The sequence below is a fragment of the Mustela nivalis genome (genome assembly GCF_964662115.1).
Source record: "Mustela nivalis genome assembly, chromosome: 5".
NCBI lineage: Eukaryota > Metazoa > Chordata > Mammalia > Carnivora > Mustelidae > Mustela > Mustela nivalis.
Window position 1 is genome coordinate 112,121,454 of NC_139024.1, and position 72,089 is coordinate 112,193,542.

Here is a 72,089-nt window from a genome sequence, read left to right on the forward strand (position 1 = left end):
TTTGCCTTGATTTAGGACATCTGTGACCAATTATTCAATCCTAGAGTTTCAAGTAGGATCAACTGTGACCGTGTTATAACTATCATAGCCCAAATTTTATCCTGCCCAGTTCTCCTTCCCTTGCTCCCTCCAAACATTGTTTAATAAAGTACACCATAAACTCCTCCTGAAAAAATATCTTGAAATGGTCTCCTGGAGACTTAAGAAGTGTTCTCAGTTGGTAACAGGAGTTATCTAGGAGGCAGATTTTGGAATTGGATAACCAACAGTCTGACTGGCAGTGAAGATCTCGTCACTCATGATAACATATGGATAGTTCCTGCGCGCAGTTAAAAACTTTTCCAGAGGTAAACTGAGACAAGATATCAGTGGAAGGGACTGATTTGCAGGAGCAATCTATCAAATGTTTAAGAGGTAAAGGAAAAATAGCAATTATAAGGACTATGGAATTAAGTATATATTGCTAGTGTTCAACAAATACACTGGAGGAAGACAATGAAAGGATAAGTATGACCAATTTAATGCAAAGTGTGAAACCTAAGGGCCTCTTTGGCAGTCTATACAGAGATTTTCATCTAACTGCAGACTGGAAACAGAAAAAAGCTGAGTGAGACCAAGCCCAGAGCTTAATTGTAAGAATAGTAATTATCAAAAAGATGCTGAACTGTCAAATTTGACAAATCTATTACACCAAAATTAAGACCCTGATTAGAATGAGGTGGGGATCTAAGACATGGAAGGGACATTTGACTTGATACACTTGAAAATATTAAATCCCTGAAACCATTGGGATTTTCCTGAATTCTCCGGTGGTGGTCCACACCTCCCTTTTAATAGGTAGCGTTCCTTCCTTTCTTGACAATACAAAGATCCCTGCCTTGCAGGATATCCATGCTTTCTCAGGATTCTCCCACTTCCCTTATTAGCTACCAGAACAATAACTAGGTTACAACATATACTTAGCTGGGTTAAGTGCTGAGTCTGTTAAGAGAGGAAAGGGATTCTATCCTGAATTAACTCCACGACTTAGCCAACATATATTAGCAAGGAACTGGAGAGTACATAGGGCCCGGATTTTGAGTGTCCTAGATTAAAATACACAGAAAAGAAAGGTGGATGAGGGAGAGTTTCCTGTAGACAGTCTACCATTAGACAGAGTTTAACACTCTAGCAAAGGTCTTAAGAGTTGGTTTTAACATATTGCTAGGATGGAAATCTACAAGGCTTACAGAAAGCAAGGACCTATGCTGACTGAGGTAGAAATATCAGAATTGCCATGGCAGAAGTCAAAAGGCTCATTGAAGTGGGCATATTTAGAAAAGAAATATCTTGTATGAGCTAAAACTCTATAAGTTGATTATACAGTACAGGAGGGCTCAGATGACTCTGTTCACCTAGGTAATAAAGTATTGATGAGGGGGCAGAGGCATCATTAAGAGTTCAAGGGTTCCTGTTTTCTGTAGGCCAGTAGTAGGAGAACTGGGCTCCCGGATAGCAATGGGAAGAATAGTATCCGAAATACTATTCTAGGCGGTGGCTCCTATCATTCAAAAACAAGGTTGGCACAATTATTGTAATAATTATTGTCATAAACATCAAGGACAGAATGCTGGCCAAGAAAGTATGACTTGCATAAAGCTATGGGAATATTTAATAAAATACAATAATCCCAGAAATAAAATAGATGAGAACCCAGTAAAGGTTTTCGTTGACTTATACAATGAAAAGAAAATAAGAGTGCATTTTTAAGGGGCCAAGTCAGCTACCCAATAAAATATTACAATATTGGGGCACCAGGGTGGCTCAGTGGGTTAAAGCCTCTGCCTTCAGCTCAGGTCATGATCCTAGGGTCCTGGGATGGAGCCCCACATTGGGCTCTCTGCTCGGCAGGGAGCCTGCTTCCTCCTCTCTCTCTCTGCCTGCCTCTCTGACCACTTATGATCTCTGTCTGTCAAATAAATAAATAAATAAATAAATAAATATCTTTAAATAAAAAAATATTATAATATCTCTTGACCAGTTTTTGAACTTGAGCCATTTAGTTTCTGGCTACAGAAACCACAACTGAAGGAGTGACTGTGTTTCTAGAAGGAAGTACCCTCCAACTCCAAGACAACTGTATACAGTAACTATTCCTGCTTTCCATCTCCCAAAAACACCTACTACTGTGTATTCAAGTTTCCACACAGTGATTATAAGATAGATACTGTTAGACATTTTAAGGGCTACTGAACACCAATATTGAGTTGACACTTATTCTCAGAGACCTACCCAAATTTTGCAATCCTGGTTCTCCTATTAAAGTAGGAGGTACATGGGCAATAGGTAATGAATGGAATCTTGGCTTGGTAGGCTATGTACACTCACCCATCCATGGATCATTTCTTTTATTTGATAACTGGAATGGACATATACTACAGTTGCCAGAAATCCAGATTGGGTTCCTTGAATTATAGAGTGAGAGCTATCATAGAACCCAAGTAGAAACTTCTGATCACCAGATGCACCACCTCACCTTACCCCCTAGTTAAGATAATAAATTAAAAACAATGTTTTATCCTGGGGGAAATGACAGGGATTTGTGGAACCCTTAAGGACTGTAAAATGCAGGCTGCTGGGGCAGTTACCATCACATCTTCACTTAATCCACCATCTGGCTGTCCCTGTATAAACCACACAAATTCTGGATGCCAGCAGTGGACTACTTTAAACTTAACCAAGTAAATAGAAGCCCATTTACTCTTGCTGTTCCAGTTATGACATCTTGCTAGAACATATTAACACAGCTATCATTTTAAATATGGCTGTTGAGTTAGTGCAGTGGTTCTCAACTGGGAGTGACATATTTTATTGTCATGACCAGTATAGAGTTATGGGCATCTAGTTGGTAGAAGAAAGATGCTGCTAAACATCATACAAGGTACAGGGCAGATGCTCACAATAAAGAATATCTTGTCTAAAATGTCAATAATGCTGATATTAGAAACCCTGATTTGCTGAATGCATTTTTCCCTTCTTTATCAACAGAGAAGTCCAGAAGCAGTTCACATGAGATAAAAAGAGTACATGCCTACAGTCCTGCCCTAAGTCTATGTTACTCCACACATCTTCTGTTGTGATATAGTTCAGTGGCACCTGGAACATCTGGATATTTTATTTAATGTTGTACCAGTCTACCATATTGATGACTTCGTGTTAATCAGAACAGATGAACCAGAGCTAGCAAGCATCTTGAACGTTTTGGTAAGATTAATTGCTCCAGAGGATTGGAGGTGAAGTCTTCAAAGTGTCACGGGTCCATGATAGCAGTGAAATTTATAGTCTTCAGTGACATGCCAATCCATCTCCCTACAATTAAGGAACATATTATTATATCTCTCACTTCCCATACCTAAAGTGGTAGCATAATGTCCTGTAGGGTTCCCTGGGTTCTCAAATTCTGGACTGAGCATATTTTTACTTAGAAATAGTGCTTAGATCCATTTATTGAGTGACAGGGAAGGTTGACAACTTTGAGTGGGACCAGAGGAAGAAAGGATTCTCTAGGAGTTACAGGCTGCAGTCTAGGTGTCCCTGTCACTTGGGTCATGTGACCTAGCAGGCCCTGTGGTATTAGAAGTAACTGTAGTGGGGAAAGATGGTAAGCTCCACATAGCAAAATCACAAGATAGACCCCTAGAGTTTTGGAGCAAGGCTATGCCATTTCCAGCAGAAAACCATTCAAAAAATATCTTTTAGCATCATGGCTGTTGCATCCTGACAGAAACAGAGTGCCTGAGGATAGGACAAGTGATCAGGTGGCCATAACTCCTCCTCATGAGTTCTGTAAGCCTGGGTGGGTCTAGCAACAATCATTCATAATGCAGAAGTATTATATTTATTATTGTACATAAACAAGAGTGTACAAGTGTGAAGACCTTTGTATTACATATTAATACCGAAAACAATCTCCAAAAAAGAGTGACTCAGCTAGTTTTTGCAGAAGCTGCTGGTCTGAGGGAGTAATGACTTTTGAAGGTGTGGCTGAAGTTTCAGCCTAGTGATTATAACCTGCAAAAATGGGGCTCCATCCTCTAAGATGGAATACATACTCTAAATCATTAAATATTTAATGGTGCTATGTCCCCAGTGGGTAGAATACATGGGTCTGGGATCCAAGGAATGGAACAGAGAGTGGCCACACTTGCCATTACTCTTAATAATCAAGTTGGGTAATCTGTGCCACTCAATCTCATCAGTTTCCTTGTACCAACAAACTAGCAGTCAAATCAAGGAATTGTCATCATGCTAGGGGTCATAAACCTTATTAGTTAGGATGAACTAAGGCTGCTATTTTTCAATGAGGAGAAAGAATGATGTGTTTGACACTCAGGTGTTTCACTGATGAAGCTCTGGCCAGTTTTAGAGATAAATGGAGAAATGTAGCAACCAGAACCTATGAAGTGCATGTTGACTTCTGACTCCTTGGGGTGAGGTCTGGATTACCCTACAAGATAAGCCATATAGAGCAGCAGTGGTAGTAGCCAAAGTCAAAGAGAACCTAGAATAGACATCTCATACAGACTTACAAACTTTTTTCCATATGATAAAAACTTTCAAGATCTACTTTAACTCTCAAATAGGCAATATAATACTGTTAACTGTAGTCATCATATTATATATTACATACTCATGACAATTTATTTTACAACTGGAAGTTTGTACGTCCTGCTCCCTCCACCCATTTTGAACATCCTCACCCTCCCTCCCTTCTGGCAATCACCAATCTGTTCTCTCTTAAGTTTTGTTTTGTTTTGCTTATTCATTTGTTTTGGTTTTTAGATTCCACATGTAGGTTAAATTATATAATGTTTGTCTTTCTCTGTTTGACTTATTTCATTTAGCTTAATACCCTGAAGGTCCATCCATGTTGTCACAAATGGCAAGATTTCATTCTTTTTTATGGCTGAGTAGTATTCCATTATATATATATAATATATCTCTAAATTTATACATACATATACATATATATGTATAAAAACCATATCTTCCTTATTCATTTATGGATCAATGACATTTAGGTTGTTTTCATATCTTGGCTATTGAAAACAATACCATAATGAACTTGGGGGTGCATATATCTGTTTGAGTTACTATTTTCATTTCCTTTAATAAATACCTAGAAGTAGAATAGGTGGATTATATAATAATCCTATTTTTAGTTTTTTGTAGTATCTCACACTGCTTTCCATAATGGTTGCACCAATTTACATTCCCACCAACAGTACATGAAGGTTCCTTTTCATCTACATCCTCACCAACACTTGTTTTTTTCTGGTCTTTTTGGTAATAACCATTCTCTCAGGTGTGAAATGATAATCTCATTGTGGTTTTGAATTTGCATTTCTGTTGTGATTAATGACATTGAGCATCTTTTTATGTGCCTACTGGCCATCTACATGTCTTCTTTGGAAAAATACCTATTCATATCCTCTGCCCATTTTTAACTGGATTTTTAATTTTTTGTACTGAATTGTATAATCTTTTGTAGTTCCTTAAAAATTTTAGAATTTTTTGTTCTATTTCTATGAAAAAATGCCATTGAGATTTTGTTAGGAATTGCACTGAAAATATAAATTGCTTTGTGTAACATGGACATTTTTACAATATTGATTCTCTAATTCCCAAGCATGCAAGAACAGCATGGCGGGGTGGGGTGCTGCTGAGTGTCAGGCAGGGCCACCAGAGGGGAAGGAGGGGCAGAGCTCTGGCTCTCTGCACAAGCTGGCTAGTGGGAATGGAAAGATGGCACCTACCCACACTGGCACCAGCAGGGTAGAGGGAGAATGCCAAAAATGACTCCTGACAGCACCTGTGTTCAAGGGAAGAGAGCCTAACGGACTTCTGCCTACCAGCAGATGACTTAAGTTAACAAATAAATTTCCTTCACCTGTGGTCTAGGCACTTTACAATCTGCTGCTTTTGCGTGGGGACCCAGAGTAGATGTCTGCATGTGAGCCCTCTAAGAGTAGAATCTCTATTCCCTACAATCCTGTGTTTCTCCTAGATAAATAAGCACTGTTGGTTTTTGAACCCAGAAGTTTTGAGGGCCCATCTCCCTTGCATGTTCCAAGGGTTGAGGTGCCTGAGTTGGGCACAGACCCCCAGCTGCTAAGGAAGAAACATGATATTTGTAAGATCCCTCCTGACTCCTCCCCAGGGTGGTTGCACCTGAGATGGAAGAGGAGAGGAGGTGATGAGACCATGGTTCTGCCTCTCCTCTCTGTCTGGAGGTGGCCTCTTTATTAATTTATTTATTTAACAATTCATAAGGAGTTGTTACACATATCACTATAGATTTGTTGTGTTCAAGGGAGGAGGTGGTTTTAAGACTTATGCTGCCATCTTGAACTGGCTCTCAATGGCTGTGTTCCTTTATGAGAATTGCCCGTGGCCTCACCTGAGGTTGTGTGTGCCCCTGGAGACAGCATTCATCCCGTCAAAGATCAATGCAGATATAACATTTGGTTTCCTTATCTTGATTTGAGCCATCTCTAAAAGGTCACCCCAACTTGCAAGTTATTGTTGGTATCTAAGTTTGCTTTTGCATTGGCATTATAGTTCAGATTTTCCACCTGCCAAATTGTGCTTTCCTTGGTCCCTCATACATGTTCCAAAGAGCATTCCCCAATTAACTTTCTGCATGCAAATCTCAGAGTTTCACAGTCTGTTGGGACCTGAATTCAGTAAATTCACAGAGTTTATATTTGGTTCTAATAATATAATTATTTCTATAATTGGTTCAAATAATAAAGATAATAAACATGTAAACAAACAACCAAATAAAATAATTTTGGGAAATGATAAATAATAAGATACTGAAATAGAATAGTTTATGGTAGAAATATGATAGTCGATGGTAGATAAGGAAATTTATCTAATATGAAGCACTGAATTTTTGAACTACAACCTGAATGATGGGACCAAGATAGGAAAAGTTAGGCATATTTGAATACTAGGAACAGGTTAATTTGCTTGGATGAGCATTAAATGATGTTAGGACAGTTGGGAGAAGTCATATTATAAAAAGCCTTGTAGACCATAGTTGAGGTGTTTAACTTTTATTTTATATTAAATGAAAGTCAATAAAAGATTTTAAACAGAGGAGTAATAGGAAGTAGATTATTTCTCAAAAATATTACACTAGTCTTTGTAAAAGAGACTTTCTTGAGACCCTAACAAAGATTTCACTCTTACCTCTCTCCACCTTTTCCAACATTTCATACGCCCTTTTTTTTTGCATTATTTTTTCTTATATTTATCACTAATGTACAGTATGTATTACTTTTTTGCCTAGCATATTGTCTAGCTCTGCTACTAGCATTTAAGCCTCTCAAGGGCAGAATTTATTTGTTTTGTTCTCTTAATGTTTTATTTTGTTTTGATCATTACTAAATCCCTGATACCTAGAAGAGTGCTTATTGCTATCACATAGTACATGCAAAGTAAATATGTATTAAAGGGGAAGATAAAAGTAAAAATGGCTGCAATGTAGGTGAGCAGTATGAAAACCTCAAAGCAAAATGAGTATTGTGAGACTGGAGCATGGTCCAACTGAGAGAAGCTCGTGACATAGATTAAAGCTACAGTGGTGAAGATAAAGAGAAATTGGCTCATTTTAGTTATATTGGAGAATGGAGCACTTGGTGATAAATTGGATGTTGGAATTATATATAGAGAGAGAAGTAGAGGATGACTTTGGCCTGAGAAACTGAAAAGATATTGGCATTATCAACAGGGATGGGGAAGACTGATGGAAGAAAAAGTTTGGAAAATGTAGATGTCACTGGAAAAAGTTTGCAATATGTAGATGTCACTGGAAAAGATATCCTTATCAACATAAAAGGACAGGGAAGTGGTACCTCTGTTTCTGTTCTCACAAAACACTTGGAATTTCAAGACTTGAGGAAATAAACTTGAACATGAAGGACTTCTTTTTTTTTTCTTTTCCTTTTTTTTTTTTTTTTTTTTTTTTTTTTAGCATGAAGGTCTTATTAAGCAGAATTTATAAGTCCTTATTCTTTAGTGGTCTGCCTGGTTATCAAAAAATGTTGGAACATTGGATGAAGGAATAGAGTAGGGTTCTTTAATTTCACTGAATTTGCTACAGAGGTGCATAATGGAATGACCACATGTTACTATTTCTGTAAACTTACATATTTGAGCTTTACTGGTCAGGGGATACCTGCTGCTAATTCAATCTGTCTTTTAGTGGAATGGATTTATACTCAAGCATTTTCATCACTTAAGCAATAAAAATCCCAGACTATCTGCAGATTTTGAGTGTTACATTGCTTTAGACATGCAGGGATCACAATCAAACTATCAAAATCCTATTATCAGCAATATTAAATGCATCAGAAAAGTCTAAATGTGACAGAAGTAGTATCCAGTGGGGACCACTAGAAAGAGTGTCATCAACTCTTAAAATAGCAGTGATCTTTCCAAACCAGATACCTTTTTCTAACCCATGTCATGAAAATAGTGGTATTTTATTTTAAGATTTGATTTATTTATTTGACAGTGAAAAAGATCACAAGGAGTCAGAGAGGCAGGCAGAGAGAGAGGGGGAAGTAGGCTCCCCACGGGGAGCTCCATGCAGGGCTCCATCCCAGGACCCTGAGGTCATGACCTGAGCTAAAGGCAGAGGCCCACTGAGCCACCCAGGTGCCCCAATAGTGGTATTTTAAAATTTGTTACTAGGTGATCAGTAATATATTCATCATCGTCAACAACAACAGTAACAACACTAGCTCTATGCTACCTACTTTTGGGAAATGCTACATCTTCTATTTCTTTCCCTATGGAGAGTACAAAGGTTCTCAACTTTGGCTGCATAGTAAAGCCACCTGAGGGGTTTTAAAAATCCCGATGTCCATGCCACACATCATACCAATTGAGTTGGAATCTCTGGGTCAGACTCAAGCATCAGAATTTCTAAAAAATCCCCTGGTGATTTTAATGTGTAGCTAACACTGATACCCACTGCTTTAGAGATTCTTGAAGTACATTAGGAGATTAAAGACTCCCCATAATTTAATGCAGTAAAAATACTTGTTTTTTCTCTTTAATCTACAGTTTGCAAAATAAAATAGCTCATTGTTTTTGTGTCACTTATAATATCTCAAGGAATACTGCTATAATGTTAATACATTGTGAAAATACTTCTATAGATAATTTAGACATAATACCTTCTATACTATGAAAATCTGAAGGGTTAAAAAGTTACTTTTCACTATTTTTTAAATTTGCATTTCCTTATTTATTAGTAGGGGAGACATATGTGCAGATGTTTCTTTAAAGGTCAGAAGGCTTTCAGGATTGCCGTGTGGTTTATAGATAATTCAAATAAGGGATTAGGGGAAGAAGCTCTGAAACATATAGGAGAAGGAAGGCAGAGTTCCAGGAGAATTAGTTATTTGGAAGCAGAGTCCTAGATTTTTTGATATCCGCATATATCATGTTTCACCCATGGAATCTTAGAAAGTTGACATTGCTGAAGGGCTCATTATCATAGTCATATATTTAACCTAGAAACTCAGCATAGTTCGTGTCAGAGCCTCAAAAAACATTTGTTGAATGAAAGATTGAGGTGTTAGCAGAGTTGGTTTCTGCTAAAACCTTTCTCTCTTGACTTGTAGATGGCCATCTTTTCCCTGTGCCTTTTCGTGGTCTTCTCTCTGTATACACATCTGTGTCTTACCCTCCTATTCTTATAAAATTATCAGTCATTCTGGATTAAGGCCACCCGGATGGTCTCATTTTAAACTCAGTCACCATTTTAGAGACCCTCCTACTATGGTCATATTTAGAGAATCTGGGGGTTAGGACTTTAACATATGAATTATTTTTGGTAGGGGAGACACAACTCATCCCATAATAGACACTCTAAAGGCAGTTGCATTCCCATGGTCTGGAGAGATGGCTTGGGACTGTCTACAAATTACTTCGAGTCCTGCATTCTTTCTTTAGCCTGAACTTTCATGGATCTAGCTAACTTCTTTTCTTTCTCCAAATCGGTCTTTTCTGGGGTGTGCATGTATGTGTCCCAGAGGGAGAGAAATGGTTAATAAGAAGGTTCTAAATAAGAATACTAGGAGAATTCTAACAAGGGCTTGGTCTGTGCAGGAGTTAATGAGAATAAGAAACTTATATGATTAAAACTTATGGTTATATTTCTCCTCTTCTAGTTAGTTCCTTTGGGGATCTACATCTTTACCTAAGGGATCAGAAACTTTTAAAGGGTTTTAGGAGATGCCTGGATAATGTAAGGTTGATGGTTGTCTAGCTCCAAGACTGACCATAAGTTATTTCTCTCTTAATATTCCTTATTTTTTATACCGTTACGAAGAGATAAAATCACATTAAATAAGGCAAGAACTTTGAAATGTAGTGATAAATTCCTTACAAAGCAGAGGATGTCTTTAATCCCTCAATTCTATCTATAGCTATTCTTTGTTTATTGATGAGTTCCAGTAGTGTTTACTCCCCCATATTAAGGTTTCTAATTTCTACTTCCCTTGTATTACCATCTTATTTTAATCATTGTTATATTTTAAATGATGTAATTATAAATAAAATATGAGGGGAATCTGGTGGAATAATATTTGGAACCATTCTGTTCTTATTTATTTTTTTTTCTGCCCATTGGGAAGATATATTGCACTATTAATGTTCTTTTTTCATTTATATTGAGAGATTTAGGACCTATCAATATTTGCAGGTTTTCATATGTTTTATTCCATAATTTTCAGTTACTCAAAGAAAAATACCTATATCTACTTTTATTAGAAAAGGATGGAGGAGGCAATAAATCAACTTACCTTCTCATCTCTGCCTTGTTAGACTAAATTTCACGCTACCTCAAAGAGATGACAATTGCAATGCTTCATTAACTGTGATATGGCATAATTACTCAATTTATTTACAAAAATCTTTAAAGTTTCCATACTTATAGAAATTTAGTTGTCTATATGTGAATGTTTATATGACAAAAGAAACAATAAAATATCTTTAAACTGAAGATTAAATTAAATGACATCATTCTTAGGAAAACTGGAGAAGAAATCTATTCCATGTGTGATCCTGTTTTTTTCTCTAAATCTAACATGTATAATAATAAGTATAATTTACCTATCTGTATGGGAAACACAATTTCACTACTTCTATAATATACATTTTTCTAACAATAAATACAGGTCCAGTGAAAGCAGACAATATTCCAGTTGTATGTACCATTTAATTATTTACTAGTCACTAGTTCTGCAAATCCTGCCTCGTTTCTTTTAATGTGTGATTAGAGGCTGCAGTGCATTTTTCTGGGGCTCTTCATAACAGTTTCAATTACTCAGAAAGAGGATTTTGATAAAATTATTTGGGCTCTAAAATGGGTGTAATAATTGAATCTGTGACAACTAAATCAAGTAAGGGACATATTAATAAAAATTAATAAAATAGAATACAATAAGGACTTATTAATAGATCATTATTAGGTTATATAGTACTCCTAAATGACAGCTTAGATGGGGAAATAGAATGGAACTAATAGCATGAGGAACACTGACTTATTTTGAGCTATTTTAAAAAACAATTTCATCATTCCAGTACCCCATGTGTGCCAGAGAATTCCACATTCCCTCTGCAGCGTGGCTTTCTTAACAACAGTCCTACCCAACTCCTATGAATTTTAGTCGCTTTCAGTCTTGTTCCTTAAGAATATTTAGATTTATATTCCTTATAGAATATAAGAATATTATTCTTATTATTCCTTATAATAAGGTATAATAAGGAATAATAATTCCTTATATTCCTCATAAGAATATAATTCTTAATATCCCTTAAGAATATTTATTTAGAAAACTGGTTGGTCATAATCTCTATGCTGGCTTTCTGTTGATGGCCCAAGTGATTTGACATCCAGAGTAGATACATATATGTCTATATATATATATGTATACATACACATATATATATAAATATATGTCTACTCTGTATAATAAAATTATACAGTAAGAGTCATAAAATGGAACAAATGATGCTGATGGTCAGAAAAGAAGTATAGACAGTGACATTTTTCTTTTATTTTACTTTGTGTATATAATCATGCCTATAAAATTTTAAAATTGAAAATAATGGTAATAGTACAGAACAGAAAATGGACAATGCTAATGTTTAGTATTGTTTAATTATAATAATTTTGTTTTTGAAAAAGGTATAGGGACTTGAGCTACATAATGACCTGTCACAGCAACTAATAATAAAATTACAGTTTTTATTTCAAGACTTATTATCACTTCTCAGCTTTTTGGCTAAGATCAAGTGTATTTCAAGACCCATCTTTTACAAATTTGCCAATAATTTTGTGACAATTGACTTTTTTGCATATTCATTCCCAACAAATAGTATCGATAGACTTGTTAATCTTTACTTATTATACATTAAAGAATACTTTTTATTAATTTTAATTTGAAAACATTTCTTTCTCATAAAGCAACAGCTATACAAATTATTAGGAAAATCTTACATGTGAAAGATGGTGATTTTCATGTCACAATAAATTCCAGAACTTTTGGCATTCCCTCCTCAGGATTAATTCTAGCAGTTTTCAATTGTCTCTGCAGTGGAAAACATTTTAGACACAATTAAAAACTTTAAATAATCACAAAGAATGGCAGGAATGAAGTACCTCAAGTTCTGTTTCTTCATCTTTAATCATTGTGCTATTAACTGTTTAAACAAGAAATACATACTCCTTCATGAGTTGGAAATCCAAACTGCACCCAAAATGAGCTTGAATTATTATGAACTATTGCAGAATTACTCTTTTCCCTGTGTGTTGGAAGATTGATTGTCTAATTGGAAGTTCCCCTAATTAATTTTGACATATATACAATTTTTATTTAAAGATAAATAATAATGTGCTAATTTGAGTATTGCACAAATACTATTGAAACAACACTCAACTGTGATGGCAGCAAGTGTAAGATTAGAGCAAAAAATTTTTGTTTTGTTTCAAGAAAGAATTTTTTTTTCAAAGATTTTATTTATTTATTTGACAGAGAGAGACACAGCGAGAACAGGAACACAAGCTGGGGGAGTGGGAGAGGGAGAAGCAGACTCCCTGCTAAGATGGGAGCCTGATTTGAGGCTCAGATAGTCTAGAACATACATGCACACCCCAGAAAAGAACAAATAAGCTGCATCAGCTTACCAAACAACGACAACAACAAAAACAAAAAAATACAAGACACCCATAAAAATCGTCTCCCATGGGGCTCCTGGCTGGCTCAGTCAGTTAAGCGTCCCACTCCTGATTTCCTCTCAGGTCATGATCTCAGGATCATGAAATCACTCTGTATTGTGCTCTGGGCTAGACATGGAGCCTGCTTAAATTCTCTCTCTCCCTCTCCCTGTGCTTCTTTCCCTCCTCTTCCTCTCTCAAAAAAGAAAAAAAAAATTGTCGCCCAATAGTAAAGTGCCAAGAATGGAAGAGATGGGAAAGATCTGCCTTGGGAGTATTCAATAGAGGTAGCTGGCAATTCCAATAAGATCAATGATAAAGTTTTCTTTCCTGGGGCACCTATGTGGTTCAGTTTTTAAGCCTCTGCCTTTGGCTCAGGTCATGATCCCAGGGTCCTAGGACTGAGCCCCACTTCAGGCTCCCTGCTCAGCGGAATGACATTTAAAAAGTAATAAAGAGTAATCTTTATTTCTTAGGCAGGATTATACACAAAATACTCTGGTCTTTAAATGGTGTCTTCATCACAGCTGGGTCATCTGTGTATCATCATGGTGACACGGGGACATGTCAGGACAAAACCAGAAAAATGTTCAAGTGCCAACAAGGGAGACAGAGTGACCAAGTGTTAGCTATATTCCATATGAAAGCAGTGGCTTGTTGGAGGAGATAAAGTTACGGTGCAATGAGAGAGTGGCTGAAAGGAAATGTCATGTCTAGAGAGGTAGAGTACAGGAGTCAAAAACGAGTGATGGCAAATAAAGACAAACAGCTGAAGGCTGGCTTAGAAGAGAAAGTGTTACTGCAACCTGGTGAATTTTGTCTTATCCTCCCTACCCTTTTAAGGACACATGTTCTACTCCTCACCTTAAGATGCTATCTTAGATCTGAAATTTGCAAACATAGTATAACTTGCCTTCTATCTCATTTCTTTATATATATATATTTTTTACACTTTTGATTACTCTCTTCCAACTCTGAACATTTAAACAGAAAAATGAATTAAAATTTTATCTTAATTTTATCTTTAATATTTTCTCAAATATTAATTTGAGAAATTGGGCATCAGTCTGAGTTTTGGGGAAATACTTTCAATATTTTAGGTTAAAAAAATTTAATAATTCTAAATAAAAGCTGTGAACAATACTATTTCCTTTTAAAATGTGGAGAATTTTGTTCACTTTTCCTACAGAGGTGCAGGTTTCTGTTTGTTTGCTTATAGTAACCTACTTGCTGTTGCATTTAACTGAGCTCTGTTGCTGTGAAGAATACAGCTCATGCACAGGTATGGATCAACAATTTGTACACATTTTTCAAGTATTCACTGAATACTACCCTTATATACACATACACATTAAATTTGAAAAAGACTTAATTGACAATCCCCAGGTACACTTCATTTTTGTTGCTCTTTTGGAAGAGGTCGTCGAAAGAGAAGAATATATGGTTCTGGCTCGTGAATCACGTAGTGAACCCAGCCTAGACTCTGTCGGACACCAAGTCTCCTCCACTCCTCTTCCGACATCAGATGGGTTTTCAGGACTTGTTTGGAAAGTTCTCTGGATAATCATACTTATCCACATCTTATCATACTTACCCACATCTGGATACTATTGTGGAAGGTTTCTGTTTGTTTGCTTCCCTTTATTTTAATTTATTGTTTGTAATCTCCATTACAACTCATTTAGAGACTCCTTTTCCCTGGTTACTAATACCTTTAGAGTGGATGGCTGTATCACAAGTACTAACAGCAACATTATTATGCACCAGCATGTTCTTAGAAAGACAGAGTAGGAAACCAAAAACAGCTACATCTTTTCCCTGGAGGGAATTCTAAATGTACCCTGATAGAGGCTAAAGAGACTACATTATTATCATAGACTCTAGAGAATATATTATCTGCAGACCTTTTGTCATCATACAGATACTGGTGGAATGGTAGTGTATTATATTAAAGTTCCAAAAATTATAATTTAGAATTCTAGTAAGACTATTAAGAATTTTAAAAGCACAAACATGAAACCAGGTTGGAAATGTTTCCTTATTCCCTAGTGTTTAGAGTTAACTTTCAACTGTAAGGGAAAACTTTAGCTTGAGAGATTGAGAGGGGCTTGGTTTAATTAAATGCAACTCCACATTTACTGAGCACTCACTGCATTCCAGATCCTGAGTTAGTGTGCCAAGATCAGAGATCTATTAAGGCACAGGACCCGCCCTGTCAGAACTATAATATTAATTTGAGAAATTGGGCATCAGTCTGAGTTTTGGGGAAATACTTTCAATATTTTAGGTTAAAAAAATTTAATAATTCTAAATAAAAGCTGTGAACAATACTATTTCCTTTTAAAATGTGGAGAATTTTGTTCACTTTTCCTACAGAGGTGCAGGTTTTAATGACACTTGTTTTAACCAGGTTAGCATCTTTCTTTAATTGAAGTATAGTTGACGTAAATGTTATATTAGTTTCAGGTGTACCACATACTGATTTTTACAACTCTATACATTACTCATTGCTCACCATGATACGTGTAGTCACCATCTGTCGCCAGCTTCTTTGAATAAAATAATTAGCTCTAGTCTTCTGAGGCTGTCAGCAACATTTTAGAGACAACTTATGGAAATGACCAGTGTCGGTCAATACATGCTCTGAAAAAAGCTCATGATGAAGGAATCTCAGAAAGGAAGCAACTCAGTTTCTCGAGACTTTACCTAATCACATCTTTTCAGTCACAGTTTCAGATGTGAAGATGGAAGAGTCCTACTGGGAGGGGAGTAAAACTACCCCCTGTGATCAAGCATGAACACAGGTAAGCAACAGGAAGTGCTGCTCAGCAGGCTGCCGGCAGGGCAATGCAGCAAGAGGCTCTGCTTTTGGGTTTTGCCTCTTATTATCGTTTTTTTGTTTTTTAAGATTTTTATTTATTTATTTGATAGAGAGATCACAAGTAGGCAGAGAGGCAGGCAGAGAGAGAGGGGGAAGCAGGCCCCCCGCTGAGCAGAGAGCCCGATGCAGGGCTCGATCCTAGGACCCTGAGATCATGACCTGAGCTGAAGGCAGAGGCTTAAACCACTGAGTCACCCAGGCACCCCTCTTATTATCGTTTTAATACAGCCTTACACGCTTCTCAAATATCTGCTTTTATTTTCTCTACCACGGTTTATTAAGTTTATCAAAATTGGGAAAATCAGCGCTTGCTTATAGGAAATAGGGAAATGATTGGGTAAGAATAAGACTTAAGAATTAAATTTCAAAAATTATCAGACACAGAAAAGTAATTGAAAAAAAAAACTGTGGAGATTAAGAACAAAATTGGCTAAATAGTATATCTGGAGAATAATTATCACCTTAAGCTTCTCTCTTGAATTATACAACATTTGCCAATTGATATTTGTGATAAATTTGTAATTATCCAATGGTGAGATATTTATACTATTTACAAAGGAGCTAGTGTTGTCTTCAATATCTTAATCTTGTCCATTTGTTTGTCGGTTGCATGATACCCCTGCTCTCCTATAGACGATCAAAGAGGGAATATAACACTGTGAACACTCAGCAGGTGTTCTGTTTGTATGGGAAGAAGTGGGAAGGAAAGTTTATAATGAGATAGTCTACAAATGTTTTCTAAATACATCTTCTTTTTTGTGATCCTATGTTTGATATGTAATAACAATACACTTATATTTTTGCCTCAGTCACTGGACCTGTAAATCCTTTCAGGAAATGTACTACATCTTTTCAGTTTTTGTAATCTCAATAACTAGCACAGTGCCAGAAACATTATAGGAGCTCAATACATGTTCATTGTGTTACCCAGCTACTTGTGGCTATTAACTCTTGGTATAAGCAAACAACTCTCCTCCTATACAAGTAAAAGGAAAAACACTGAGTCCTTACCAAGGGGTGTTTAAAAAACAAAAAACAAAACACTAAACACCTGAATAAATGAAAGATATACTCTATTTCTGAGTTGCAGAGATTGAATATCTTAATGTTATTGTTCTCACATTAATTTGCATTTTGAAAGCAATTCAATAAGAATCTCAATGATAAAATAGATGATATATAGATAGAGATATTAATATGTTTTGGAAACTTAGAAGGTGAATTCAAGTTGGTTCTGACAAAATAGCCAAGAAATTTTGGGAAAAATTTGTTATTAATATAAAAATAAAAAGCTTCCTTATTTAGAAACATGTGGTTCTGAGAGAACACTTAACACCTCTGAGATCAGACTAGATAGCTCAGACATAGACAAGTCATATATAGGAATTTAGTGTACGATAATGATGGCATCACAAAATATTTGAAGAAAGATTACTCAATAAACTCTGCTGGGAAAATATGTATATGTAGTTAAATGATCAGTCCTCACCAGTGCTTCTTCATCCAAATTAATTCCAAGATATTAAAAAATTAATGGGAGAAGCAAAGCTGTTAGGAAAAAAAAAGATATTGGAGATAACTCTTGCACAGCTCTTGAGGGTAGGAAATTAAATGCTACATGTAAAAGCAATCCAAGGACACTCAAAGGAGATAATTTATATTATTTTTATAAAAAATGAAGGGTGCTGTGCATTCATACAACTCAAAGGTAAAAATGTGATAAATTGGAAAACATGTTTGTGACATGTACAACACTTTTTAAAATTGTTCTTGTATAAAGATTTTGTGAGAGATACTCATTAAATCTTCTAATTATGATGGACAAAGCAAATCATGACAGCCAGCTGTCCAACAAAAATCCATCCTTTCTTCACACTGACAGAATTCTAGTCTGGCACTTGGCTAGACTCATTCCCAGTTTCCCTCATGGCCACATTTTTTTTTTTTTAAGATTTTATTTACTTATTTGACAGACAGAGATGACAAGTAGGCAGAGAGGCAGGCAGAGAGAGAGGGAAGCAGGCTCCCTGCTGAGGAGAGAGCCCAACTCGGGGCTCAATTCCAGGACCCTGGGATCATGACCCGAGCTGAAGGCGGAGGCTTTAACCCACTGAGCCACCCAGGCACCCCCTCATGGCCACATTTTTAAGTGTTTGCTGATGTGATAGGAGTAAAAATCACACACCACTTTAAGGCCAGGGCTTTTCGGAAAGTTAGCATGCCTGCTCCCTGCTCGCCTCCCCATTCTGCCTAATGAAGCCTGTGTGTGGCATGACCTAGCCTCATCAATAAGGCTTCCGGGGATGGCAGAGCCATCAGAGAAAAGGAGCCTGGGTTGCTGGATTACCATGTGGAGGATGTCCGCCTACCAACCTAATACCTGCTGGTGAGGGTAGAAAAGAAACCTCTTTGCTCATTATAATAATTTATCCCACCTTAATGCACAATGCTTAAAAGAAACACAAGGGGCTAATAGCCATGTAAAATATATTTGCTTTCATCAATGATCAAGAAAAATTAAAACAGTGAGATACTATTTTTACCTATCATAATTATTTTGCAAATATCAAAATCCACAAAAACAAAAATGCTCTTTTTTGGCAAGGGTTTAGGGAAACTGTCATTCTTATACACAATTTTAAGAATTAGTATTGGTCCAAAATCTTCAGAATTCATCTTATGTATTTATTGAAGAAGTTTGGAAAACTCACACCTAGTAATTTATCTTTGATAAATTTATTCTAAGTACACAGTATAAGTAAAGATTTATGTGCAGATATGTTCACTGAAATGTTCTTTATAATAACAAAACACTTGAAATCAAATTAATGCTCCCAGATATTAAAACTGATAACTAAATTTTAGTGTATTCATATGATGAATTCTTATATATCCATTAAAATTGTGTTTAGGAAAAGGTTAGAATTACATTTATATTCTTACACCATAATTATTTTTTTTGAAAAAGCAGCACACAAAATGGGATATAAAGTATGCATCTAATATTTGGAGCAAAGAACCAGAACTGTATATATTTATAAATTTAGACAATTATACAGAAAGATATCTGAAATGATATAGATGCTAGGATATTGCACTTAGTACAGTATGTTATTTACAGGTTATTTCTATAGTCTTCCCTTTACTTTTCTATACCTTTTAGAATTTTCTACAATAAGTATTTTATGTTTATAATTAGGAAAGAAACAATTTTAAAAGAGAAAAAGATCTGTCAAAAAACTGAAGTAGGTTTGTGAAATTGTATTTGTCAATGTACCAACTATTGTAGCAAATAATTTAAAATATGTTATTTAGAACTATGCGAGCTTTATTTTTGTTCTCTGGTTATGAAACATTTTCTAATTTTAGGGTTTTAGAGATGTAGCATTTTTGCAGAGGGGTATAAAGCTAAAACTTTAGATGCCAAATATTTTAAAAACTTTTTATTAAAGTGTAACTTACACACAGAAATGTGCACATATTTAAAGCATATAAGTCCATTAATTTTTACAATCAAAAAGTACCCATGTAGCCTTAGCCTGCCCTTCAATCATGAAACAGAACATCAGCACCCAGAAGACTTTTTTTTTAATGTTTCCTCTAGTGACTTACACCTAAAGTAACTACACAGAATAATTTTGTAAAAATTAAAAAAATATTTTTAAATAATATATTTAAAGAAGTGAAATCATATACTGTATTTTCTTTTATGCCATTCAACATCATGTGTTTTTTCTTAAAAGATTTATTTATTTATTAGGGGTGGGAGCAGAGGGAGAGGGAGAGAGAGAATCCCAAGCAGACTCCTGCTGAGTGCAAAATCTGAAATAGGGCTTGATCCCAGGACCCTGAGATTATGACCTGAGCCAAAATCAAGACTCAGACGCTTAACTGACTAAGTCACTCAGGCCCCTCAACCTTATGTGTTTATGACTCACCCATACTGGTGCATGTAGTTTTAGATGAGTCATTCTTATTGCTGTACAGTATTCCAGCATGGACGTATACTCCAATTTATCTGTATGTTTTACTGTTTCTATCCATTTGTGTAGTTTTGAGTTTTGGGTTTTTATGCATAGTTCCTAGAATGTTGCAATACATATCTTCTGGTGAACACATGGATAGCTTCTGGTTAAATATCTAGGAGTATAATTGCTGAATAATAGGCATGCACATGGTCAGATTTAGTAGATTTTCCAAACACTTTTCCAAAGTCATTTAATAATTTATCTCTCACCAGTGATGTGTGAGTTTTCATTGCTCCACACTCTCACCAACATTTGGAAGTGATGATTTTTCTTTTTTTAGTCATTCTGGTGATAGTGAAGTCGTCTTGACATGTTAACAATATTGAGTCTTCTAATTAATGAATATGGTATATCTTCCCATTTATTTGGGTATTCTTTAAATTTTCTCAATAGTTCATATGAGTTTACAGTGAATAATTAAGTATACATTTTTCTTCGGATTTATACCTAGTTATTTGATGTTCTTGGTCTCATTATAAATTGAATCATTTTTTAAATTTTGTGTTCTCTTTTCTTGTAATGTGCTCTGGTGCTCCGTTCTGTGAACTCTGATCACGTTAGTCTCCCCAGACATTTATCTCCATCTCCCCAACCCAGAGAATCCTTTGGGATTACCCTGCCTTCCGACTCTCTCAACAGAGTACACAGAGACGAATTTAAGGCTTATTTCATTTGTTAAATCCTGTCTTTTAGGGATCATAGTCCTTCACTTTCTGATGTCCAGGTTCTGGTCCAGGTTTTTCAAATATTTTGTCTTTTTTTTTTTTTTTTCCAGATTGTTTCAGGAGAGAATATAAATCTGGTTCCTTTTCCTTTATCTTGGCCAAAACCTAAAAGGTGGGAAAGTAGAGCTTGCAAAGTGACTCTCTCAGTGTTAATCACACATTAAAAAGTGGTCCAGTGAAGATCTGAACGTTGATCCCTCTTTGTTTCTGCACCTGTTCTCTTTTCATATAGTCATTTGGCTTCTGGCAGTGATAGTGGGGAGAGGGCACGGGAGGAGGGTGAAGCATCCAGACCCATGTGTGTGAGGTGGTGATCGCCTTCGTCTGAAGTTGAAGACTTACAGGTGGGATGTGGAAAGACACAAAAGAATGGCCTTGCAGATACCAACCTAAAGGTGAAGGTAAAGTCAGTAGAATACATTTAAGTATCAATCTGGAATCGGAATGTTGAGGAAATGAGTATGTATTTTAAAGTTGGGTAATACTGAGTTCTAGTTGGTCAGATCTCTATCACTAACCAGTGGACCAGTGCTAACTAAATCTCAGTCTTCTAATCTATAAAACACAGGTAGCAATTCTTACAACCAGGGTATGTGGGTGAATATCCAATAGGAGCTCTCTGGGGAAAATGCTTACAGATTTATACACATAAGTTTACTATAAATGTTTGATATGGATAACTAATAAATAACAAGATATACAATATTCCTTTTTCCAACTTTAAACAACCATAATAATTTCTATATGACTTACTTTGTTTAAAAATCCACTATTTTTATAATCCTATCAGTAACAGTATCACAATATCAGAATATGAATAAATGCTTTATTATTATCCAGTTCATCAAAGTAATCATTCCTATCTTCGACAAACAAGTGTAATCCTAATATAAATGTTAGTTGATATCATTATGTTAATGAGCAAGAAAAAACAAAAAATTTCACTCATTTGTCAATGATATGAATAAGTCCTTTGCTGCATCCAATGATAGTTTTCAACTATTGGAAGACTGTTTCCTAAACTTCTTGCCCTATTCACACAATAACAGATTCACAGAAGCAAGAAATGGTTGGCTGTTTCCTGTTATAATGGAGATTAGGTAAAGGATAACATATAGTAGTACTTTCAATACTTAGGTTTAATCTACATTAATGGTATCACTGTATTCGATCTGGATGATCAACAAGTATATAATAAGCCTGATTTATACTCCCACCATGGACAATTTGGAATATTCTACGTGATATCAATTAACAGAGAGTTGGAAAGAGAAGAGAAACACAGCAGCTTACCATTATACAGTGTTTCCACTAGACGGACACAATGAATATAAATAACCTCAAGAGTATAATTTAGAGTTCAGTGTACTAAAATAATTCAAAAGTCATGGGTTTTAATATTTATTGCCTTTGTATTGAATATAATTTATTTATAATATAAATTTACATAATTCAACTTTTAGTAATAATAATAATATTAATCAACTGGCTCATAAAATGTCCTGAAAATCTAACAATTTATTCTCCTGAGCTGGTATGAACTGGCTCCATCACACTTTCTTTTAACTACAGAACAGTTGAGATGTTTAGAAATTACGTCAGTGAAGTTACTGCTACATAGGGGTGTCTGGGTGGCTCAGTTGTTAAGCGTCTGCCTTCGGCTCAGGTCATGATCCCAGAGTCCTGAGATTGAGTCCTGCCTCAGGCTCCCTGCTCAGTGGGAAGCCTGCTTCTCCCTCTCTCACTCCCCTACTTGTGTCCCCCTCTCCCTGTCTCTCTCTCTCCCTCTGTCAAATAAATAAATAAAATATTTTTAAAAAAGTTATTAATATATAGCAAGTACTAAATAAAGGGTAGCAAAATCTACATCATTATCTCCACTCCCCCTGACTATGGAACATGGGCTTACCAGAAATACTTTTACTTCGCTATTAAAAATAAACAGGGATGTATCATAGAAGATCTCTAGGGTAAGTCTGCAGCACAGAGGAGAAGGAGGACGATTCAGAATTGCTTGTGTCTGCAAACTGTTCCTCAGATGAGCATACTAAACTTTGGTTTCCTCATCTGTAAAGTAGGGACAATAATCGTGTATGCATCATAAGGCTATTGTACATATTAAATAAAATAATATACACAAAGTCCTTAGAACAGTACTTCACAAGTGTAATGTACTAAATTTTAAAAGGTGTGTGGCGGAGGCACCTGGCAGAGGCACAGTTGGCTAAAGGATGGACATTGATTCCCAGTCAGGTCATGCTCTCAGGATTGTGAGATCAAACCTTACCTCAGGCTCCCTGCTCAGCACCAATTCTGTTTGGGAATCTCTCTGCCTCTCCCACTCATGCTCTCTCGCTCTCAAAATAAATAAATCTTAAAAAAGGGGGGGGGGCAGATAAAATTTGTAGGGCAGCAAATTTCCATTTCAACTCAAAACAGCTCCCATAATTTAACAAAGGTCTTACCTGTCCCTCCCTTCTTTCTGGCTCCATTGTGTACTCACTACATTATCATTCATCCCTGCAGTAACAGGAATGTCATCCAGACCGCTTCCTGCAAAATTCATGTACTCATCAGAGAATGTGAGCTTTTTTTTTTTAATTTGAAAGAGATAACAATATAAAGAAATCAGTATCCACACTTGTGTCATAACACCCCTCAAACCATTTTTGCAGTATACTATCCTCATTAAGATGCCATAAAGCATAGATTTGTTATTTAAATTAAAGTGCTTTAAAATTTGATTTGGCCTAAAGAATTTTTTGAGAATTACACGATACTCCTTGAGATAATTGAAAACACTCCAGGTGTCGCAGAGGCAGAAAAGGGAATTAGAGGAGCTTAAGCAAAGCATTAGTAAGCAGGGAGAAAAAGCGGGCTGAATACTTAGCTGTTCCCGCCTGATAGAGCAGAGTCCTGTGCTGCACAGAAGCTCCTAGAGCAGAAGGTGTGGACTCCCTGTGAGACCTGATCTTAAAGGGAAGCAGAAATGATGCTCGGTTTCACATGAAGCCATGTTGGGGTGGACTGGGAAAGGATTTCAAGGAAGAGGAGAGAACTAAGTTCTCCCTTTGTCCCTCTACAAAGGCCATTCTGCCTGCCATCTGGGGTTTTCAGAGTAACTAAGGAGAGGAGTACAGAGCTACAAGACTGCAAATCTACCTGCCGCCAAGTGTGATTGTAAGACCACTGCAAGTTAAGCATCAAATAAAGACTTAAGAGGTTGTGTTGGTGGAGCAGAAGTCAAGAGATTTAAAGGAGGAAGACCGCCCAAATCTGCAGCTGTTATGAATAAACGCAAAGATGTAATAATGGTCCCAGAGGAACAACGAAGGCTTGTGCACCTCTTATATCATCAACAGACTGGTATAGCTTAGGAAGAGGATTTTACTGCCACCAGTTTGTTGATGGGCTGAGCTCAGCCGTGCCACTTTATTTTTCCTTACCATTGCCTTGAAGCAGGCTCCATCAGATCTACGGGCACTTGGCTGATTTGTAGGTCACTTTCAGGTCTTAAAAAAAAAAAAAAGATCTTTTTCAATAAAATCTAGCCTAGTGTAAATCCATTCTAAGATTATCTCCTCCTTAGAACCCAAACTTAATCTATGGGTTGGGGAACAGCAACAAGGAAGAGGAGGTGAGGTTGTGTTACAATTTCAAGCTTCATCTTTTACTTCCATTTCTCTGACTTCTGCAGAAGGAGCAGGGCCAGGAAGGAAAAGAAAGATGAAGGAAAGCAGTAATATCATTTTATTTAACCATTGCACCTTGAGATTCTTAACTTGGACAGTGCTATATCATGGAAGATAAACAAATATGGATTCTTCCATAGAGTATCCCTCTAAAGATCACTTCTGGAAATCACCACACTGCATTCTTCTCCAATACGGATGACACCCTCTCTAGCCAAATGCCTAATCTCCTGCATCTGCCACACGTCTTGACTTCTTCTCCTGGAGCTCTCTCTCCCACACAAAACACTTTCCTGGCTGCAGTCCTACCGAATGACTTGAGTCAAATTCAATGTTGTGGCATTTGCTTGAACCCAAGAAAATTCATACACCCGGGGTGAAAAGCTGACTTCAGTCCCTATCTACACATATAGGCTTATTATTCCTGGGTGCTTATCTCAAGTTCTCCCAATATCCCTTGTGCTCTACTCTGACGAGCTTGAAAGAACATTCACATTTCTGCAGCTCAGCAACAATTTAGCTAGGACAGTAGCAGTGAGGGCAAGACAATAAGGAAGAGTGCTTTGTATAGGCAATCTTAAAACAATAATATAACTGGCAAAAGTCAGTCGATTCTTAATTATCACCAGGCCCTGACAATTCCAAACATGTCAGTGATAAAATCTTCCTCTTGAAAAAAATCTTTTGTCCAAGTTATAAATAATTTGCTGCAGTTCTTTCTGAAAATTAATAATAATACACGGGTAGGCTTCAAAATGGCACATTGTTATTACTTATCCCTTAGCAAATGTTGTATTCTATAAGGACATTAATTTAGGGAATTCCTATTTATACAGCTGCCCCCTGCCAGAGATAGAGTCAGCTACATTGATTCATTTTGAGAGTAACTTCATAATAGTTTGGACAATTTTGAGCTCACTTCAAATATGGTTTGTGTCTCCAACTTTTGTGGTACTACATTTAAATAGCAGATTGAAAAAGCCAATGATAGGAGCGTCCGGGTGGCTCAGTCCTTTAAGTGGCCAGCTCTTATTTTGGCTCAAGTCAGGATCTCAGGATAATAAGATTGACCTCCATGTAGGGCTCCATGCTGGGTGTGGAGGCTGCTTAAAATTCTCTCTCTCCCTCTCCCGCTACCCCTCTCCCCCCACTGCTCTCCTGTCAGTGCAAGCTCTCCTAAAAGCAACAACCACCACCACCACAATGATAGCACAATGATCATAATGGCAAAGAAACGTCACACGTTATTTTAGTTGTGCCATTCATTTTGACCATTTGGAGTTTGTATTTGTATTTTAAATATAAAACAGTGAAACAGGTACAAATTGCAGAAGGTAATATTTTTTGTTTGATAACTACACATTTTAGTTCCCACATGAAATACTTTATTGCCTTCTAATACCTATAAAGTTGAAATTTATTCCTTTAAAATTGCTTTCTTTTTGTTACTTAATAATGTAAAACAGTAACATTAGTCATTACTGTAACAGACCAATATGTAGATTTATTTCAAAATATGTATTAATTAAGAAGTATTAATTCATTTCATTTTTTGGTACTATGATATTATTTTATTTTTATTTTTTTTTTACTGGCATAATTATGCAGATAAAGCTCAATAAAAATTTTTCACAGTCTACATTTGTTTTTGGCTTATACTTTTGCTTCATATTATGATTATTATAGAGGAAGTGGAATGTTAAAAAAAAAATACCCACTCTGGATGTGAAATACAGAGCTTGCCACTAGGCTGAGGACTAAGGTACTACTCTCCCCACTTTGCAAGCACCTTTCTCAATCTCCCTAAAGAGTTCTCTTGAGACTTCTCACTTGGTTTGATATTATTTCAAAAGATTTGGGATTTGAGATTTAAGGGAAAGTCTACAGTAACTAGAATGTTTACCTCAATTTTTATTATATCAAAATTCCTTTCTAAAATTTTTCTACCCCACCAAAAAGGATATTTATTTGTGATTGTGCAGCTGGAGTATTGATCTAATGGAGATCGAAAGGATATGGTGAAAATAAGGTAGATATTTTCTCATCCATTCCTTCTTCTCTGGTCTTCTGTTCCTCGGGGGAGCTGGGGAGTTGATCAGCAAATGCTCTATGGCTCTAGGTAAGGGCCATATGCCATGTGGGAGAGTCTCCACAGGGGAGCCAGCTTATGTAGGAGGAACTACAACTCTGGCAAAAGTGTTTCAGGGACATCCTAGGCCAAAGACTTGACACCAAAGTCCTGATCCTGTTGTCAGTTAGGAAAGTACGCACTTTTGAAAAAAGAAGAAAGAGGCCTCAAAGGAGTTCCTGGGTTACAACCACATTCTACAAGTGCCTACAATTTATGGCATGCCAGGGAAAGGACAAAGCATGGTTCCCTGTAATAGATACTCCCTAGCGTGCCATATACCCCACAAAGCAGGCCATTCATTTTGGTTGCTTTGTGTCTGCCAGAATCAGAACAGAGGGGACATTCAATTCTGACACATTTCCTACTACAGCCCCAAAGCCCTCTGCTCCAGTCCAAATGACTCCTCACCAAATCACACATTGTATTTTAACATCTTCCTGCCTTACTGTTACATGATTTTCATTCTCTAAGTTTGAACTCAAATGCCATGTCCTTGATTAAACACTTCATAAACTCTTAAACTTAATTCTGTTTTCATCTGCTTAGTCATGACATTCCGATGCACTTCTTTTACCATTTTTTGTTTAATTTTACATCGTAATTCATTTGTTTTCACAACTGTTACCCTCACCAATCTCTAAACTCTTTGAAGACAGAATTCATGTCCTATGTACTTTATATATATATCTATCCTTCTGTTCAACGTTTAATGAAACACATTTTTAAAAATATTTCCCTCAATATTCAATAAACATGTTTAGAGAATAATTTAATTGAATGCCAAAATAGTGATCATGGTGATGATAGTGGTTATTGCATTTTAATAAAACATCAAGTTCCTGAAAAAGAAGTCTAACCAGTTTTTATTGAATACCTATTGTGCTTTATATCATATTCATAACCATATATATATTTCAATCAAGAAAGGAAATAGGTAAAGATTTGCCTGACTGCTTCTAGGATTAGAAATATGATAGTGACCTGAGTTGGAGCGATCAGAAAAAGAGAGGTATATTTTCTAACGAATCATAGGAGTTGAGTTAATAAGTCTAAGCACAGGCTAAGTTTGAAGACTCTTGAAATCAAAACTATCTTTAAAAAGACGCAACCTGTTGTCAAAATCATGTTAGCAGCCTGAGTTCGGAGACATCAAGATGGAGAATTGGAGTGAAAGAAAAGAAAAGAAAAAAATGGACTTAGGCTTTATTCAGAGTGAGATGGAGGACCAGAGGTAATCTGCTACAGCCCTTATTGAGACAAGATGGGCCAGAGAATCAGATGACCATCAAGGTAGAATCCTGCAGGGGCTTTAAATTTGGTGGACTCTAACATTGCCATCCCTCTTTACCACTAGTTCCCTTTTATTTCTTTTTTGCAGGCTATAATCCATGTGCCCAAACTAGCTTTTATTAAGAATCCCAATTAAATTATGATTTGAGCACAAAATAACTAAACATATAATTAAATAAATATTCCGCTCATTATAAGGAAGTACCTTCAAAATTGATATATGGCTTTGATATAGACAAAAAAATTCTTCTTCAGTGTCTCATTCCCTATCTGAATATCCTATTTATATTTACAGTCTCCAATAATACAGACATGCCCTACTTTTTTCCCCCCACTTTCTTAAGAAGAGCAAATGTTCAAGGATTTGTATTTTCAGGGTGGAAATGAGAATAAGTATTTTAATTGTGAAAGAAATATTTAAAATCTTACTATTGCAAATAATGTATTATTTGATGCCACTAAAGGTGTTTTTTGTTTTTGTTTTTGTTTTGGTGTGAAATTCTGGTTTACAAAGCTTTATCTGGGGAAAGGGCCAGAATATTTAATGTAACAGACTAGAACTACAAGTAATTGAATATTCTTTCATTCCCAACTCAACTTTTCCTTCCTGAGTGAAATCTTCCCAAGTTTCCTGGTCAGAATCCCTCATGTCAACAATCAGGAAGGAAACTGAATCACTAAACTCATTCTTAGAATATTTCTTAATATATTATAAAAATAATTATGAATGACTTCCGAAACTAATACATCTGGCATACCTATTGTCAAGTAATAAATTACTAAATCCATATTACTCAGGATGACAGAATGGAAAACCTACAAATACCAGTACTTTTGATCTCCCAATTTAAATCTTACATCTATGTCCAACATTCTGGAAATAAGCAAGAGTCAAGAGAGAACTCACTACATTACATTTACTTCTATAGCTATACTATTTATCTGCTCTTACTAAAAACACTGTTAACTATGGTTCAGTGAGAAAACATTGAGCTAGAAAAACAGAAGATCTGGGTTTGAAGTTGAGCTTTTTCATTTTTGAGCTAAGTGCATTTGAGGAAATCACTATCATTCTGAGATTTAGTTTACTCATCCGTGAAACATCATAGTGAACCTACTTTACACAGCTATTATGAGATTTTATTGAGAACATATGTGTATAACATGTTTTACACAGTATCTGCCACTGAGTAGAAGGGCAGTAAAATCTGCTTAATTTGGTTTTCACTTTTAACATTATAATGGTAAATTGTCTACTTTTCTGTTTTTCTGCTCTACTCCAAAGGGGGAGAAAAAGTGAGAAGTACAAATGAATGAAATGGGACAATGTAAACCAGAGAAAGGTGTTTTTGGAATTATTAACATTACAGCATTTTTCATAACTGGAAATTTTTCCTAACTGGCTGATTTCCTATCAGCTATTTGTGTCGATCTTGAATGTACATTGGAAAAATCTAGATGAAGCACTATGGCTCTAGGAGGAAGATTGGTCTGTGGATGTTCATTGGGTGACAGGGACAAGCTTGGGAGAATGCCAACACATGGGTTTATTGTTTGTGCCGCATTGCTTTAATTTGAATTATATTCTCTTTAGGTTGGGCACTTCTCTTCATGATCTTACATAGCCTTGTATATTACACAATATGCAAGTCATTGTGTCTTATCCCCTTCTAGCATGTCAATCTAGTCTCCCCAGCCCTCCACTTACAGCTAGGTGTCTAAGCAGGGTGACGGACTGGTCCAGGGAAACAGGGTGCTTCATGGACGGAAGTACTAAATTGAGAGGCAGGATTCTAGCTCATCTCTCCCACTTAAATCTCTGGATTTCCACTTTCCTTATTTGTAAAATGTGGGATTTTGTTGGCACCAAGTTATCTCAAAGATCTCTCTTCATTCTAAGACTCTGAATTCAGGTCACATGAAGCTGAATTGAATGTTCTTTTTGCTATGATCTCTTCTTTTGAGGAAATAGAAAACTTCTGTTACTTGGGAACCAATATAAATCTGACTTCAAAAAAAGGTCAATACATATGTATTTTGTAGGCTCAATTTTGTGTAACAGAACTAATAACACTGCTAATCTGTGAACCCCTGAAGCGTCGAAATAAGCTTCGAAATGCAAAAGGAAAGTGAAAGACCAAATTATTTGACTTCTTTTCTTATGCCACAAGGAATAAAAGTAACTTTGTTTCTACTAGTATAGCTATTTCTGACCATTATATCAGGGAAAAAAGTGGGTCAGGTTTAAATATCCTGCTGTTTATAAAAATATATGAAACTATAAAACAGCCTTTGTAAGTGTCCTTTTTGAGAGGGGAGGTTTTAGATGACCTGGCTGGCTTTTGTGGATCAAGTCTTTTTTTTTCCATGGCATTGCCACTGGCAGAAGGCAGGAAGCAGGTCGCTTCCTGCTTTGTCTAAGAGGTGGAGCAGACTGCCGCAGTGAGGTGGGCCCTGAGAGCTTGTATTAGCTCTAGAAGGGATAATAGAGATTATATTTTCTTTCAATTTTATTTTTACCCAGTTCCTACCTTTAGTTCTAAAGGTGATTAGAGAAGTTCTTGGTGACAAAGATATACATTGCCCATCGCACCTCACACTGATCTGCAGTCTTCATTTTATGATCCTCTTCATCAAAGCTGACATCCATATATTAAATAAGATCCTGGTCTCTATGCTGCTTGCAGGACGGTCATATCATTTATTTTTATTGCATAGTTTTTCGTGTACAACCACAAGATCTGTTTTGTTTTCACCTCATGCTAAAGAATACAATTTCTTGTCTTTCATGTGCTCTTTTATTTGGGGGCAATTATGATAATGTCTTTGCAGGACTGTAAATCAAGTTTAAGAATATAGAGTTATCAACCTGATACTTATAGAGATGCACTTAATTCTGTTATTTTTTTTATTCATCTCTCTGACTTAGGGTCCCACCCCTAAGAAGGTCATAGGGCCACTTATTTAGGGGTGAAAAGGGGTGAGGAATGACTTATTGAAGACTATAAATCGAATGGGTGAGGCAGAAAGTGAGCAGAACGGGAGATCTGAAGCCACGTAGCCTTGAAGAGGCCACTTGGGGCTGCTCTTGCTGCCAACTTCTTAGTATTTATGACATCTTTGAAGTTGTAAAATGCTGGCCCTGGGTATTATATGGTCATTGTATTACATGGGTCACCTATGCTGCTGCATTTTTGCTCAAAATATTCCTTATGCTTAGATTTGTTTCTCCCTATTCCTTCAGTAAGTTTTACCTATGTCTAAACTTTATTCTAAACTCTAGACTTGATTCTTCAAGAAATCTTGTCTGTGCTGATGAGAAAAGCCACACCACCCTACCAATGAAGCATTCTTAGTTTTTCAGAGATAACCCTTTATCTTTGAAATCAAGCATCAGTGGATACCTATAATTCAAACCTTCTACTAAGTTTGAATTTTAAAGACATTTTAAATGTCTACCATGAGAGAAGCATCACAGTATAAATTTTGTAACTACATTTATATGCATTCTCAGACTATAAAAATCTAAGATTTGGTGGGACTGGGTGGAACCTTCAGACCCAAAACAACTCACACAAATCCAATCATCCTTGGCCCTCTGTCTTGTTCTAAATAAAACACTCTACCTCTGAGTAAAGTGACAACAACTTTTGTCATTAACACTTGGATGTGATAGGTTGACTCAGCACTTCAAAACGAACCGGTCTGGAGCAAGGAAGAATGCTTGTAAGGAAAAGAATATGCTGCCATTGTATGGCAATGACAGCATTCCGAACTGAGCCTGTGGTTTCCAAATGCATCCTGAGCCAAACAAAGGGGCTTTCCAGTCACCTTCCAGAACAACTAAGAGCTCCCTATGGCTGTCTTCTCTGTAAGGCCTTCTATTCAGACAGACAAATGTAAAGAGAGGAGGCAAGTGTTTTGCACACTCAAAAATATTCTATTTTTTTATTTATTTGGAGATTGCACATGTGCCCACATGCAAGTGAGCAGGGAAGGGCAGAGGGAGGGAGAGAATCTTAAGCAGGCTCCACACCCAGAGCAGAGCCGGGGGCCAGGCTCGATCCCACAACCCTGAGATCATGACTTGAGCCAAAATCAAGACCTGGATGCTTAACCAACTGTGCCACTCAGTTGCCCCAATATTGTCTTTTCAAATGGAAAAGCAAAGGGCTCAAAATAGTTCATTCCTATCTCTAAAAGATTACTGTTATAATATCAGTTATCCTGAAGTTCCTCACTGTGCCCTTGCTCTCATAACCTGTATTTCTCCATTACTTGGCATAATGATAAGATCTTTATGGTATCCTTCTATCTCTGTCAAGGTTGCTTATGAAGCAAAATAATTCATAATCAGACCCTGTTTCTCCATTTACACACACTTGCTACTAGGACATGCTTTATACCAGTGAACCCCAGTCCCTGGAAGACTTACCTTGACTTTGTTGTGCAGACTACCTCTGCGGATTACATTACATGCCACAGAGAATTCAAACAAGCAGCTTTGTTGCTATTTATTTAGAAAAGCAAAGACCTTCAAGCTTGCTCAGAGTAAGTCTTCAGGGGGGGTTGTAAGTAGTGGGCTCTTTGATTTGCCAATTGTAATAAATTAAAATTCTGAATCAAGTATCAGTGGATACCCATAAAGGAAACTCTCAATAACCCTGCAGACTCTGTAATACATGTTTGAAATGGGAGGGGGGGGAGAATTAATTGAGCACAGTCAAAAAGAGGTGGCTTATCTGAGGACAGAAATCTGTCCCAGAGAAATTGCTTCTTCCTTCTCTCTCTCCTTTGCCCCCCTCCTTCTCTCACACACAGAACTCCCACTCACAAGGCTGATCTCACATAGTGTGATCTTATTAAAGCAGGTGACACAAAAGTGTGATGGCTGAGAGGTTTAACTTATTCAATGAAGAATTTTTAATCCAATTTCTCATTTCTTTGAGCTACAGCCTTTCTAGTGTCCCCAATTCATTCTGGAAGGTTTTTCCCTCTCTGAATCTGGAAGGCCCCTTGCCACGCATGCCTCTGACCTTGGTAAGCAGCTCAGTGCTTTTACAGGGTTCAGGAAAGACTCTTTCCAGAACAAGACCTTAAAGGCTGTCAAAGCAAATTGAAAGGCCCAAAGGAGATTCCTCCTTGCAGAGAAGGGCCTGAATAATTCAGTTGCAGATGTAAGTGTTGCTGTAACAAAGAATTCATTATCATTTTTACTGTTACTTCTAAGCATCACATTTTCCATCTTATTCTTTTTAAAATAACTTCCATATATATATATATATATATATATATATATTTTTTTTTTTAATGTTTGCCAAACTAATACCTACATATAGCTTAAAAAGCCAACGTGTTCTAAGTCGCAGTCTTGTGCTCTCTCTCACTTACTTCCTAACTTTGATCCTCAGAAACAATGATGTTCAACTTTCTTAGTTGTTTCTCTGGCATTTACTTTCATGTTTCTACTACCATTATTATTCTTTTGTTCATTTATTAGTGAAATTTAGCTATCACCTGCTTATGGGAAGAGTGATGAGGATTTAGGTTTCTAACAGGTTCCCTACATGGCCACTGTCCCAGTAAGCATAAATCAATATTCGTGTTTAAATTATTACAACTGTGTAAATGTTATTTTTACTCAGCCAGATATTGCACTCTGATTTCTCTCCTTGTACCAGTTTTGGTTACTGTTGTTAACTGAAGTACATACTTACCTTCTCTTGTGATTTGATTAATTTTCTTTCCACAGCCTTGTAACTTCTCATTATAATTTTCCATAAGGTCAAATGTTCTGTTTTCAAATTCTTTCTAGAGACTTTCTTCTTGAAGGTCTGGGTTCTCCAGTTCAGTGTGGATAGGTGACTGTCCGGGTAAGGTCACAGCTTTATCCTGGAACTTCTCTCCACTATCATCCAGAGCATTCCCTTTGCTTGTGTTCTGTGTGGAACTTTCTGGTACCCAAATTCCATTTTTTCCTCTTTCTTGGTTAGCTTTCTTGTTTTGGTTGCTCACAGCCTTGACTTCATTCCTGAGAAAGGATTCATGGGAGATAAAATTTTGAGGTCTTGCAAATCTAAAAATGGTGTCATTCTACTACCACATTCTTTAATTGTCTAATTGTGTACAGTAATCTAGAGTGAAAATGACTTTACTAATAGTTGTGAAAGCATTGCCTTCTGCTTCTCAGTATGGATGTTGAAAAACTGAAGTCATTTTAATCTTTATTCCTTTTTACATAACCTGTGTTTCCATTCTGGAGATTTTTGAGACTATCTCTTTATCCTTGGTGTTCTGAAATTCATGAGGATATTGTCTTGGTGTATTTTTTTCTTTTCTTTCCTTTCTTTTCCATTTATCATGCTTGGACTTGGTAGATGATTTTAATCCACTGATTTACAGCTTTCAGGTTCAGGAAATGTCTTATATTATTTCTTGATCACATCTCTGTTTCTGTTTTGTGGGTGTCCTTTTGGTTAGATTCTATGATAGTTGATTTTGTGTGTCAACTTGACTGGTCATGGAACGCCCAGATTAAATATTGTTTCTGGGTGTCTGGATGAGATTAATATTTGAACTAGTGGACTCTGTAAAGTAGATTGCCCCCCAGTGTGGTTAAGTATTATCCAATCTGTTGAAGGCCTGAACAGAACAAAAAGCAGAGGAGTGGGAAATTAACCCTTTTTTTCCTGCCACAAGGATTGAGCTGGGACATCTCTTCCCGCCTTCAGACTGGAATTCGTATCATGACTCCCCTGGTTTTCAGCTTTGGACTCAGACTGAATTACACCACTGGGTCTCTAGCTTGCAGACAGCGGATACTGGGACTTCTCAGCCTCCATAAACACATGAGCCAGTTCCTCATAATGACACACTCTCTCTCTCTCTCTCTCTCTCTCTCTCCACACACACACACACACACACACACACACACACACACACACATACACACACTCACCTAATCTCTTGGTTCAGATATTCTGTTTTTCAGGAGAACCCTGATTAATACAGAGACTAAATCTTTTGGATTCTCCTGAGATTCTCTTGCATTTTCTCTTCTGTCTACTCTCCATCTCTGCCTTTTGTTCTACTTCTGGGATTTGCCTTAATCAGACTTCTAGGGTAGGCACTACTAAAATTCATCAACATCGATTGTTCCCTTTCTCTTGCCGAATACGTGAAATGATTATAATTCCTTGTGCCCTTGTACTTCAAAGCTAATGAAATATTCGGACTTTGGGGTAGAAATGTTTAATTGCTGCTATGTGATTCTCTGTGCTCCCTTTCTCTGCCCTGATGGATCCCCAAACCTCATATTCAAATAGGAGTTTCACAAGTTTGGAACAGTGTGGTAGAGATGCTAAGCCTCCGTATAGGGTCTGACTGTGCTGGAGTTACTCAGGCCAACAGCAGACTCTGCACAAGCAAGAAATAAACTTTTGTTGTGTTAAATCTCAAGACCTCCTATGTTGTTACCACAGAAAAAATGTTACATACCTTGAATGATTCCATTTCCAAGAAGTTTCCCTGTGATTTCATTAATCTCTTTGTGTAGCGTCTCCTTGTTTTCCATGGTTGCAATAGTGTTTAATAGCCTCAGAAAATATCATGTACCTATTATTGCTCCTGTATAATCTAGGTGCATTTTTGCTTTTCTGGTTTTTGTGTTTTGATCTCTGGCTTTTCTCAATGACAAGGGATTCTTGGCTTTCAGTTCCTTAGAGGAACTGAAGGAAGCTCCATGTACATGGGACACACTTTTGGTTTTTAGGCTCCTCTGTAGCACAGTCAACAGAAACCTGGTTTTTCCTGACAGAATTTCAAATGTCATATCTACAGGTTTCAGGCCATTAAGATTTTCCAGAGAAGTGCCTTGTGCCACCATTTCCTGTTTGATGGTATAAGCCTAGCTACCGGTATTGAGGGAGTTAAGTAGAGGAGGGGAAGTAGGATATTTTGTCTTGCCATATGCTTATTCTAAGTAAATTCTCCTATTTGTTGATTCACAACCACTCTGTGCTCTTTTACTAACTCTAAGTCCAGCATCTTACAGGTTCAATTTCTCTAGACATTAAGATAAAAATCTCCAGACTTCTATAGAGTTGGTGCAGAAATCTGACAGGTCTGTGGCAAAGCTTTGGTGGTCTCCTTGTTCCTTGGGCAGTATTACAATAATTTCTTTTGTTTCTGGCTCTCTGGCCATTCCTACCAGCCACAGTTTTAATGCCTGTGTAACTTCTAAGACAATCTGGAGTTCTGTGAATAGCTCTGTTTTTTTCTTGTTGTATCCTTTTTTTCTGCTTGTAAGTTAAAGCTTCTCTGCTCTTCTGTATCACTTACCTTTCCTCTGACTGTTTTTTACCTTCTAAAAAGGGGTGGAAGTTTTTCATCTGCTGATGTTTTATTTGCCATTTTCATTTCTCTGCAGGTTTGTACTTTATTTATTCCTCTAGTGACAATTTAGAAGAGATCATTATCGAGAAGAGATAAAGAAATAAATGTAGGGACACCTGGGTGGCTCAGGTAGTTAAGCGTCTGCCTTCCAATTGGGTCATGATCTCTGGGTCCTGAGATTGAGCCCCTCATTAGGTTTCCTGCTCAGCAGGGAGTCTGCTTCTCTCTCTCTCCTTCTGTCCCTCTCCACCATTCAATCTCTCTCTCCTCCTTTCAAATAAAGAAATAAAATCTTTTAAAACAACAACAAAAAAAGAAATGTATGTAATCTGCCTTCTTTGTCTAGGATTACCTCAGTATAAACTCTTACAAGTTAAGATGGTCACCATCCAGACACTTACTCATTCTACAAAGTGCAACAGGTGCCTTTATATCCTATGATGTGTTGTATGAGACTCAATGGAGAATAAGTAGGAAATGACAAGGGAAAGAGAGAACAAACTGTGCAGAGGCACAAGATGAGACAGAGCCAGTAATTGAATGAGATTCTGCAGCCTAGAGCACAGAATGGAGTCGGGTTAATGGAGAGAGATGATATTGCTGTGAATTGCAGGGGTGGTCATGGATAACCTCTTAAGCCACATTAAGAATTTAGGATTTTTTTTTAAAGATTTTATTTATTTATTTGAGAGAGAGACAGTGAGAGAGAGCATGAGTGAGGAGAAGGTCAGAGGGAGAAGCAGACTCCCCATGGAGCTGGGAGCCCGATGTGGGACTCGATCCCACGACTCCGGGATCATGACCTGAGCCGAAGGCAGTCATCCAACCAACTGAGCCACCCAGGCGTCCCAAGAATTTAGGATTTTTAACCCATATGCAAAAAGAAGCTTCCCTTGTCTTTTTTAAGGAGGTTAGTGACAAGATCAGATTTGCAATTTAGAAGAGTGATTCTAGCTACAGTATAGAAAAACTAGAGGCAGGGAAACCAATTGAAAAGTTGTAGCAGAATGGTAGGAAAGAGATGGTTGTAAAATGATGGATTATGAAAGAGAAATGAGTTTGGAGAACATGACAATTATATCAGCTTTGGAAATATTGAATTTCCATGGCCTATGATAAAGCTAACGTGACCAGCAGGAAGTTGGTCTGAAGTTCAGAAAGCCACTGTAACTTTTAAATCAATGTTTGAGAACCAATTGTAATAGAAGACATGGAGTTATAAAAATGAGATGAACAAAATGCCTAGCAATCATCATTTAAGAGACAGATTAAAAAAAAAAAAGTATTCTCAAAAGCATCCAGAAAGAAGTGCTCAAGAATAAAGGCAAACCAAAGAGTATTTTTTTTTTTTTAACAAAAGTCAAGAATAATTTTGCTTTTAAGGATAATGGTCAATAGTGCGCAGTCAATTTATAATTTTGGAACACTGAAAAAAATAAAATTAAATTAAATTTTAAAAAATAATGCCTAATCAATTTAAGACTAAAGAAATGTCAGCCAGTTTCAGAACAAGACTGAGTGATATTTAGGAGTTTTAACAGACTGGCTGAATGTGCAGGATAAGGAAAAATCTCCTACATTTTTGGCTTGTGGGCCCAGGTTAATGGTGGTTCTGTTTCCCAAAATTAAAATTGCGGGGTAATGGTCCAGTTTGACAGAATTTGACATCATTTTCAACATTTATGATGAAATGTTCTTAATGAAATCTGTATATGGCTCTCAGGATTACAAGACGGATCTGGATTTCCTGAGGTCAGAGAAGATAAAGGTTTCTGAAATAAAGACAGCATCAGTTACCCTGATGAAACAGTTGGTGAAATGTCTTGGTGTAAGAGAGAAGCCAGATTGTCATGACTCTGGGAGAAAACTGTAGGGGATAAAGTAGATTTGGCCAGTGTGTGGGTCCACCACCAACTGTGTGGAACTTTTCACAGAACTCAGTTCATTTGTGACACGCATTTTCTACCCCATTCCCTTCCTCCACCTTGTTCCTTCAAACTTCATCCATAAATTTCTGGTGTCATCTCCATATTCATAAAAAATTCTGGTGTTTCCACTGTACTTACCCAGTCAATTCCTAAAGCTAAATCAATAAAATCTCTGTCTTTTCTGATTTTCTACTCTAGTTGTTAAATAATTTAATTAAATGTGCACAATTGCAAAAGTAGAACATATAACATTAACGTTTGTATGGAACTACAGAACTCCCTGAATGATGAAAGCAATCCTGAGAAAGGAGAACAAAGCTAGAGAGGTCACAGTCCCAGACTTCAAGATATAGTACAAGCTACAGTAATCAAAACAGTATGGTACTGGCACAAAAGGTCAGTAGTAGACACATAGATCAGTAGGACACTCTGGAATAAAACTTACATTTATATAGTCACTTAATCTATGACAAAGGAGGCAGAATATACAACAGGGAAAAGAGAGCCTTTTTAATAAATGGTGCTGGGGAAACTGCACAACTACATGCGAAAAAATGAAACTGAGCTACTTTCTAACACCATACACAAAAATAAACTCAAGATAGATTAAGACCTAAAAGTGAGATTTGAAACCATAAAAATCCTAGAAGAGAACACAGGTAATAATTTCTCTGACATCAACCATAGCAACATTTTTCTAGCTTTATCTCCTACGCAAGTGTTATGTGTTTCTGACATCAGGATAATGTTGGCCTTAAAGAATGAGAGGGAACTCCTTTGCACTTGTTTAAATGAATTTTTGTAGAACTTGTATTATTTCATCCCTAAATACTTCGTAGAATTTTCCAGTGGAATCATCTAAACCTAGAATTTTCTTTGTGGGAAGGTTTTAAATTAAAAAAATTAAATTTCTTTAAATGGGTTTTTAAGTTGCCTCTTTCTTCTTGAATGGGTTTTGATACTTTGTGTTAATATTTGCATAAAATTTTAGGATTGACTTTTTGATAAATTAACATCTTTATCATTATGAAATCATCTTCTTTATTACTTTAATATCTTTTGATCATAAATCTACTTTGTCTGAAATTGCTATAACCACTGAAGCTTTATTTTTTATTACTATAAGCATGGTATATATTATCTCACCTTTTACTTTTGATTCATCTGTGCGTGTATATTTAAAATGTGTTTCTTCAAATAATGAATTTTGGAACACTGAAAAAAAATTAAATTAAATTAAATTTAAAAAATAAAATGTGTTTCTTCTATGAAATATATAAATGAATCTTGCTTTTAAAGAAATCCAATATTTTAATTGAGATGCTTAGAACCTTTATATTTAATGTGATTTATTGCTTTGTTGTATGTTCATCTGTTATCCTGTTATTTGCTTTCTATTTGTCCCTTGGTACTCTGTTTCCTTTTCCTCCTTTTCTGCCTTCCTTTGGATTTTTTAAAGTGATTTTTATTGTATCTCTTTTATGGCATATTAGCTATAATTTTTTCATTTTGTCACTTTAGTTGTTGCTTTGGGGTTTATAGTATACATCCTTTATTTATCACAATTTGTCATAAAATGTCATTATACCACTTGACCCAAATAGCTTTTATAATATTGTTATCATATATTTTAATTATACATGTTATAAACACCACAATAAATTGTTGGTCTTTTTGTCAAACAGATGTCTTTTAAAGATATTTAAATAAGAACTTTTGCCCACAGAGTTACCATTTTCAGTGATCTTCATTTTTTGCAGGATCCAGATTTTCATCTAGTATCGCTGTCCTTCTGCCTATGAAGAACTTCTTTTAACAGTTCTTTTAATGACAGCTTTCTGGAGATAATTTTTTTTCAGTTTTTATGTCTTTATCTCTGTTTTTTAGTATATTCTTGATGCCTCAAGAATTTTAAATTGACAGTTGTTTTTTTCTTTCAGTATTTTAAATATGTTGCTCCACTCTCTTATCAACCTTAATTCTCTATTACTGGTTTTGAGCAATTTGATTAGATGGGTATTGTTATAGTCTTTTTCATCTTTCATCTGTTCTGTTTCTTGTATCTATGGATTTATAATTTTCATCATCAGAAAAATTTTGGTCATTTCTTCAAATATTTTTTCTGTACCTTCCTCTTACTCCTCTTCCCCTTTGGAGACTCCAGATTATATACATATATTAGTCTACCTGAAATTGTTCTGCAGCTCACTGATGCTCTTTTCATTTTGTAATTCTTTTTTTTTTTTTTTTTTTTTTGGTCTCTTCATGTTTCTTTTTGGTTAGTGTCCATTGCTGTGTCTTTAAGTATATGAACTATTTCTAATTAATTATCAGATTATGTCTAATCTGCCATTAATCCAAATCAGTATACTTTTCCTCTTAGACACTGTATTTCTTGTAACTAGGTGTTTGATTTTCATTTTGTATCATCACGTCTTTACTTAACTTCTTGAACATATGAAATATGTTTCAATGTCTTTTAGTGTCCTTGTCTGTTATCTCTAATACCAACACCAGCTCTGAGTCAATTTCAACTGATGGCATTTCCCCTTCATTATGGGTCATATTTTCCTGCTTCTTTGTGTGTCTACTAATTAGATTGAATGCCAGATAGGGTGACTTCTACTATCTCAGGTGCTGGACATTTTTGTAAGCTTATAAATATTCTTCAACTTTGTTTTTGGATGCAGTTAATTTACTTGCAAAGAGCTGGATCCTTTTATGTTGTGTATCTAACATTTTTGGATGTGAACATTTTAATGGTTAGTCTAGAGCAAATTACTCCCACTACTGTACAAGACCATTCTGAGTACTTGACTTAATGCCCCTAGAATTAAGAAGCTTTCTACTCTGCTGGTGAAAACAGGCAAAATTCTCAGCACTGTGTGAACATGGTATGCTTTCCACTGAGTTTTTTGGATGGTCCATTTTGCAAACTCAGGTAGTTTCCTTGCATGTACTGGTGAGTACTCAGATGAATATTTAAGGGGACCCTCTGCAAATCTTCAGAGTTTTCTTTGTGTGCAGTCCTCTCCTTTCCAGTAACCCTGCATACTGTAGCTGCATTGCTCACCCTGAACTCTCAACTCTGTATGTCTTTGACTTAGAGTATCTGTCATGTTCTGCTTGGGTTAATCTTCCTTTGCTATATCCTGAAAACTCTCTCAAGGAAGTGAGCTGAAGGAATTACAGGACTCACCTCATTTGCTTCCTATCTCTGAGGAATCGTTGATATCTAGTATGTAGAAAACTATTTTTCAGGTATTTTGGCTGGTGTTATGGTCACTTTAGATAGGAAAGTAACCCCAGCCCTTTTTACTCTATGTTAGCTAGAAGTGAAAGACTTGAATCCTTTATTTTTAATAAGAAGACTTACTCTTCACTCCCACTCACTTGCTCTCTGGTATATCCTTTTAGCTTGTGGCATGTCTTTATAGCACATAATAGTTTCAATTTATGCTTTGTAAATATTGGTGTGACTTTACTCTTTCATTACTTCTCTCTACCCTTGTATTTAAACTTACTAGTTAAATAGCTTTCTGATTCATAGAACAGTATTTGTGTCCATAATTATTTTGGCATGAAGTTTCCTTGGAAGTCTCTAAATTGTCCAATTTTTTTTTGTAGGGATGACCCCTAAACAACATGGTTTGAACTGCATGGGACCACTTACACACAGATTTTTTTTTCAATAAATACAATATAGTACTGTAAATGTACTATCTCGTTCTTATCTTCTTAATAACATTTTATTTTCTGTAGCTTATTGTGAGAATGAGTATATAATACATATAATACACAAAAATATGTGTTAATTGACTGTTTGTATTATCAGTAAGGCTTCCAGTCAACAGTAGGCTCTTAGTAGTTAAGTTTTGGAGAGTCAAACATTATATGCAGATTTGTGACTGTGTGTGTATATATGTTGGTGGGGTGGGGTACCCCTAACCCTTGCATTGCTCAAGAGTCAATTGTAGTTTTACACAAACTTTTTCTCGCTATTATAGCATTTATTTATTTTCACTTTTCTTAAAGCCGATATAACTGAATCAAAAAGATGCAAAGGGGCCCCTGGGTGGCTCAGTCGATTCAGCATCCTACTTCTGATTTTGGCTCATGTCATAATCTCAGGGTCGTGAGACTGAGCCCCTGGTCAAGCCCTGTGTCAGGCTCCATGCTGAGTATAAAGCCTGCTTGAGATTCTCTCTCTCCCTCTCCTTTTCTCCCCCTTCTCCCCGCACCCTGGCTCATGCATGCTCTTTCTCTTTATATTAAAAAAAAAAAAAAATGCTGAGCACTAGTCAAAAATGACAGTGGCCCTCATTTTCTAAATGTGATGCAATTTTTTCAAGTTAGAATTTTACTTTTAAATAAGTTGTAACAAAGTCAATTTTCTCAATAATAAATTATAATTTTAATACAGGTGCAGAGATTTTTTAAATGTAACTTATGAGTATTTATGTACTCCCCAAACACACCATTTTCTATTGATTTATGAAAACAGATATTTAAATAATGTGTTTTGCTTTGTAGGGACAAGTATAACTCAGGAAGGATCTCCCTGATGCAATCTGACTATCAATATCCTACTTGTCCTATCCAACAGTCAAGGTCATATTTAGAAGGAGGCATGTGATAGGTGAGTGCAATTTTTATCACATTTATATTTTTTTCTCTTCATTGATGTCTGTTGGAGAGAAGATTTACTAAAGCTTTTTTTACTTTTTTGGTACAGACTCATTGTTTAAGTAAATGCTTACTTGGAAATTCAATACGAAAAACAGATGAAAGAGGGTAGTGTACCATAAGGCTACTGATACTTTGAAACACTAAGCTAGCAGAAGCCTGCTCTTTCACTGATGTCTTTTGGTGTTATCAAATTGTACGCAGGGCATCACGTATTTTCTCAGGAAGCCAGTACTTAAAGTATGATCTCAGTCCGGAGTTGGTAAAACCTAAGCTCTTAGAATCATGTGGATTAGGGCTGACTCTGTCTCCTCCAAAATGTCTAATAGAATATGAATGTTCTGACTGGCAAGGGGAGAATTTCAACAATCATCCTTTTGGCTTTTACACTGCTATCTATGTTCATTCACACAACTTTTTCTGAGGATCTATTATGGCACTTGGCTAGATAAGCTCTGATGTCTACATCATTCATAAGATACAAGGATGGAAGGGCATGTCAGCACCCAGTTCAAAGGGAACATTTGAACAGACTTGAAAAAATGAGTTTTAATGTTTGTAACTCCCGAATGTGTAAGATTGACATTAGGAGTAAATCATCTAATGGTGACTGTGTAGTATAATTTGTGAGCGACTGATGCCATCGTTCCTTTGGGTTAACACATTTTCTTCCTTGCTATTTATTCATAGATATAAAATCAGGATTGCATTAATTTACTATCAACTTTGCTAAAATGGATCTACTGCTGATCAAAACCTGGACTTGTATTTTCATTGCAAATCTTGAATAAACTTAGTAGGTGATAAAATGTACTTAGTGAGCTTTAAAATTCCATTTTTGTATTCTTTATCCTTTAAATATATCTTTGAATTCTGACCAGTGTATTTTCATGTTGACCTAATGTAACACTAAAAAATGTCAAGACTTTCACTTAGGAGAATTGCATACCAGTATTAGCTCTAGCACTAAGCACTGAGTCCTTAGTTCTCAGTTTCCTGATGGGTAAAATAAGGTTTGAACAACATGATTTATAAAGTTCTTTTAAGCTGCAAAATTCTAAGTTTTTCATCAGGAGGAAAAGACTCAAATATTTTCACATGAAATATTAGTGACATTTGTCACAAATTCCGTAAAAATTTGCTTCTAAAAGAGAGATGAAATTCATGCACCAAGTGTTGAGGACTTGGGAATTAGAGCTTCATTGTTTCTATTAACACCATCATTCCGGGCCATCTGAAGCATTTCCATTCAAGTATGTTTTTTATTCACTTGTCTATTCCATAAATATTTACTCATTTAACAAATATTTATTATCTACTATGTAGTACTCACTGCTCTAGATACTCTTGTATATGTGTTTTACTTCAGCTAAGTTTTTATATACTAGTTTGAATTTTGAAAAATCGTGGGGTCTGAAGTGAGTCTTCTAGATAATTACAAAAGACTGAAATATATATGACGACAGTCTGTCCACCAGCTGCCTCAAACTCTACTTCCACCTCACCCATATTCTGGCCAAACCTTTGCATGTTCTTTCCAAATATTTTAAATGGATGTGAAGAATAATTTTGATATATAGGGTAGGACTCTAAGAAGGCAGTGTTAAAGTAAAATATTGACTCAGGCACTCTGTTTAGCCAGAGGGTGGAAGAGAAACAGCCAGGAGATGAGATGCATGTTTTTTGCATAGGCTTGTCCTCATGCATCTCAGAAATAGTCTGCATTCTCGCTCCCTCACTCTCTTTCTCCTTCTTTCTTGTAAGGGTACAGCTTGAGAGAATGTGTGTTTTGCTTTGTGTTTTTTACCTGAAGACAGTCAAATTTCCAATGTATTGTTACCACAGTTGTAATAAGTTAGCATTTTGAAAGAATGTATGCAATGTATGCAAATCTTTAATGTAAGAAGACGCTTGCATTCCAAACAAGGTCCTGGAAGTAACACATGCTTCTATAAGCTCAATACTGAGATCTTCATGTCTAAATTGGAGTACCCATTTTTTCAGCCTCCTCCAATTCTCAGCCTGCACATTTGTCATCTTCATTTTGTTGTTTACATGTTTATTTTGGGAATGCAGCATTTAGAAAAGTAGAATCCGCTTCAAAAAATATAAAGTGAGAATTCCATCACAAAGTAAATACTGAAATCAAGTGGCATTTATTTTTCACACATCTTTTATTGAATTTTGTATTTTTGGATATCACCTTTTAGAGAGCTAGCAATGAACAGGATATAAAATATAAACCAACTGTCAACTGAAATTCATATGTTAAATTGTTAAAATTTAAAAACTGGAATTGATTGGGAGGTAGTCTTTTTTTTTTTTTTAACCATTTAACTTCAGAAGGGTGAAGAACTAATTGTTGAGAAACTGAACCATTTTTAATCCAAAGCAGAGGCTCAATATCCTATAATATCACTACTGAAATGATTCAGTATATTTTCTGAAGCCATCATTTATTCAACAAATGCATATTGAAAAACCTTATGTGTGTAAAACATGATGCTAAGAGGTACTAATAAGCTGAGATAAGACAGTTACAGAAGAATGAAAGGCATAGTCCTTACCCAAGAAAGTTTACAACAAAAGAATAAGAATTACCTGAACTTCTCTAGCAATTAACTTATTGATAAAATGTGTGTGCTACATATATTTTTTTAACCTCTTTTCAAAAGCCAGGAACTAGTCACCGGATGGCTAGTATTATAAGACGGTAAAGCAGAACTCCTTTGAGCCCCTTTGAAGAGTTGACCACAACAGAGAATCTTATCCTAGAAGGAACTCATGGGTCCTGGCCTCCATTCAAATAGCCCTGACAGACTGGAAAATAATACTGTCTGTGCAGTATACAGAGAAAGGCTGAGCAGCTTGTCCATAGCAACCAGCACTACATTCCTGGCATTTCATGTACAGTAAACATGAATTTTGTATTTGTTAATATTTTTATTTATTATTTTAATTATTTAATTATTATCTTATTATTATTTTTTAAATACTATTACTTTATTTTATTATTTTTATTTAGTATGTGACAAACCATCCTTGAGGTGTTCACCAGCATCATAACCTTCATCTTTGTAGACCATCTATGTCCACAATTCATGATGTGAAAGTTTTCCAGAAGCAAAAAGAAAAAGGTGTGTAGATTGGAAGGAGTTTTAGGGAGCATCAGTGAATTCTTCCTCAATTTGTTCTATTGATTAGCTCTTTGTGGACAGCCACCACCAAGAATACTAGGTGTAATATCCCATAAATTTGAACATGAATCCCACTCAATTCATTTCAAAGTTTATCTTATCTGTATCTGAATTACTCACCGTAAAGTTTTAACACTAATTTACCATTTTCCCATGTATTAAGAACTGATTTAAAGCTCCTAAATTAGAGCAACATGGGCTTGGATTACAATAATTCCTTGAATCTGTAGTGTTTCTAAGTCTAATCCTGGAATAAATCCTTCAGATGGATAATTGAATGTAAGAAAAATATTAAAAGGAACACTTGAAGATAAAGTGAAGACTGAAAATCAGATATACGGAAAGTTAGTTTTCAGCTAACTTTCCATATATTATTTTGAATAATATGCATTTCAAAACAATGCCAATCATACAGTATTTATTTTGGTACACAATAAAAGAGAGAATTTATGGAAAATGGACAAGGTTAGGTGGTCAATACAGAGAAACTGTAAAAAGGCCAAAATCTCCAAAGGTTCCTCAAAAGTAACTTGGGATACTGGAAACTACAGAGTGTGAGGCCAAAAGTAGAGTGAGGTCACTGGTTAGCAGAGAAGATATATAGAAAGTTATTCTGTCTCTATTCACATCACTCCGTGAGGGGAAGTTACATAGGGTTTGTTGATTTTATTGTTTGTTTTCTTTTCAAAATACTTTTCTGTTTTAAGGCCATAAGCTTTTATTGAAACCAACTCCTTTTTGTGGGCGTGTCTGAGCCAGTAGCTATTCTTTTAAGTCACAACTCTTCGTGCACTAATTTTTAAATTTAATTACATGGGTTGCTAATTGTCTTCAATCAAATATGGACTACATCTGGGCAATAGAACAGAGGAAAAGACCTTCCATGCAATGTGAAAATGCAGCACGAGATGGTATTTTAACCATATTACCTGGAATGAGGTATGGTGAGACAGATGCATATTAAGAGAAGGAAGTCAGAAAGAGTGTTATAGCTTTGCTACTCACAGTTCCCTGGGGAAAACACAGTATGCCATACAGGGCCAGCCAGTCAGATTGCAGGCCATTGATGTTGGTCACCAGCCAGCAGGAGAGGGGGAAGCGTGGGCAGGTGTTTTTTTATTGTAGTTTCTGTGAGAAGTAAAGTGTGAAGCAGGGTAAACAGGTTTAGCAATGGCTCATTCAAAAAATTTCTACAGGCATATGGGAACTGTCCTTGGTTGTCTGGTACCTAGCTCTGGGCTATTGGAGTGGATGTGTAGTGTGTTATAGTGGGAGAGCCCTATAAGGGGAGTGGGTGGGGTTGTGGACTTACTTGGCTGATCAAGAAGGAAAAATGACCAACCTAACCAGGGCCTAGACAGCATTTAATAAAATATATTATAGATGTTATCTGTTCCTGTGTCATGATATCATGCGTGATCTGATTGAGAAGTCTTCTCCCCCTTTACTAGGCATGATTGAATAAATACTGGATGGTATAGATATATATTTGCAAATCTACCAATTTTATTATTGCTGCTAACTGCCTGCAAGAACATAGGCTCCAGCGGACCAGGGACTTGGCCTCTTTGATTAATTGCCATATTGCTACAACGTGGAACTCAGTAGTCATTAAATGTTTGTTGAATGAATATATGAATGAATCTCACTATTAAACATATTAAGTCTATTACTGTTAATTAAGAGGTAAGCAAATAGTTTTAAATTTGTATGAAAACGAAGTTTATAAGTAAAAAAAATCTTACATGCAATAATGAGTTATAATTGAGTCTTCTGATAATTTTGAAATATGAAATACCTTCAATTTTTTTAGCTTTGTGTTTTGGTATATACATCTATTTTCAATATATTTACTGTACTTCATTAACTGAATATCTATTATAATAATAATTATAATAATAATTCTTAATGGGATTATTTTATATGTCTCTTTTATATAAAAGATAACTGTGTTTTAACTAAGAATAATCAAATACAAAAGAGAAAAAGGCTAAAACCTGAGCCCTCATTGAAAATTCATGAAGTTAATTTTAGCTTATTCATTAAACAAACATTTGACAAGCATATTTTCTAGGCAAGACATCTTATAATATAAATGTAACCATGATCCTAAGTAATGACTTACTGATAGTGTTTCTACATTGGGAATACGTACCTGTAGGGCATGTGAAAAATCCTCTGTTCAATGAAGAATACTCCCATCTGGGCACTTGGTCCATGTCATGGATATCAGTGGAAACGGGATCTTGATCTCTTTTACTCTAAAATTTTATAACTTTGCTTCTTTTCCGTATCCTTAACCTCAAAACATAAATATGCTCATATGTTTATAAAAAATTAAAAAATTAAAAAAAAACATAAATATGCTCATCTCTCCCTATATATATATTCTTCTTTTAAGCCTAAGGATATTCTAGGTATCACTCTATTCATTTCCTTTCATTCTCTGAAAAACCCCTATAAAAAGAAAAGAAAAATGTAAGCAAACAAACAAAACAATAGGATATCTCCTCCATTGCCCTCCAGCCAACTTCATCTTTCTCCAACCTATGGTATCTAGGCTGCGTGTAGCATGGTGGTTAGGAATGTGGGCTCTGAAGCCTGGCAGCCTGGAGTCTAATCCTGAATCTTCCAGTTCTTGGCTCTCTGACTTTGCTTAAATTGTTTCATTTTTATAAGCTACAGTATCTTCCTTTGTAAAATTGCTATAATGATTGTACCTAACATAGGATTATTATGAAGATTAAATGAAATATTTACTTACTTCAATAGCAGTACTTATTGTGTGTTGGGTATTGTTAAGGTATTAGTCTATAACTTTTTTAATTGTTATCTGAATTTTGCCCAAAGATCATGAATGCCTCAAATTACCATATTTCCCAGTATGTCAGGGACAGTCCCAGGGTACACCTGCTATCTCAGGGTAATGATGAATAGCATTCTGTTTCGATCTCAAAAGTGTTCTGGTTTAGGAATGAATTACACAGCCATTGTAGTAAGCCTTTTATTGTCTTCATCTATAGTACATACGCTTCTATCTGGAATTCTTCCTTGACTTCTATAGTTGGGAGAGGGATGCCCACGTCTATCCTACCTCCCTCCATAACAGTTGTAAGGATTAGGCAGAGGTAAGCCCTCACAGAGCTTCCCGTTATGGGTCAGGACTTCCAAGAAAATACCCTGTTCATGAATTTGACCAGGTCCACAAAGATTATATAGCACTTCAGCAATAGTCCCATGACTATGTTCATATTCATTAATATTGAATTTTACCTATATAACATTTAGGAAATAACTGTGTCCCACCCATATGTTTTGCTAAATCCCTTCAGTTTGTCAAGTTTCAATTTCCTCTCCAGGTCTTTAATAAATTTTGACCTTCAAGATTGGATATTCTTACGTTAGGTCCAACATATGACCTCTTTAGTGAGTAAAAAACATCCAGGTACAGAATAAACCTCATGGCTGAAGAAAATCACCTATCTGATTCAGGAAGTATTTTACCAGTGAGGTAAAGTAAGAAGACAGTGACACTATTTATTGTGCCAAACTATATGAAACCCTTGTTGAATCTCAATCCTGTAACAACATTCACTTCATGCTTAGTAAATACCAGAATGCTTCTTGGAATTATGAGCTATCAGATTAAGTGTAGCTCAATCACCAAAGGAGTTCTTTTATCAACAACACACTATTTAAATCCTGACCTTACAGAGGATAAAAGGATGAGAGTATGCCCAATTAACAGTTGAAGTTAAGTCACTACCCCAGTTTTGAGAATAGATCTAGAACCACTTGATTGTTCTTCCTCCCAACCAAGTCTCACCTTTAACCAACAAAAATGAAGATCCAATGCACCAGGGTAAGCCTCTTACCTGAGTGTCGTCTCAGTATTTCCACATTCCTTGGTTTCTGTCAGGCTGCAGGTCTCAGATTCTGTTCTGATTCCTTACCTGACCATCTTTCCAATTAATAAAAAAATCTTTATGGGCCAGGAACAATAGTTAACTTGAAGTTCACCTAGCTGAAGCTCAGATATTTGTCTTTATAGTTTCTAATATCCTTCTAGAAGCTGATTTCTTCTATCTCCTACCACTTTGCATGGATCCCAGCTATATAAAGAAATAGGTCAAATCCGAGGTTGGATATATCTAACATTTTTAGACAGAGAGAAGCAGAAACAGACATATAACATTCTTTAAGCTTAAGGTGTTCAACATGTAGAATTCAATAAATTTATATATTGCATTATGATTACCACTATAGTATTAGCTAATGCTTCCCTCATGTCACATAATTATCACTTTTCATGTGTGGTAGAAACAAGTAAGATCTGGTCTTTTAACAACTCTGAAGTTACAATACAGTAACGTTGACTGTAATCACTGTGCTGTACATTAGATCTCTGGAACTTATTTATCTACTAGTTTTAAGTTTGTGCCCTAAATAACATCTCCCCAATTCTCTCACCCCCTAGCCTATGGTAACTAGCATTCTACTCCTTGTTTCTACAAATTTGTCTTTTTAGATTCTACATATATATCATACAGTATTTTTTTTTCTGTTTGACTTATCTCACTTAGCATAATGCCCTCAAGCTGCATCCCTGTTGTTGCAAATGACAGGATTTTCTTCTTTCTCATGGTTGAATGGTATATATACACACATATCACATCTTCTTTATCCATTCATCACTTAGGTTGTTTCCAAATATTGGCTACTATGAACAATGCTGTAATGAACATAAGAGTCCAAATATCTTTTCAGTATCTCATTTTCATTTCCTTTGGATGTATACCTCTGAATTGTTACCTATTAACCAGATTTGTTACTACTCGCCTTATTGAATATTTCAATCATAACCACTTTCAGAATTTGTTAGGGGACAATTGTATCATCTTTGATATCAGAGCCACAGAACCTCACTCTTCCCCAGTCTTGGCTTATGCCTTTCTGCTAATTCTTCCATACTCATGGGATCCATATATTCAAGTCTAAACCCAAGCAAAAATAACATTCTTCTTTTGCTGTCACTTATTAGCTGTGAGACTTTGAGACATTTACATATTGCTATAATCCTTCCGTTTTCTAATTTGTACAAAAGAAGATAATAACACTTACTCAACAGAGTTTCATATGGGTGAAACAAAAATTTGATTAATTGCAAAGCAATACACAGGTTATAGTGAATTATCATGAGGCTTGTGATTTGGATTTGTGTGTATATCACTTCTTTATTTCATATGATGCACTATTATTGACAGTATTAAAAATAGTATTCAATTTTAGTGTCTCTTAATGTCTAAAGCACAGCAAGGCTTAACTATTGAATGTTTTGCACTAAGGAAATCTATAAGAGGAAAATATCATGTGACTATTACTTCAATTCTCCTTTTATACTTGATAACATTATATGTAAGGCTTACTTATTCGTCATTTCCAACATGTAGTTGACTATGGTGACTGGGTAGTCAGCTTTTTAAAAATTCCATTCAATACCAGTGCCTTCAACATCTATTTGGGTCAGAAAAAGTGAGTAGAACACTGCACAGTCTGGTCCAAAGACTTGTCACCTTATGTGAACATAATCCTGGAAAGACCCTAAAGCTACAGGATGTTACCTTTTTAGCAATATTTCTTTGAGGTGACTTATTTTCTGATTATTTCAACATTCTATTTCTGTATCCCTTTTACTCCCTAACCTCGGTCACTTTTGCTAATAACATTGGTTTTTATTTTAGTGTGTGTGGGTTGGTTTTTGTTTTGTTTTGTTTTGCTTATATTTTCCAACAGTAGGTCTTTTGAAAATATGAGTATATTTGTTTGTAATAGCATAATACCATAATATTATACAAAGTAACTAGGTAAAAATTATGTGACATATTGAACAAGACATATTTTTCTGAATACCATTGAGGGAAAGTAAAATGACAGCAGTTTGATGGATTTTCAATTCTAAACATGAAATACTGAGCATATTCTTGAAAAGTATGAAATGACATACTTTCTGTATTGAGAATTGCCAAACTTTCTGTACTGAGATTTTTCAGACAGACTAACAATAAAACTACATTTTTTTTCATTTTTTTAAATTAATTTATATATTTTCAGAAAAACAGTATTCATTATTTTTTCACCACACCCAGTGCTCCATGCAATCCGTGCCCTCTATAATACCCACCACCTGGTACCCCAACCTCCCACTCCCCCGCCACTTCAAACCCCTCAGATTGTTTTTCAGAGTCCATAGTCTCTCATGATTCACCTCCCCTTACAATTTCCCCCAACTCCCTTCTCCTCTCTAACACCCCTTGTCCTCCATGATATTTGTTATGCTCCACAAATAAGTGAAACCATATGATAATTGACTCTCTCTGCTTACTCAGTGTAATCTCTTCCAGTCCCGTCCATGTTGCTACAAAAGTTGGGTATTCGTCCTTTCTGATGGAGGCATAATACTCCATAGTGTATATGGACCACATCTTCCTTATCCATTCGTCTGTTGAAGGGCATCTTGGTTCTTTCCATAGTTTGGCGACCGTGGCCATTGCTGCTATAAACATTGGGGTACAGATGGCCCTTCTTTTCACTACATCTGTATCTTTGGGGTAAATACCCAGGAGTGCAAAACTACACTTATTAAGCTCACTTGTTTCAGGCAGAACCAATACTAGATAGTGATAGGTTGAGTATATAGCTACAAAGAAATAGTCACTTACTGAACTCTGAATTAAAAGGAAGATAATTCCAGAAAACACAGTAAAACTTATTAGAAGGAAAAGAAAGGGAACTCATTTACTGAGTGTCACTGATAAATAGGCCAGGTCAGGGGCTAAACTTAGGAATCATTTCTTGTGGCCCATGAGGCACAAAGTTGAGAGATAAAGGCCAGGGAAAGTACTAAAAATACTCTCATAACAACTTTTCCCTTAACATCAGGAATGACAGGAATGCCCACACTCGCCACTATTGTTCAACATAGTACTACAAGTCCTAGTCTCAGCAATCAGACAACGAAAAGAAATAAAAGGCATTCAAATTGGCAAAGAAGTAAAACTCTCTCTCTTCACAGATGATATGATACTTTATGTGGAAAACCCAAAAAACTCCACCCCCAAATTACTAGAACTCATACAGCAATTCAGCAATGTGCCAGGATACAAAATCAGTGCACAGATATCAGTGGCCTTTCTATACACTAACAATGTGACCGAAGAAAGAGAAGTTAAGAAATCAATTCCACTTACAATTGAATCAAAACCTATAAGGTACCTAGGAATAAATCTAACTAAAGAGGTAAAACATCTGTACTCTAGAAACTACAGAACACTTTTGAAAGAAATTGAGGAAGACATAGAGAGATGGAAAAACATTCCATGCTCCTGGATTGGAAGAATAAACATTGCTAAAATGTCTATGCTGCCCAGAGCAATCTACACATTCAATGCAATCCCTATCGAAATACCATTGACGTTTTTCACAGAGCTGGAACAAACAATCCTAACATTTGAATAGAACCAAAAAAGAACTCAAATCTTCAGGGAAATGTTGGAAAACAAACAAAAAAACAAACCTGGGGACAACACTATGCCTGACTTCAAGCTATATTACAAAGCTGTGATCGTCAAGACAGCATGGTTGGCACAAAGGCAGACACATAGACTAATGGAACAGAGTGGAGAGCCCAGATATGGACCCGCAACTCTATGGTTAACTAATTCAACTAATCAGGAAAGAATATCCAGTGGAAAAAAGACAGTGTCTTCAATAAATGGTGCTGGGGAAATGGGACAGCCATACGCAGAAGAATGAAACTGGACCAGTCTCTTAAACCATACACAAAGATAAACTCAAAAGGGATGAAAGACTTAAATGTGAGACAGGAATCCATCAAAATCCTAGAGGAGAACACAGGCAGCAACTTCTTCGACCTTGGGCACAGTGAGTTCTTGCAAGAGATGTCTCTAAAGACAAGGGAAACAAAAGCAAAAATGAACTAATGGGACTTCATCAAGATAAAAACGCTTCTGCAACAGCAAAGGAAACAACAAAACTAAAAGCAATGTATGGAATGAAAGAAGATATTTGCAAGTGACATTACAGATAAAGGGCTGGTATCCAAGATCTATAAAGAACTTCTCATACTCAACACTAAAAAACAAATAATCCAGGCACTTCTTCAAAAAAGACATACAAAGAGCTAACAGACACATGAAAAATGCTCCATATCACTCGGCATCAGGGAAATACAAATCAAACCCACAATGAGATGCCACCTTATACCAGTTAGAATAGCAAAAATGAACAAGACAGGGAGCAACAAATGTTGGCGAAGATGTGGAAAAGGGTAACCTTCTTACACTGTTGGTAGGAACACAAGCTAGTACAGTCATTCTGGAAAACAGTATTGAGGTTCCTCAAGAAGTTGAAAATAGAACTACCCCATGACCCAGCAACTGTACTACTGGATATTTACCCCAAAGATAGAGATGTAGTGAAAAGAAGGGGCACGTGCACCCCAATGTTTATAGCAGCAACGTCCACAATAGCCAAACTATGGAAGGAGCTGAGATATCCTTCAACAGATGAAGGGATAAAGATGTGGTTCATATATACAATGGAATATTAGCCATCAGAAAAGATGAGTATCTACCATTTACATCAACATGGATGGAACTGGAGGGTATTATGCTAAGTGAAATAAGTCAGTCAGAGAAAGACAATTATCATATGGTTTCACTCATGTGTGGAATACAAGGAATAGTGTAGAGGATCATAGGGGAAGGGTGGGAAGACTGGATGGGAGAAAATCAGAGAGGGAGAGAAACCATGGAAGACTCTTGACTCTGGAAAACAAACTGAGGGTTGCAAAAAGGGAAGTGGGTGGGGTATAGGGTAACTCGGCAATTGGAATAAAGAGGGCACCTGATATGATATGCACTGGGTGTTATAGGCATCTAAAGAATCATTGTACCATACATTGGTTAATTGAATTTATTTTTTTTAAAGATCTTATTTATTTATTTGACAGAGAGAGACACAGCAAGAGAGGGAACACAGGCAGGGGGAGTGGAAGAGGGAGAAGCAGGTTTCCACTGAGCAGGGAGCCCAATGCAGGGCTCAATACCAGGACCCTGGGATCATGACCTGAGCTGAAGCAGACACTTAAAGACTGAGCCACCCAGGCGCCCCTGGCTTATTGAATTTAAATTAAAAAAATACTCTCATAAAAATCTGGGATCCAGAATGGTCCCTGTGTAAGAGTGAGGTAGGAATAACACCTGTTATAAACTATAAGAAAAATTACCTGTCTACGGTCTTGGGATTGAATGGAGGAAAATATGCTCCTTTGATTTTTAACCATGATTTGTTTCTTAGTTAAGGTTGAAGATTGAATTAATATTTCTTGCATATGTATAAAAAAAAGTCCAGAATTCAGCTTAAAACCATTGTTGGTTGATAAGACTTCTAGGCAATTGGCAGGAGTGAATGTTAAATTTCTTTAGACTAAGTCACTTAAAAGAAGGACTTGAAGTATTTTCTCAGATCCAAATCCAAAAAGGATAAGCTCACAGTAAAAAATACAAGAAAGAAGAGCAAGGAAGGAAACATAAGCAAGAACAAGCAAAATTGGCAGCACAATAAAACCAATGAAATCTTAATATTTTGAAAGCATAAGAAGAGAATATAGAAAATATATGTAATGTGTTTAAATAAATAAAGTGAATAACTGAAAATAGTTGCAAGGAAAAACATAGTATTAAAATGTTCAAATATATTTGAATAAAATTCATATCCATTAATGAGCTAAAGAGAGAATTAACAAACTGAAATACAAAGCCATATCTGAGTGTAATCTAAAGAGGAAAGGTGAACAATGGAAGACAGCTAAGATGTAAAGATTTAAAGAATAATATGAAGTTCTAAGATATATCTAATTAAAACCAGAACTGAAGAGAGGAAAAATGGAGTAGGAGCATTTATGTAAGCAATTGTGGAAAAAACAAAAAAAAACAAGCTAGATTCATGAAGTCTAGAAGTAGGCTAAATGAAAACAAATATAAAAACAAAAATGATACCAAGTAACATTATTGTGGAACTGCCAAACACCAAAGACAAGATATCTTAAAATCAGAAGGGAAAGAAAATCTGATTATCTTATTTTTCAAAAAAGACATTTAGAGTGTTATCTGACTTCTCAAGAGCAACATCTAGAGTTAGAAGGCAATGGCATCATGTGCTGAGAGAACAGTATAACTGTCAATTAGATTTATATATACTTAGACTATCTTTCAGGAATATGGGTAATAGGAAGACATTTCAGACAAAATAAAACTGCAAAATTTGCCATCAAGAGACACACATTAAAATCAATTCTAAAGAATATATTTGAGCGAGACAAGGATTCTAGAGAGCAAGTCTGAGATGCAAGAAAGAATGATGAACAAAGATATGGTAACACATGGTTAAATCTAAAGAAACACTGATTATATAAACAATAATTATAATTACAATCTCAAACTGTGATTGAGAAATTAAATTAAAATATACAATAACAATATTAAACAAGTTGGAAAGTGGTCATTATATTTTAAGTGTATTGAAGGTGAGTGTTTTACTTGGAGAAGAGTAAAAATGTGAACAAATATTAGTCTTTTAGAAGTATAAATCTTAAAATCTTTTTGGAAAAAAGAATAAAGTGAAAAAAGTTGTATGACAGAAGCAAAGAACTGGAATAAGGAAAAGTAATACAGTTTTTAAAACAGTCTATAATAACTTTTATTAAGAAACATCCTGGGGCGCCTGGGTGGCTCAGTGGGTTGAGGCCTCTGCCTTCGGCTCAGGTCATGATCTCGGTGTTCCAGGATCGAGCCCCACATCAGGCTCTCTGCTCCGCGGGGAGCCTGCTTCCTCTCCTCTCTCTGCCTGCCTCTCTGCCTACTTGTGATCTCTGCCTGTCAAAATAACTAAATAAAATCTTTAAAAAAAAAAACAAAACAAAACAAAAGAAACATCCTGAAATTAGATTAACTCATTTAAAATAACTGCTTTTGACTAATTTTGTCTAGTATTACATATCATTATCTATAATATTATTGTGTAAATACATGAAAGTCATTCCCAATTCTGCTATGGGAAGCAAGTACGTTTTATTGGAAGTTCTTGTATAAACAAGGAATAACATGCAGGAGAGTATCCATTTCCCTGTTAAAACTTCAGGACAGAAATATCAGTGGCTCACAAAGTGAAGGTCAAAAATCAGTAGACCAGGAAAAACCTTAATTTTATTTTCTACTGTGTTATTTAATCAATGGCATGGATTCAGTTCTCAAGCCACATTTTCAAAGGCCCATTTTTACCTAAGGCTTAGTTCAAATGCTCAGTCAATAACCATTTAAATGTGCAGCTAATCTCAACAAAATAGTGATCTCACTTTTGTTGTTGTTTCTTACTCACTTTTAAAAAAAATTTATTTTATTTTTTGTGTTCTAAGATTCATTGTTTATGCACCACACCCAGTGCTCCATGCAATATGTGTCCTACATAATACCCACCACTAGACTCACCCAACTCCTCATCCCCCCCCCCTCCCAAACCCTGTTTGTTTCTCAGAGTCCACAGTCTCTCATGGTTCATCTCCCCCTCCAATTTCCCCCATCTCACTTCTCCTCTCCATCTCCCAATGTCCTCCGTGTTATTCCTTATGCTCCACAAGTAAGTGAAACCATATGATACTTGACTCTCTCTGCTTAACTTATTTCACTCAGCATAACCTCCAGTCCTATCCATGTTGACACTAAAGTTGGGTATTTATTCTTTCTGATGGAGATGTAATACTCCATTGTATATATGGACCATTTCTTCTTTATCCATTCATCTGCTGAAGGGCATCTTGGCTCTTTCCACAGTTTGGCGACTGTGGCCATTGCTGCTATGAACATTGGGGTAAAAGTGGCCCTTCTTTTCACTACTTCTGTATCTTTGGGACAAATATCCAGTAGTGCAATTGCAGGGAATAGGAAAGCTCTATTTTTAATTTCTTTTTTTTTATTAAAATTTTTTTTTCTTTTTATTTTACAGACAGAGATCACAAGTAGGCAGAGAGGCAGATAGAGAGAGAGAGAGAGAGGAGGAAGCAGGCTTCCCGCTGAGCAGAAAGCCCAATGTGGGACTTGATCCCAGGACTCTGGGATCATGACCTGAGCTGAAGGCAGAGGCTTTAACCCACTGAGCCACACAGGATCCTCTCTATTTTTAATTTCTTAAGGAATCTCCACACTGTTTTCTAAAGTGGCTGCATCAACTTGCATTCCCACCAACAGTGTAAGAGGTTTCCTCTTTCTCCACATCCTCTCCAACACTTGTTGTTTACTGTCTTGTTAATTTTGGCCATTCTAATTAGTGTAAGGTGATATCTCAATGTGGTTTTGATTTAAATCTCCCTGATGGTAGTGATGATGAACATTATTTCATTTATATGTCTTTTTTGGAGCCATTTGTATGTCTTTTGGAGAAGTGTCTGTTCATGTCTCTGCCCATTTTTTGAAGTGATACATTTTAAAGGAAGGCAAGATATGAAAGACAAAATACAAATATGGAGGGCCAAATTAAAAGAACAAAAAGACAGGGGCGCCTGGGTGGCTCAGTGGGTTAAGCCTCTGCCTTCGGCTCAGGTCATGATCTCAGGGTCCAGGGATCGAGCCCCACATCAGGCTCTCTCCTCAGTGTGGAGCCTGCTTCCCCCTCTCTCTCTGCCTGTCTCTCTGCCTACTTGTGATTTCTCTCAGTCAAATAAATAAATAAAATCTTAAAAAAAAAAAAAGAACAAAACGACAAGGTAGAAATGCTTTACTTAAAAAGATTTCATAGACTAAAAACCCAAAATCCAACTATACATTGTTTAGAATATCCACATCTTTACATATGTAAACAGGAAGATCAAAAATTGTTAAAGGAAGGGTGCCTGGGTGGCTCCGTCATTGGGTGTCTGCCTTTGGCTCAGGTCATGATCCCAGGATCCTGGGATCAAGCCCCGCATCGGGCTCCCTGCCCAGCAGGAAGCCTGCTTCTACTTTTCCCACTCCCCCTTTTTGTGTTCCTTTTCTCGCTGTGTCTCTATCTCTCAAATCAATCAATTAATAAAATCTTTTTAAAAAATTGAAGGATAAAAAATGAATATACTAACAAAAGAAATATACTATATTTATTTTAAGATCAGGAAAAAGGGACTTTAAAGTAAAAAAGAAGAATTAGTACAGTTAAAAAATTACTTATAATAATAAAGACTTTAATTCTTGAAGAAAATATAAGAAAAGTGTATTTCTATGTACCTAATAAATGCTCCAAAATGCGTAAAGTAAATTTACAGAAAAGCAAGAAAAACACAGTCAATTCCACAATCATAGTAGAGATTTTAACATAATCATTTCAGGAACTGATAGACTAATTAAATTTAAAAAATAGGATTTAAAGACCTAATAGCATCATTTAAAAGTTTTTTCAAATGGACCGAGAGAGAGAAAGAGAATAAAGGAATCTTGGACTTCAACAACGGCATAATATATATCCCATTTGAACAGAAATAAATTATTTAAGAAAATTCTACTTTCTGAGCTCCAAAGAAAGTCACAACCAATTTCAGAAAATTGATACCTTTCAGACCATGTGCTCTGACCACATATAATCATAATAGTAATAAGTCAGATAAATATAACTAGAAAAACATCATATGTGTGGTATTCTGAAATGTACTTTTATTTTTTTAAGATTTATTTATGTATTTTAGAGAGAGAGAGAGCATGAGCAGGTGAGGCAGAGGAAGAAGGAGAGAGAATCTCAAGCAGACTCCATGCTGAGTGTGAGCCCCACACAGAGCTCAACAGGAGGCCCCATGTGGGTTGATCACACAACTCTGAGATCATGACCTGAACCGAAACCAAGAGTGAGAACCTCAACCAACTGTGCCACTCAGGTGTCCCCTAAAATATACTTTTAAATAACTCATAGGTCAAAGAAGAAATCTTAGTGAAAGTTAGAAAATACTTTAAGTGCTTTTAAAACTATTAAGTGGACAAATGCCTGTGTCCAACTAAAGTGATATTTAGAAAGATATTTATATTACATGTATTAAAATGAAGAAATGACAAAAATGAATGAACTAAACACCTAATATAAGAAGTTAGTAAAGAAAAATTGAATAAACCCAAAGGAAGAAAGTAAATAATGCAGATAAAGGTAGAAGTTAACATAATAGGAAATCAATATATAATAGAGAGAATCCATAATGCAAAAAGTGGAAAGAAATTCCCCGAAAATAAAGAACAAAGAGAACATGGTTCTATGCTTAATGCACTTGTATACTGATATACTACATGTATAAGTATAATGTGGAATACCACCTTGGAACATAACTTAGCATAACTGCTGTAGTTGAAGATGAACATTCTACAACCCAGCAGTACTAGTCCTATGTACCTATAATACAGAAATGATTGAGACTGTGCATCTGGAAACAGGAGCAGATCTTCATAGCGGTATTTTTTTTATAATAAAAAGGTATTAATTTTTACAAAGCTATAAACAACATGAATACCATTGAAAGTAAAATGGACAAATTGTCATGTATGCATGCAATATGTACTATAGAGTTATAAGATTAATGAATTACACGTATGTGCAGTAATATTGACAAATCTCAAACATAATGAGCTAAAAGAGCAACTCAGCATAAGCACTATATAAAGTTAAGGATGCAAAACTGAACAGTATATGATTATAGGTAAATAGCTGATTAAAGAGGAAAGACTAGTAGAAATCTTACGCCATCAGAGAGAAGCATGTTAAGAAATATGACAAAAAGAAAGGAAATATCAGGAATTGAGAGAGAAAAGTATAAAATACCTTCAGTTGTGATTTGGGAGAAGCAAGTAAAAAATGAACAGTAAAGAAATTGGCAGGAATTCAAAACCTGTCATATTCAGTGCCCATTCGATCATTTATGTTTCAGACAATTCCCTTCTAAAGCAAACCCCCCTATATGCAGCCTAGGTTAATTCATGTCCACTACTTGGAATTTGTTGCTTTCTCTCCTTTCGCCTTTGTTCATGCTGCACTTTTCACACAAAATGCCTTCCTTCCCTCCCCATTATCCAAATTATGCATGTTTTTCAAGACAGTGTTAAAGATTCCCCCCACAAGAAGTTTTCATTGATCATTTTCTACTCTAAAGTGCTCAATTTAACACTTAATTATTTGTAGTGATGCATTCAATTACCAAGGAGTAAGACTCCAGTTTGAAACATTCAGATGAAACAAGGAATTTGGAAGCAAATTAAAAAAAAAGACAGATGACTTGTAGAGAAGGTAGCTGTCTGAAAACCCATGTATGCATGAGTCAGTGTCACTTGAGTTCTTGTAATGTGACTCTCAACGTACCGATGAGCCTTCTGGTCTCCCCAGAGGACACATATGGTTCACGAACTTTACTCCATTATCTAAAGTCCTATTATAAGGTCAACCAAAATTTCTATTTGGTTTTCATTGTTTGACAACCCAGCTATCTAGACCACTGAAAACTAACTTTGAATTAATACATTCCTGTAAAAATATTCCAATATCAAGAAGCAATTAATAATGAGATCAGCAATGTCAATGTTACTCCAAAGAGGAAGACTTTGATGATAGTCTATGTTAACTATATTTAGTTGTTTCCGAGTTGGGTAATTTTGAATGGAAGAAATTCAGCCTACATCATGTGAATCTGCCTATGAGATGAGTGGGGTTAGAACACTGAATCCTGAAGGAGAGGGAGAATGTATGCAATATCATGGAATTAAAAGCAGCAGAACTTTATGACACTAATATGTCCAGCTCTAGAAGCTTGAGATGAAAATTCAAAATTATTCAAATTCAAAGTTTAGAACTTCTATCTTCCTCTCAGCTACAACCTTTTCCCCCCTAACTTGGGTGTCCAAACCTCCATAATACAAAAATCCCAGGGACTTATTTAGTGAGTTTTTAGTCTTAGAAAAACTGTCTCAGCCTCTAATGGAATAGGAAGTACCTGATAAATAAATAGGCAAGCCCCATCTCCTGATTACTATGGATATTGCTGTGAGTAGTTGCCTCAAAACAGTTTTTGGACTGCTGTTTTTTTGTTTTTGTTTTTGTTTTTGTTTTTATTGCTCCCCTAAGAAACCTTTTCAGACATCTTTTCCTAATCACCCCCTCCATCAAATTTTAATAGCACAGACACACTGTTTATCTGTTTATATACTGTATGTATATTTGTGCTTTATCCACAAGAAAGAGTAGGTATAACTATTTAAATTCAATATAAAGATAAGTACAAATTTCAAATTAAACTCTAATGAAAAATAAAAAAAAAACTATTAACACTTAATTTTGAACTATATTCACCAACTTTTAATTTATTTATTCATATAAATTTCAAAGTATCAAGTTACACATTTAAGTTTATAATTTAGGGGTGCCTGGGTGGATCAGTGGGTTAAGCCTCTGCCTTCGGCTCAGGTCATTATCTGAGGGTCCTGGGATCGAGCCCCGCATCGGGCTCTCTGCTCAGTGAGGAGCCTGCTTTCCCCTTCTCTCTGCCTGCTTGTGGTCTCTGTCTGTCAAATAAATAAATAAATAAAGTCTTTTAAAATTAGTTAGTTAATTAATTAATTAACAATTTCTGTAAAAACATTCTCTTTACAGTAAGAGCCCAGCTATTTCAACCTGGGCAACTGACTGATATAGCAAGCTGACTAGCTGAGTTGCAGACTCCTGGACTGATTCCACCGCTCAGAACTTGCCAGTGGTGGCGTGGCAGGCTGCCTTCTGAAGGAGCAGGTGGTAGGAATGGAGCCAGGAGTGGTGCAGAGCAAAGCTCCCAGGCGTGGTCTCTATCATTCATAGCCATAGCCTTGTCTATGGTGCTGTGGCCTTACAAAAACATGCAGAGGAGCAAGTGTGGCCATCAGGTCAGACTTTGTTGACCACTAACCCGAATCACTAATTTTCAAGAGAATAAATGAATGTAGTAAGATGAAATTTTACTTACACGAAATTGCCCTTGCCCATCATATCGCATCAGTGAAGTGTTTTGATGCTGTCTTACATATGTGTCCTGTTTGCTGGGACCTTTTTTTTGTATCTGCTATTGGAAAGAAGTGTTTCTTCTTTAGAAATAAAATTCTTTAAATCAGCAGAGACCAAGAATGCAAAAGCAGGAGGCAATACCTCTGCAGGTGGGTGAAGAGCAATGTTTTCTTGAGGTTTTCCATATCATAAGTGGAAGCAGAATCCTGGCTGCTTCTTTAAGTAGGAAGCCTTGGAGACAGCGTGTCTTTATCTAAGTCACGAATAGCCACTTACTAAGGGCAGGCTTCTTCATCTTGTAAGTCCACACTTACACAGTCGAGGATCTTTAAGGTCTTGCTGTTCAAGGATGTCACGGGACGGGCATTGTTTCAGTGCATGCTTCCCTGGAAGGACCCAGACTGATTAAAGTGTGACTCCAGAAGTGCACACTTGGTGAGGAAATGAGTTGGGCCAGGATTTAGAAATCCATTACTGAATCCTATCTGCCCTGGCATAGTCTGAACCAAAGCACTTAAAACAGAGACTAGCTGCAGGGAATCTTTTACCCAGAACAGAAGGCCCAATTCGACTTCCTGGTATGTCTTCAGTTCAATCATTTGGTTACTGAATGAATATTTATTTGATGCTCACTATGTGCTAGGCTCTATTCTGCACATTGACGATAGTATAGTGAATAAGATAGACTTTTGTCTTTTCTGTGCTCACATGCTTGTGGGCAAAACTGATAATCTATAAAACTTAGTCAGATAGATAACTGCAGGCTTCGATAAGAAAGAAAAGGAAGTATAAGGACAGAGTAAGGTTGGCTTGTGCATAAGATGATCAGAATTGAGTCTATATGTTGATATATGGCTGAACCTATATTACCCAAGAAGCTGTGTTTTGGGTGGTCAGAGCATAATAAGTGAAGGGCTGCAAGGCTAATGGAAACCATCATGTCAATGAGCTTGGAATATATTTGTAGAAAGAATACAGTGGTTTAATCTATCAAAGTGACGTGCTTTTGAAAATAGAGAGTGAAGATAAATTGTTGATGTATACCTATTGGTGAAAGCAAGTTGTACAAAGAAAACATTGATAATTTTTAGGTCTGATACATTTGACAGGTGTTTGAAAAGCTGTTCCTAACTGATGAGCTTACAATATTTGGAGTAAATTAAGGGGGGGGAAAGAGTTGGGATTTTTGCGAAAACCCAAATCCTGAAATACATTTTCAAAATATAGTTCATTACTGAGGCACCTGGGTGGTGAAGGCTGTTAAGCATCTGACTCTTGGTTTCTGCTCAGGTCGTGATCTCAGGGTCATAAGATTGAGCCCCACGTTTGGCTCCATGGTTAGCACAGAAGTCTGCTTGAGATTCTTTCTCCCACCCTCTGGCCCTCCTGCTTATGTTCTCTCTGTCTCTGAAATAAATAAATAAATAAATAAATAAATACACACACACACACACACACAGTTCATTACTATAAGTGCATATATCAAATTGAACCAAACTGATCTACCTTATTAAGTAAGAATTGTTTTTAATTAGAACATTAATATTTTTCTAATTAAATGAATGCCTATAGAGTGCTTTTAAAGTTGGTTCTAAGCCATTTACGTAGGTTCCCTGAATGTTGTTTATGCATAATATTAACAATTTGCTTAGTGGATCCTGTCCCCAAAAGCGTGGATTTAAAACCCTACCTCTTGGTCTTAAATATCACAAATCTTTAGGAGATTATGTTGATTGAGGTTAGTCTAAATTTATGAAGTTTTCTTGTTTCTATTTTGGTCACTTCCTTGAATCACAGTCTGTCAGGAGCCAGATCAGGAACTCCAGAGGCTCACAGTAGCCCAAAAACAGAAAGACTGATGTTTCAGGAGGTAATGCATGCCAACATTTTGAGTTTAAAACTCCCCAGAAGTGATGTTTTCATATCCGGGGATTCAGAGAGATTATCACAGAGCTCTCATAGATGAATCAGAGATTGCTATGCTCACTTTGCCCCAAGTTCAGTTTTTAATAAAACTATTCTACAGAAATGAGAAATTTTCTTTCTGGCTTCTGTTTTATATTTGGTACAGTATATAGAAGGAAAGAAAGTTGCCATTTTAATTATTTACTTTTACCTTTTTTTAAAATTAAATTTCTTTATTTTCAGCATAACAGTATTCATTATTTTTGCACCACACCCAGTGCTCCATGCAATCTGTGCCCTCTATAATAACCACCACCTGGTACCCCAACCTCCCACCCCCCCCACCACTTCATTCCCCTCAGATTGTTTTTCAGAGTCCATAGTCTCTCATGGTTCACCTCCCCTTCCAATTTCCCCCAACTTCCTTCTTCTCTCCAACTCCCCATGTCCTCCATGATATTTGTTATGCTCCACAAGTAAGTGAAACCATATGATAATTGATTCTCTCTGCTTGACTTATTTCACTCAGCATAATCTTTTCCAGTCCCATCCATGTTGCTACAAAAGTTGGATATTCATCCTTTCTGATGGAGGCGTAATACTTCATAGTGTATATGGACCACATCTTCCTTATCCATTCGTCCATTGAAGGGCACTTTTACCTTTTTTTTTTAAGTTGTACAGTGTACTGACTTAATGTGTGTATACATTGTGAAATGATTACATAATCAAGTTAATTAACATGTCCATCACCTCACATGCATACCATTTTTTTTTGATGAGAACATTTAAGATTTACTTCCTACAAATTTCAAGAAGACAATACAGATCATTAACCATAGTCACTATACTGTAAATTAGATCTCCAGAACTTTTTCAATTTGCGTAAGTGAAACTTTGTACACTTTAGCCAGCATTTCCCCCATCCCTTGCCCTCTGCAGTTGCATTCCATTCTCTGGTTCTCTGAGTTTGACTTTTTTAGATTCCACATATAAGTAAGGTCACACAGCATTTGTCTTCCTGTGTTTGGCTTACTTTACTTAGCTTAATGTCCTCCAGGTTCATCTATATTATCACAAATGACAAGATTCCCTTCTTTTTTGTGGTTGTAATATTTCTGTGTGTGTGTGTGTGTGTGTGTGTGTGTGTGTATCTGTGTGACATTTTCTTTATCCATTCATCCCTTGACAGACAGACAGCTATTTCCATATCATGGCTATTGGCCATTATTATTGCGAATAATGGTACAGAGAGCATGGGGGAAGAAGAGCAGATACCTCTTTGAGACACAATGATTTTATTTTCTTTGGATATATAACCAGAAGTGAAAGTGCTGGATCATATGGTAGTTCTATTTTTAATTTTTTGAAAACCCTCCACACTGTTTTCCATTAATGGCTACAGCAATTTACATTCCTACAAACAGTGCCCATGGATTCTCTTTTCTCCATATCCTCACCAACACTTGTTACCTCTTGAAGACTTTAAAGGTTCTGACCTTGTGAATTTTGAAATCACTCTGGGAAATGAGGAGGCAATTTTGCAGAGACTAGAAAGAGAAGAGGCAGTCTGACTAGAGACCGAAAAGAAATAGTGAGGAATTAAGGGCAGATCAGGAATAATTTTGGATTGTATCAGCTGGTGTTATTGAAAACAAAAATGTACCTAGCTGCTTTAAATAAATTCAGATTTCCTGGCTTTGATGAATTTCATTCCAAGGTACTGAAAATACTTGCAGATATGATTATATAATCTATTCTAGTAATGATATGGAATTGTGGACCAAGGAAGAGGCAGCAGAATATAAAAGAAGAACAAACTTTCAATTTTCAAAATTTAGGAAGATAGCAGATTCTGACTGGAAAGAATGTGTGTTTAACATAAATGCTCACTAAAATACTAGAACTGTTTATTAGGCAGATAGTTTATGAATACTGATAAAGGGGTTCACTGGACACATCCCAAATTTTCTAAGAGAAAGTTATATTCACCAAAATAACTTTATTTCCTTTTAAAAATACCAAAAAATACAGTGCATTTGGGGGCATTTAGAAGATTCTCTACAAATACATTGTGGGCATATGGACATTAATTGTGAAGCTGATTCATGGTCTTGATTAGAGGGTTCAAATAACTCTGTCTTTGGCTCAGCATTTTTACTATTTCATCAACAACTTAATTGAAAATAAACACAACATGCTTAGTACCTCTGGACACAACAGAATTAAGAGGGTAGTTAACATGCTAAGTGGCAAAATTTAAAAAAAAAATTTTAAAGAGCACGATAGAAATAATGAGTTAAAATGGTAGCTAACTAACATAAAATTTTGCATTTTATGCATAGACCTAAATTAGAGCATAGACCTCAATTAATTTTGAGCTTAAAAACTATGTACTCGCTGCTCTTATCGTAAGTTCACGCTGTCAAGCAGGCTGAGAACATTGCTTTTTTTCTTTTCATTTTGCTTATTCTTCTAATAAGTCTGTCCATATTAAGGGATTGCTCTTTAGAAAGGAACAATGTTTGTGACAATGCACGTTGGTGCTGGCTTGGCAGGAATCTGCCAGCCTGGTTTAGGTTGATTAAGGGACCCAGCCTGTGGCTAGAAAAGGAGTTGGTAAATGATCTAAAAAATAGGACATTTGTTCAAGACTTGAGGTCTAGTGTTTGAAATCAGGGTCAGCAAAATCCAGCCCACTGGATTTGGTGGTCAAATCCAGTCCACCACCTGTTTTTGTATGGCTGGTGAGCTCAGAATGGCTTTTACATATTTAAATGATTAAGGAAAAGAAATAAAAAAATAAAATTTCATGAAATTGAAAATTATATGAAATTCAAATTAAGGTGTCCATAAATAAATTTTTATTGGAATACATTCACCACACTTTGCCATTAAATACTCTTCTACTTCACTCCATATTACTCTAGAGCATTCTCTTTTTGTATAACATATTTGATGAAGGCCTCATTAAGGTATACTTGTGGGTTTTTTTTAAATTTTAATGCCTTTAAAAACCAGTACTACAATCACATTTTAACACAACAAACTTTACATATCTATCAAAATAACTGGGCACAGAGAGAAATTTCCTTTATGTCCTACTTCTTAAAAACATTAAGATTTTGTTCGGTATAATTGTAATAATTTGTGATTCCAGCATTTATGTTTTAATCATAAACTATTGCTTTTATTTTGGAGAATATTTTAAGTAAAAAACCCTCAGTTCTTTATACATACTTTAAAATTTTATCTTATAGGGGTGCCTGGGTGGCTCAGTGGGTTAAAGCCTCTGTGTTCGACTCAGGTCATGATCCCAGGGTCCTGGGATCCTGGGATGGAGCCCTGCATCAAGCTCTCTGCTCAGTGGAGAGTCTGCTTCCTCCTCTCTCTGCCTGCCTCTCTGTCTACTTGTGATCTCGGTCTGTCAAATAAATAAATACAGTCTTAAAAAAAATTTCTTACAAATTAAAATTTGTCCATATGATAACTATAAATGTAACAATTAAAAAGAACAACTTGAATTGTATTTTTAAGAATTTAATCAACTTTAAAGTTACCAAGTTGTATAAATGATATAATACAAAAATATCAGAAAAAACACTTTCTATTTTTGATATTTCAGCAGCTAAAATAATAACCTTCAGTCTGAAAACTTGATTCTCTTCCTCACAGGTTAAAACAAATACATTGTATTTAATTTTAATTCACCATCAAATGTTAAGATTTCATTATTAAGATGAAATTGTTTGCTTAAAATTGGAAAATTTATCCATCCCTGTCCATTTTTCTCCAGGTAAGCTTTCCGTACGTGTGTGTTAGGGAAATGGACTGTGTCAGTGTTACGTATCAGGTACAAGCTACATGTAGATCAATATAGGATTGAGAACCAGCAGAGGAGTACAGGAAAAGGCAGAGAGGTGAGGGAAAGGGCAGGAACCTGACATAATTATGTTGAGACTAACTGTTTGTAGCAGTGTTTCTTTCAAAGGCCTAAAACTTAACCTCTCTATCTTTTTAAAAAGATTTTATTTCTCTATTTGCAATAGAGAGTGCACATGCATAAGCAGAGGGAGGAGGAGGCAGAGGGAGAAGCAGACTCCTTACTGACCGTGGAGGCCGACGTGGGGCTCCCCTGGGGGCTGGATCTCAAGACTCTGAGGTCAGGATCTGAGTGGAAGTCAGATGTCTAGCCAACAGAGCCCCCCAGGCACACCATGGTCTGCATATCTTTATCAGATTTGACGGCGAGGTCTGAAAAATCTGTACTTTTTGACATGGCCTATATTGGTTTCCCCTAGTCATTTCACCTTTGCTACCCAGCAAGCTGATTAATTGACACAAATTTTACTAGGCAGACTCCTATGCAGAGTGAATAAAATAAGGGAATTATTTGTCATGATAATTTCTCATGTAGGATCCTGGAATTCATAATCCTAGGCATAGATACAATACCAAAAGCCCCAATTCTTGACCCTCTTCTCTTTTCTGTCTACACCAGTCTTTTGGTAATATCACCTGATCTCTTGACTCTCAATATATCTATAAGCCTATAATGACCACATTTATATATCTAGCATAAACCTTTCTCCTGAACTCTAACTACACAGGTATCCAACTGTTTGTTCAAAATTGCCACCTGAGTACTTAACAAGTATCTCAAACATTATGTCCTAGATTGAAATCCTGATCATTCTCCTAGAACTTCTCCACTTGAAGCTTCCCATCTCATATCTCTTTCCTTCTAATGGTTCAAACCGAACACTTGGGAGTTATCCTTGGCTTTTCCCATCCCCCCCCCCCCACCCAACCCCACATCCCACCTGTCAGGAAACCTCACTGGCCTTACCTAGAATCCAAACATTTCCCACCACTTCAAAATTACCCTCCTGGTGTGAGTCAACCTTCATATCTTCCTTAGATCATTGCAGTAGCTCCAGCAGATCTCCCTGCTTTTACTTTGTCTTCTTACATCTTGTCTCAACACAACAGCCATGAAGATCCTTTACAAATCTGTCAGGTCACATACATCAGTCCTCTGTTCAAAACCTCAGTGATCCCCCTTCACTTAGTATATTTGCTTTTGTGATAAACTACCACAAAATTAGTGGTTTAAAATAACAAACTCGTTGTGTAAGATACTCTGAGAACTGTAAGAATTCTTCAGGTCAGAAGTCTGATATAGGTCTCACTGGGCTAAAATCAAGGTATCAGCAGGGCTGCATTCTTTCTAGAAGCTGGAGAGGATCGTCTATTTCTTTGCTTCTTCTAGCTGCTAATGGTATCCCACACTCCCTGCTCATGGTCCCCTTCTTCGGTATTCTAATCAAGCCAGGTTTCACTGAGTCCTTCTCGCATCATGGTACTCTGACCTTCTGTATCCTCTTCCACTTAAAGAACCCTTGTGATTACACTGGGCCCACCTGGATCATCCCTTTTACACTCTCCATCTCAAGATCAGCTGAGTAACGACCTTAATTCCATCTGCAACTTTAATTCTCTTTTGTCATATAACATAACATATTTGTAGCTCCCAGGGATTAGGACATGGACTTCTTGGGGAGAGGGATATTATTCTGATTACCGCACTATTTTTTAACCTCATTGTGCCCAAGACATACACTGTTCCATAAATATTCCAAGCACAACTCAGTTAGGGCTGCCGTTACAGCTATTCCCTCTTCCAAGGATGTTCTGTGCCACATTCATGCTTCACTAACTCCTTCATCTCCTTCTCAGTGACTCTTCCTTTGCCATCCTATTTAACATTACGGCCTACCCAGCCCCCTTCCTCTGATTTCTGTAACACTCATCACAATCTAATTCTATATTTTTCTTGTTATTTTTTACACTTATCATTCATTATTGTTCTTCTACTTGAGTGGGATATTTGTTTTATTTACTAGATATTCCCAAACCTAGAATAATACTTGTTACACAGCAGCCCTCAATAAATATTGGCTGAATGAATGAAAGAAAGAATGTTTTATTACTAGAAACCCTGAATGATTCTGAAATAAGTTGTGATTGTGACATCACGATTACAAAGTCCATGACCGCCCTAAAATCCAGTAAAGAATTTCTGATTATTCCTGCCATGTGCTGTATATTTCTATGGAAAAGATTACTGTGCACATGGCAGACATCTAATATATTGGACTCACCACCAAAGCAATTACTCAGCTTTGTAATTAAGTAGGGCATGTAGGTGCTTGCTTTTGAGGTGGACATAAATCATTGTCTACCAACTGAGCTGTGGAAGTCACTTTTTATGTTTTCAAAACTCTAATTCATATCTGAACCAAAGCACCCATTTTACTGAGCTAGTAGAAAATTGAACATCTGTCCCTCTGCGGATAGTTCTAGGTCTCATATAGAACCAAGATGTTGATGGGGAGTGGACTGAGGAACAGTATCTAGTCCTCCATCTCAGGTCGAGCAGGTGGCTGTAAATCCTCTAGCCTCTGTATGCATCTCTCCTCTTCAGGTCCAGTGATTGTCTGTATGCTAGAGGTGAAAGGACCTCCTGCAAGGATTCCCATAACTGAAAGTACAGCTTTGGAAGGGAGATATAAGGGCTTTTTGTTTTCATCTTCAGACCCACAGACCTCTCTCTTACCTCTACCTATCAAACTGGAAGAAACTCTTTGAAAACTTTTCTCTCCATTATCTCTTTACACCTTCTATGTCTGCAAGTCCCTTTCTCTCTTTTTTATCCTCTTTACATGTTCTCAGTTCTTCTAAGAGCTTAGACTTTTGGAAAGCAAAAATCAATGACTACAGGTTGTTTCTGCTTTTCACCCTGTCATAGAACTTCCTGAGGACATAAACAGCTGGCTACTTCTGGGAA